The sequence below is a fragment of the Pithys albifrons genome, chromosome 14, assembly GCF_047495875.1.
Source record: "Pithys albifrons albifrons isolate INPA30051 chromosome 14, PitAlb_v1, whole genome shotgun sequence".
NCBI lineage: Eukaryota > Metazoa > Chordata > Aves > Passeriformes > Thamnophilidae > Pithys > Pithys albifrons.
The window spans coordinates 638008-707013 of NC_092471.1; the positions used below are offsets into that span (position 1 = coordinate 638008).

The following is a 69006-nucleotide window of genomic DNA, read 5'->3' on the forward strand; positions in this document are numbered from 1 at the left end:
CCACTGCTGTGAATCTCACTTGGCTTTCCCTTGGCTCGCTTGCTGGTGCTTTAAAACCAATGGAGCCAATGCTCGGGGGAGAAGCCTTTGCCAGAGTCCTGTTTGTCCTGGGAGCCAGAGCAGCTCTTCTGGTCCCAGCTCCTCTCCAAGCAGAGAAGAGGCTGGAGGGGGGACTGAGCTCAGACATGAGGGGTAGCAGTCCATGAGTATGGGAATCGAATCTATAACAAAATTAATTATTTTCTTTTTTCCCTTTCTTTTCACAGAGTTTCACATTGCTAGAAGATAAGAAAGATGCAGGTAAGCTGTGGCAATGGTTCTTTTGGGGCAAGAATATTGTTGCTGCAGGATGGGCAGAGGTCATGGAAAGAGGACAGTCCTTTCTGGCCTCAGGGGTTCTTCTGCCAGAAGCGTGATTTGCCCCCAAACGGTTCTTTTCAGAGGGATATATTTGTGAAGGGGCCTCAGTTCCTTTCCAAGTCCTCTCTTTGTGGCAAACAGCTTTGTTCTCCACAGATAAACTCACTGGGGCCTTTGGAGCCTTGGCACTGCCGTGGCCCAGGAAGGAGGGTCTCCCTGGCTCAGAGCCCTCGGCTTTGTGTGACTGTGGGGCAGGAGGGACTCAAGGTGCAGCTCCAGGCTGATCCATGGGCACTGTGTGTGGCTCCAGAGGTGCTGCTCAGACCAAACCTCTGCCAAGGCGGGGGCAGACGGTGGGAGTTGGGGCTGCCCCACCCTGCAGGGCTCGTGGGTGCTGGGGAGGCTGGTGATGGTCTGTGGGAGACGGAGGGGGAAGAGGAGGAGGAGAAGGGGGCTGGGAACTGGGGGTGGAGATGGGGCTGTGGGCAGGAGGGCAGAGGTCCCGCCTTTCATCATCCCACTGGTAAGTGCCATGGGTGATACCCCTGGAATCAAACCCATTCCATCCTACAGGCAGCCTGTGGGCATTGGCTCTGGCAGCCCAGGACGTGGGGGAACCTGGAGCCTGGGGTGGCTCTGCTGATTTGGGCTCAGGACAGGCCCTGTGGGTGGTGGCTCCAGCACCAGAGGCAGGGGGAGTGTGGCTGCCCACACTGTGGGCCTTGGTGCCATGAGAAGGGAAACCTGCCATGCAGGGAGCCCATGAGATGTGCCTGGGGGTCCCCAGGCAGTTCTCTGACTGGAGGGCAATGCCCAGGAGCCTCTTGTTTTTATCCACGTAAGGGTTAGGTGAGCTCTGAGCCCAGCTGGAGAGAGCCCAGGAGCACAGGAGAGCTCTGGGCAACAAAAGGTCCTTTGTGAGGGAGCCCCGAAGGTATCCTGGGTGGTCTCTGGCCCTTTCATGGGAGTGATGAAGAATGTGAATGCCAAGAGCTTGCTAAAAAGGGTAGAAACCCTGTGGAGAGGAAAGGACAGGGAATACTCTTACAGATGACGCTGTGACCGGGATTTTGGGCGGAGAATGTTTATAGGTGTTTTTCCCTTGGTTAAAACTGCCTGTAGAATGCAGGTCTCACCTGGTGAAGGCTCAATGACATGCACACAACCCGATGTGACACCTGCCTGTCACATGTGCCAGCTCTGGCTGCTGGAGGGATGCTGGGCTGCCATGAGCTCTGGGGGCAGGAGGAGCAGGCGCCTTGTGTCCCTGAGCAATGTGCAGTTTCTCACTGTGGGGCTTGTCACCTGTGACTCGATGCATAGATGGAGCTGTGGTGGCTCCTGGTGCCATTGCAGCAGCCCAGGGCCTGGAGCAGGGCAGGAGTTCTGCCTTTCCTGTGGATTACACTGGGTGGGGGGTTCATGCCCTCTGATGTGGTTTTAAAGCCCTGGGAAGGGCCAGGGCAGGTCCCTGCTGTCGTTTTTGCTGATCGTCCCCAGAAGGTGCTTGGACAACAGGGGCACTTAAGGAGACATTCAGGCCGTGGGCTCAGGGAGCACCATTCCCTTCCCTGATGATTTTCAATCTCTTTGGATTGTGGGAAGAGGATCTGAGCTCCCGACACATGGCATGAGGCAGGGTACAGTTGGTTCTGGTTTCCCCCAGTAGCTGTTGGCAAAGTGGCTGTCATGGCTCTTCCTGGAGCTTGCCTGTGATTCTCCCCCCCCAGCACTACTGCTCTGCCAGCACACCTGGGAAACTCACTGAGCTGCTTCCCAGGTATGGAAGGACCCGTTCCCAGCTCCCAGGACCTGTTTCCAGCCCTATCCTTCAAGGCTGTGGCTGTGCTGTCACATCCCCTTTCCTGAACACCAGATGGACGAGGTCACTGTGGCTTCCCCCTAACATTAAGATATGCAGGTATGCCATGGCAGCTCCTGCAGCAGTGGAGATGGAAAACAACTTGGATTTCATCTGCCTTCTCAGAGGTGACTTTTCAGCCAGAGCACACAGGGGGTCCCCTGTCCCTGCTCTCCCTGCCACTGCCCTGCCCCGTGGCAGGACCCACCCTGGCTCAGCCTTGGGTCTCCTCCAGCAGCATCCCCAGGTGGGTGGGACACAGTGCCCCTGCACAGCCCTGAACCACCCCACTGGAGCAGTCTCAGCCAGGCCAGGTTTCCATGGATTTCCTAACTCTGCTTCCTCTCCAGCATTCACTTCCCATGTATTGTTCTGGACAGAGCAGAAAGGAAAGGCATGGAGCAGAAAGGAAAGGCTCACAGACTGGCTGTGCACGTGAAAACTGCACCCTCAGAATAAATTCCTGCCAACAGCAGCACCAGGACCCTCCAAATGGGATTGGGAGGTGCTCTGCAGGTATCACTGGGCAGTGGTTCCTCTCATTGGCAAGGGACAGGGATGGAGCTGGTGGCTCCTGGCAGCACAGCCAGGCAGTGGTGACATTGCAGCATTTCAGGGTGGGCTCCTCTGGCTCAACGTGGTGAACTAATGGGGAAAAGCAGCACAAGAGACTCAGCTGAACTTTTGCCCCTGCATGAAATAATAAGGTTGTATTTACCCAGCATCTGGATTGCTGAAAATAACCTGCTAAATTTAGCTGTTGTTGATGTGTTGTCACAGCTGAGCTGTTCTTCTCTACTCACACAAAAATCTCCTGTGCTGGCTCAGGGGGTTTGTGGCCTGAGCACGAGGCCCCCATTCCTTGCCTGACCTATGCCCATGGATCCTCTGGATTTGGGGAGGAAAACAGGGACTGGGATCTGGTTTTGTCATTGCCTGGATGGGTTGGAAGGGACAGGGACTGTGGGCTGACGTGAGACTGTGCCAGGATTGGTGGGTGTGCAGGGACCAGCACCACTGGCCTCAGCACTGGGGCCTCTCTCTGGCTGTGGCATCAGTGCCAGGGAGATCTGGGCGGCCCCTGGGCGTGGGTGGGATGCTGGACGTGGCATCAGGGACCCATTCTGGGTAATTGTGGAACTTGCTGAGAAACCAGTGCTGTTACATGGTGGAAAAGGCAGTCACGGGGCTGGGTGTGGGGCAGAGAGGTGGGAAGCAGAAAAGCTGAACTGAATGTGATTATTAGTGGTTTTGGTGGGACATGTGATGAGGGGATTCTGTGCTGCTCCTTCCTCTTCCTCTCCCTGCCTGCCTGGACTCGAGCTCAGCTTGGCTGGTGAATGACACTGAAACACCAACCTCCATCCCAAAATAACGCCGACCCTGCACAGCCCCGGAGAGCTCTGCCACTCCTTGAGTTATTCTGCACAAAGGAAGGGAGATGTGTCTCAGATACTCTCCTCTCCTCTCCTCTCCTCTCCTCTCCTCTCCTCTCCTCTCCTCTCCTCTCCTCTCCTCTCCTCTCCTCTCCTCTCCTCTCCTCTCCTCTCCTCTCCTCTCCTCTCCTCTCCTCTCCTCTCCTCTCCTCTCCTCTCCTCTCCTCTCCTCTCCTCTCCTCTCCTCTCCTCTCCTCTCCTCTCCTCTCCTCTCCTCTCCTCTCCTCTCCTCTCCTCTCCTCTCCTCTCCTCTCCTCTCCTCTCCTCTCCTCTCCTCTCCTCTCCCAGTCTCTGTGACCTTACTCCTGCACTCTCCCCTCACTGGGAATGGATCCCTGCCTGGCCAGTGCATGTGCTTTGTGATTAACTCCCAGCAGTAAAAAGGTTTTTCAAAAAAAAAAGAAGAAATAATTCCTAAACAAGACTTTATACTCTAATATTCACCCTGCCAGGGCAGCTTCAGAGCAGTTTGTGCCCTTTCATCAGATGTTTCCTTAGGAGCTGGGACAGCCTCTCCTGAGACTCCTGAAATGATCTCCAGCATTTCCTTTCCAGCTCATCAGAGCACCCCTGAGACTGTTTTGGAGCTGCTGACCCCTTTGATGATTATTTATCCCTATTGGCCAAATTTCCCTGGGACATGGGCTGGTGTTAATGCCCTGGCACGGCCTGGCTTGGACATTTCCCCACGGGTCACTCTGGGATATTTGTGGTGGGTGCAGGAGGTTTGCAGGGATGGTGGATCCCATGTGTGTCCATGGAACCGGGCACAGGATTCCATCCTTGGGTAATCAGCAGGAACCAGCATGGTAGTGCCATGGGCATGCGGGGGATGCCTGTTAGTGCCTTGGCTACAGCAATTTTAAACACACTTGGTTTGTTCCCAGGGTCACCTTTAAGTTCTTTAGGCCATGCTGGGCCCCCTCCCAGCCCTCTCTCCCGGGGGGTTGGGCAGCCTGTGGAGTGCCCGTGCTGAGAAATCAGTGAAAATGAGAAATGATGAAAAACTCTCTAAAACAAAATCAAAACCAACTTGGCCACATTTTGCTTTTCTAATAAGTGATTGTGGGGAAACTTTGTCGGAGGTTGGAGCCTCCCCAGCCCCCAGATGAGGCTGGTTCTCATCCCTGGGCTCGTCTGCCCATAAAATGATTGCAGTTCTGACACCCCAGCAACTGCTGCAGTGACAGAGCCCCTGCCCCAGCTTAGCTCTGTTCTTCTGGGGCTTTAAATCCAAGGATGGAAATTTTCCTGTTTCCTGTAGATAACAAAATACAGATCCCCCTCTCTGGACAGCAGGATCCACTCATGGGTTGGGGAATTTTCTTTGAAGGCCAGAAAGGAAGAGCCTGGGTTAGAGAGAAGGTTTTTTCCTGTTGGTAGCACGTGGGAAGTGCAGAGAATGAGCTGGGAAAAGGCCCCTTTGGCCACCTGGTGTCCAGAGTGTGGCCAAGATTTTCCCGTGTCAGCAAGGAGAGATTGAGACCAGCTGAAAAGAAACTGCAGCAGGAAAGTACATTTCTAGCTGCATCTTTGGGGTGGTTTGCATGAGACTGAAGGGGTCGAGAGGGAAGTTCCAAATGTGGTCACTTCAGTGAAACGATAATGAGAAAATACTCTGAAAACTGGTGGAAAGGTTCAGCTGGGCAACGGTTTTGCTTTGGTCGGAGCTTTGACATGCAAGCTCCTTAAACATGCACAGGAAGGTAACATTGCCTGGCTCTCAAATAGCCCCTCTGGCCTTCTGGGGAGCACCCGGTGTGAATGGAGCCGGCAGGGGCTGTGGACGCCTCTCGGGGCTCTGTGATGCTCACGGGGTTTGTCACGGAGAGGTCAGATGGGGGAAAAGCGGTGAGAGGGTTTGCGGGCCAGTCTGATCACGTTAACTCCTTCTCCCCTTAATGAACAGCCCCTGAGCCCTGCCCGGACTGTCCGCAGGGCTTTGCACACCCGCTCGCCCCCGAGCGGAGGCGGCGAGTGCGGGCCCGGGCGCGGTGTGGGAGCGGAGCGGGGCTGGCTCAGTTTGGGGAGGATGGGGCAGAACAGGCGGCTCCCTCAGCAGCACCTTGACCTCGGCCCCCGGCGATGCCGCTCGGGGATCCTGCGGGGCGGCCCGAGGGAGCGACCCCCGGGAGCGACCCCCGGGACAGCGGCGCGCTCGGCCGGGGAGACTCCGCCGGGGGCGGGGAGCGGACGGAAGGGGAGCGGGCGTTCCCCGGGAGCGGCCCCGGCCCCGGGCCCGTCCGGCTGTGCCGCCGGGGGAGGAGCCGCCGCCCCCGCCCGTCCCGCCGGAGCGCACGATGGGACGTCGGGCCGGGGTCGCGGCTCCGCGCGGGGGCTCCGGGCGCTCTCTGGGGCTGCGGCTGCGGCTCCGGCCGTGCGGGGCGGGACGGCGCGGCCGGGCAGGTGAGTGCGGGGCCGGCGCTGCGGGGCTCGAGCCGCTGCGGGGCTGCGGAGACAGAGAGGAGGGAGCGTTTGCTGCTCAGCGAGCGCAGGGGCGGCGGGGCCGGGGCAGGGTGGGCTCCGTGCGATCGGCGCGGTGGGATGCAAAGGGCGGAGCGCGGGCAGGGAACGCGGCTGAGGGGCTCAGCCTCTGCTTTCCTTCCAAACCCGAGCGATTTTGGTGGTGTTCTGGGCTGTGCCCGGCTGCCCACTATGTCTGAGTGTGGGTGATCCCAGTCCCAAAGCCAAAGGGTGACTGTCCTGGGCCGATTGGTGAAGCGGATCACTCACCCAAGGGGCCGTCAGGTGAAAAGAAATCCCACTTTTCATCAAAGAAAGGGCATTATTTTGTATTTGATCATGGCTTGATGATGCTTGTATCAGTCATCTTGTCAAGGCTATGAAAATGCTTGAGGAGTTTTTGTTCCTTTGGAACTCCAGTGTATACCCGGCTTGCTGTGGCTCGTAAAGATGCCTGCTGTAATGGGGGAGTGGGTAACGATCTTGAAAGCCATTTCTTTTGGGTTGTGTGAAGGAGGAAACACTGCGGCTCTGGGCTCTGTTGGCTGCCATGCTGTGAAGAATTCAGTCTCAAGGCTGCCCCAAGACACACATCCAGAGATTCCCTCCTCCTGCCGATAAACGATCCCTTCAGGAATGGCCCACAGCACGCTGGATGGGCAGGGGTTATTCCTCAGGGGTGAGGACATCAGCTTAGTTTGCCGTAGGCAAGAAGGAAGTGGAGTTTTCCACAGAGCCCTGAGCGCTGCCGCCCCCGTGGCACTGACATTGCCCACCTCGCCCGGTGCTGGCACGACAGTGAGTTGTAGCTGTTGGTCCCACAGGACGGGGGACAGAGGGGGCAAGAGGTTGTTTTGGGATGATCCACATGAGAATAGGGAGCACACAGATTCTCTCTGCGGCTCTCCTGGGGGGTCCGTGGTTGCTCCCAGAAGACAGCTGTGCTGGTGAGATTTTCAAGGCATTGCTCAGCATCCTGTCTCTTTTCACGTGTGTCGGAAACTCCGTGTGTGCTTCCGAGGCTGGACCAGAATGGAAAACCACATTCTTAGAGTTGCAAACCACCGCCACTGTCTCTGGGACCACAGAGTGCTCGGTTTGCCATGTGGCCCTGCAGCCACGAGCCCCTCATTCCCCCTCCACAGCAGCCCTGAAATTGAGCCCCTTGTGCCCCCAAGCGCAGGTGCGATGTCATCACCTCTGCCTGCTGCAGCACAGCCCACATGTGGGCTGGGGACTGGGGTCCTAACTGTCCCCTCGGTGGAGGGGACAATCCCCCTCCCCCCCACGATGTGGCAGCAGAAGGCTCTGCCACGTGTGGGCAGGGCAGGAACAGTTGGGTAATGGAGCTGGTTGCTCATCGCTCGCCAGCGCTTTGCCTTCCAGCAGCTGGGGGCTTTCTGCCCTGCCTCAGCAGTGGCCACGTAATCCGGATTCCTCGGGTAAATTCCTGCTGTTTCTCAGGGATCTGTGGCTGCTGTTTTAATTGCCCGGAGCTCTGGGCCAGACACAGGACCCTTGTTGCACAAACTTGGCTCCCATGAATGATGCTGTTGTGTGTGTCTGTGAGCTCCTCTCTTCCTCCCTCTCGCCCTCTTCCCTTGGAAGCCAGGGAATTCAGTGCTGGTGAGATCCCGCCTGCTGTACTTGTGCAGCTGCTGACATGGCTCCAGCTGCCATTTCGGGTGCACCAGTCAATCTCTTTCCCCTGATTTTCCTCTCCTAAACAAGGTTATTGAAGCCATCCTCCTTCTCTTGGCTGGAGCTGGCTCTCTTGCTTCCCCCTGGTGTGAGGCTCAGTGCCGAGGCTGATGCTGGAGCAGCCCCGTGGCCCTGGAAGCTCCAAGCAGAATGGGGCAGAGGTGGTTTCTGGGCTCTCTGCTGCAGAGTCACTGCTTGCAGGAGAGTTAAGGATGCCCTGTGGGCCAGGGGCTCCTTGTGTGGTTTGCTGGGTACCCAGAGTTTGGAAGGGCTGTGGTGGCAGTACCTGGTTACTGCTTTTATGGCTGGGAACTGGGAAAAGCCAACAACTGTTCTGCATTTCAGGACCCGGACAGAGAAATAAACGGGGCACCCCCAGGGTGAGTGAGGATGGTCAGTGAGGCTGGGCCAGCTCTGCCAGGGGTGACATCCAGGTGAAACTGCTTTGTGTGAAAATACTGCGTGTTTCTCCTGTTCTTCATCCACAGGAGTGGAAAAACAGGAGCCATAGATAATGAATTAGCAGGGCAGGAGTCTCTGAGCAGATGCATGTGACAGACGTACCCCAGACCCCACTCTCCCCCTGCCCCCCCATTTATTTTGGTTGTTGGGAAAGAGCAGCAGTGAGTGGCCATGGCAGGGCAGTGCAGGATGTGTCCCCCGGGGGTGCTCAGGTGGAGCGAAGGTGCCTTTGCGATGGATCCAGAGTGGTTTTCTGTCCCTTTTTCACGCCGTTTCCTTGGATTGGGTTTTCCAGGGGGTTCGTTCGCGAGGGGCGTTGCGTGTCGTGGCCACCAGAGGGCGCCTTTCCTGCTGCGTCTGGGAGGAGGCGCAAGGACGGGGGGGGGTCCCGGCGGGACCCAGAGGGGACATGGGGGGTCAGACGAGGGCACGACCCAGAGGGTCCGCGGGGGTCTCTCGCGTGGCAGGGGCCTAGAAGAACTGTGTGGGGCAGTCACACATCAGGGGGTGTCCAAGGACCCGGGAGGGGTGATGGATGGGGGGACCCAAAGGGACGGTGGAGGGGTCACGTGTAGGGAAACCCGGTGCGTGTCTGTCCCTGCGGGGTCTGTGCGGCACCGGCTGCTTTGCTCTGTCCCTGCGGGGTCTGTGCGGCACCGGCTGCTTTGCTCTGCCCTCACCGCCGCCTGCTTCGAGCTCAGTGGCTCCGGTAGAATTCCAGCTCTCTGTCCCCACACCCTCCCTGTTCCTGCTTCACACAAAGAAAGAGTGGAAAAATGCTTGAAATCCCCTGAGCCCAGCATTTGTCCGCTGGCTGTCACCGTGCTGGAATCACCTGGGTGAAACATCCATCTTGGCCGTCCCTGGGTGCTGGCCTGGGAGCTGGTCAGCACCCCGCGGCTCTGCACTCAGAATTATGTTTCCAGAGGCTTTGCTCACGCTCTCCCTGTCTGTGCCCTCCCCGGGAGCTGGGCACCTGTGCTCTGGGGGGGTTGGTACTCATGGGGGTCACAGCTCGGCTGGTCCTCACCCCCCAAGTCCCCCTGACCGCTTGTCTGCCCGCGGGTGTTCACAGCCCATCTCTCCTGGCTTGAGTGACCTTCCACTGATCCCCCTGGATCAACAGCTGCTCCCTTTGCTGGGGCTGACCCTGGGGGAACACCAGCTCCCTGCTGGCACTGCCCTGCCACCCCCCTGCCCACTCCTGGCGAGGGGCTCCCGCACACAATGCTGCAGAAGGACTTTGCAGCCAACAAGGGCTGCCTTGACCAGCCTGTGCTGGAGCCCCTTCCCTCCATGGTGAGGGGCTATGGCAGGGGCAGAGAGGCAGGAGCTTGGTGGGAGGAGGGTCAGGAGCTGGGGAAGGAAGGAAGGAAGGAGATGTGCATCAAAAGCCTCTCAGACTATGAAAACAATGGAGAAAAAACCCTGGTTTTTAACTTGATCCTCCCACTCTGGGGGTTTGGGCATCCCTCCAAGCAGTGATTTCAAGGGAAAAGCTGTTTTGTGGCATCCCTGCAATGTACTTGGTCTGTCTCCTACTCTTCTGGTCGTTCTACCCTAAATTGCCACCTGACTGTCCTTACCCTGTGTCTGTGCCCAGTGTTCATCCCAGGTCTTCTGCCCAGCATCCTGTTGGTTCCATCTCACGCTCTCCTTCCTCTGCCTCCACACTCGGGCTGGTGCTTCCTGACCTCCATTTTGCCTTCCATTTCTCACAACAAAATTCCTCCTTCAAGTCCACTTTAAATATTTTTCCCATCTAAGGCTTCTATTCCAAACCCTGTCCCCACTTTTCTCCCTCACCCTCTTGCAAATTGCCCGTGGCTGGTCCCCTCTGATGTGACACAGGTCTGGGGTTCAGGGCCAGGCTGTGAGGTGTGTGTGCCATGAAGAGGGTCCTCCTCGTGCTGTGCTGTTGGAGGAGTAACTGTGGAGCAGGAGAACTCTCCTGCAGGGTGAGGGGGATTTCTGGGGACATGAGTCCTGAGAGCAGGAGCAGTGCTCCTCTCCGTGCCTCTCCTGCTGTTCCATCTGCTGGGTCTGATGGACAGGAGAGCTGGGGGCAGCTGGGCATCTGCCCAGAAACTGTCCCGGGGCTCCTCTTTGTGGGGGCAACAGGCTGAGGGCTCCTCATGTGGGCACGGCCCGGCAGGGAGGTGGCAGCTGTCGGTGTCGCTGTCCCGCAGCCGCCAGGTCCAGCCCACGGGCCCCCTGCAGTTGGTGCCGCTGGTCTGGGAGCAGAGTGGGGATGGCTGAGCAGAGGGACGGGCAGCTGGGGCAGCCTGGGCTGCACTTCGCTTGTGTCACAGCAACACTGACTGGTTGAAGTGGGAAGGGACCTTAAAGCTTCCATCAGACCAGGTGGCTCCAAGCCTCATCCAGCCTTGGACACTTCCAGGGATGAGGAAGCCACAGCTTCTCTGGGCACCCTGTGCCAGGGCCTGCCCACTCTCACAGGGAAGGATTCCTTCCCAACATCCCATCTAACCCTGTCTTCTGGCAGTGGGAAGCCATTCCCCTTGTCCTGTTAGCCCAGGCCCTTGCCCCAAGTCCCTCTCCAGCTCTTGAAGCCCCTTTAGGCACTGGAAAGGGCTCTCAGGTCTCCCGGAACCTTCCCTTCTCCAGGTGAACACCCCTAGCTGACCCAGCCTGTCTCCATGGCAGAGGGTTTCCAGCTCTGGAGCATCTCCGCGTCCCTTCTCTATCCCTGCTGTGGCTCCGCAGTTCGGCTCAAGCGCAGCCCCAGCAGTTCCAGCCCCGCCGGGGCAGCGGGAGCAGCGCGGGGCATCCCGGGGGCGGCGGGCGGGTCCGGGGCGGGCGATCCCGGGGCCTGGGAGGCGCATTCCAGCAGCGGAGGGGGCGGATCCCGGGGGTGGGGAACCCGCACCTGCCGCTCCGCGCTCACACCGACAACAGCCGGAGCTCGGCTGGCACTGCCCGAGCCCCCCGCTGCCCGCGGCGGGCCGGGCACGGGGGTCCTGCCCCTGCACCCTTATCCCGCTCTAGCGCCCATCCTGCTCCTGCCCGCGGCAGCCCAGGCACGGGGGTCCTGCACCCTGCATCCTCCTCCAGCCCCCATCTTCCTCAAGCACCCGTCCTCCTCCCGCGCCCACCCTCTTCCAGCACCCATCCTTCTCCAGCACTCATCCTGCTCCAGCACCCACCCTCCTCCCGCGCCCACCCTCCTCGTTCTCCCCGCGAGCGCAGCTGGACGAGGCACACGCTGAAGGTAAATCGGGAACCTGCGGTTGTGTGCGGGGGTGTGAGGGGAGACGAGGGGGCTGATTTCGGTGAAGAGCATCCAGCAACCCGCTCGATCTGCAGGCTTTGCCCCTGGGCTCGGGCTGTGCTGTGCCTGGAACGTTGCACGCGTATGACAGAGTGTCCTCCCCTGAAATCACAGCTCTGTGTGTAACGGAGGAAGTAGATGGGAGGTGACAGAGAGATACAGTGACTTCAAGTTGTGCCAGGGGAGGTTTAGTTTGATATTAGGAACAATTTCTTCCTGGAAAGGACTGTCTAGCCCTGGCACAGGCTGTCCAGGGCAGTGGTGGAGTCACTGTCCCTGGAGGGATTTAACAGCCATGTAGATGTGGCACTCTGGGACATGGTCAGTGGTGGCCTTGGCAGTGCTGGAGGAGCAGTTGGGCTCTGTGGTCTCAGAGGGCTTTTCCCTCTGGGAATGTTGCTCAGCCCTGCTGCCTCCAGCAGCACCAGAGTGCTGCCAAGTTGGGTGTGTGTGGTCTGGCACCAGTGTCCGTGTGTGAATGAACATGGTGCCTGTATGAGGTGGCTGTTGCTGCAGCTGGGGATGATGAGAAGGTTGGAGCTGGTACTTGCCTCCTGACATGCTCGAGCTGTAACTGGATCCCCCTCTGTCATTCCCAGGCTGAGTCATGGCAGTGTGTGGGATGAGGATCCGCTGCTGCTGTGGGACCAGGCGGGTTTGGCTCCTGGCTCTGCCACTGCCCCCTGTGCTGCCAGCTGAGCTAGCGAGGGATGGCAGGGGCTGGCTGAGGGGCTTGGGTGCCTGGCTTTTCTCAGGGTTCCTCTTCACCCTCCTTTACCTGAGATCAGTGGCAATTAACCCAGTGGCTGGGAAAGCACAGATTTGGCATCTGATCCAGAGAGTCAGTGAGTTCTTGGAAGAACTGTGCTGATTGTCAGGAAACTCCAGATCAGGCCCTTGTGCTGTGGCAGGGAAGACTGGGTTCTGTGTCCTGGCTTTCAGTGCCATGGGCACGTGTTCCCAGCGGATTGACTCCCTTGGAGCCCTTTGTCATTGGTAGGGACTGATGGGTTTGCCAGGCATATACATTGTTATGTTGTGACCCAGTGCTGCTCTGGAGGAGAGTGCTGCCAAGGTGAGAGGCTGCTTCCCCAGGGGCTGTTTGAACGTGGTGAGCTCAAACACCAGCTCTTTGTGTGTTTGGATTTGTGGTTTGTGTTCTGAACAGCTCTGTGTGCTGAGGGCAGCGGAGCCTCTTCTGCTAAAAGCCTTTGTACAGTCCTGTGGTGTTGGAGCACATATCATGATTTATTGGCAGAAATCCACGTTCTTTTCCTGTGCATACGTGAACTCTTATCAATGGCTGTGCCTTTCTGTGTTTGCATTCGAGCTGAAGCCTGGCTGGGACGTGGCCATGGAGCCACCCCTCGCCGCTCTCCTCTGGGGCCACAAATCTGCTCTGACCTCCTCAGCCTCCCTCCATTCTTGCAGGTGAAAAATTAGCTCCCACCCTTATCCCAAAGTCTTGTCAGTATTTTCTGTATGTGGCAAAACACCCAGCCCCAGTGCAGGTATCAAAGCTGCTTCTGAGGAGCAGCTCACGTTCACACCATGTGGTCGCACTTCCTCCGAGAAATCCTTTCCTGATAAAAGACAGGCTGCATAAATCCAGTTGTGCTTCTGCTGAGCATTCCTTGTCTGCATTGCCTCCCAAACCCCAGCGTGTGCACAGACAGGCTGCCAGCAGTTCAGTTTTGTAAGAGAACACAACGTGGTTATGCCCAAGGGCACGTCAGTACTTCCCCTCGGTTTTGTGCTAATTTCAAAAAGATTTGAAGGTTCTCAAAGTCAATTGAAGTCGAGTGCAGGAATGAAAGGTCACCCTTTCCCTGAGGGCATGCTGAGGTTGTGTGTGACTTTGGGCCAAAGGAACAGGCTGGGAAGTTGGCAGGCTCCAGGGGCTGTGGGGAGTGCCGAGTGCGCCTGGCCCTCTGTGCCACAGCTGTGTGGAGCCAGGGGGAGCACGGGGAGCCAGGCAGTTCCCTGGCTGTGATCTCCTGGGGAACAGGGTAAATCCTCCTCAGCAGAGAGGAGAACTGAGGCTCCTTCCTTCAGCTGATCAGGCCATGAAGAGTCCAAGATGGTTTGCCCATCACAGGGGTTTGGGGCTTTCCTTTGACCTTGATGTGGCTGTGGAAAGGCTTTTGTATTTGGTGTCTGTGGGAGTTTAATCCTCAAGTTCAGGCAGTGTGCTGGCAGTGGGGCTGCAGGGCAGGGAATGCTTCTGGCCCTGACTGCATAGTGAGCTGGGGGTCTCATGGAATGGTGGGACCTCTGCCCTGTGCCAGGGCTCATCTCCCTGGCCCGGCAGAGCATCAGCTAACACAGGGGTCTCCTTCCCTCCCCCAACCTCAGAGCAGAGCTGGTGCTCCATCCCTCTGCCCTCTGGATTTGGTGACACAGATTGCCAGAGTCCAGGGATGAAAGCTGAGCTGATTTTGTGCATGTAAAAGGTTTTAGGAGCAGCGTGGGGGCTGCAAAGGTTGGAATGCTGTTTCTCCTGCCAGGCCTCCTGTCCCACGCTGTGCCCATGCTGGTCCTGCCTTTGAGGTGAGAGAAGCCACAGAGAGTAGCAGCCCCCCAAACCATGGGTGCTGCTGGCACTGCCCCGCTGAGCTGAGCGTGGGAATGTCTGCCTGGAAGTCAGGTTTTCTTGTTTCTGAACTCTCTTCATGCACATGCTTCTTCCAGCCTCGCTGGGATGTGTGTTGGAGGTGTTCAGTGGGATTCAGTGCTGGAGGAAGGCTGGGCTGGAGGAAGGCTGGGCTGCAGGAAGGCTGGGCTGGAAAGCTGCCGGAGCCTGCAGGGGCCGGTGGTCAGGGCTGAGGAGTGTCCGAGAACCTTGTGCCGAGCTCCAGAGGGGACCGGCAGTGGCTGCACATTCCAGCGAGGCCGGGGGTCTCCCTCCCGGTTAATGATTGAGCTGCAATGGCCCTTTGGTTCCTGCTGCTCGAGAGGCACCTCAGAACGGTGTGAACCTTTCCAGGCTGCGGGGTTGGGTGTGGGGATTTAAAGAGGCAGAGTCTGATCCTATATTTCCAGCAAGAGATTATTTTTCTGGTGCTGGAGGTGATGGCTTGTGGTTCTTTTTGTCTGTTTGCTTTCTGATTAATTGGGCACATTACCTGCATATTCTGCACGAGGGCTCGTTGCTGACGTGCAGCTGCACTGGCCTCACTCTGCCCTGCTCCAGACTCGTCCCTTTGTGCCTGGTGCTGCCCCGGGGTGCTGCCCCTGAGCCCGTGGGATGTGGCTGCTGCTGGGTCCCCATGTGTCCCCAGTCTCTGGGTGCTATGACACCCGTGGGTGGCCATCTACCCATTCTACTGCTGTTCCCCCCATTTCTTGATTAATCATTGACTGGTGCACTGGCTCTGCAGCCACGGTGGAGCTGTTTGCCCTTATCAGCACAGGGCACTTGCCACCCCCTGCCAGTTCCAGGCTGAGTAAACGTTAACGGCTGGTGCTGGGAACAACTTTAACAGCTCAGGGGACCTTCCTGGGGCTCAGTCAGTCAGTATCCCACTGCACCAGAGGCACATGGAATCCTAAGGTCGTTCAGGTTGGAAGGGACCTTACAGATCATCCAGTTCCATCCCCCTGCCATGTCCAGCTTGAGGTCCTTTGCTGTCCCATGGCCAAGCTAAGTTGTCCTTTCTGTGTCTGTCTCACAGGTCCCACTGAGCCATCCTGGTCTGTCAGGAATTGGACAAGGGGCTGCCAAAACCTGCTGGCCAGGCTGTGGTTTGGCATCACAGCTTGTGTGTGTGGGACAGAGCCCCTGAGCCCCCCAGCTGCAGAGCAGCAGCCCCTGGGACCCCCAGCTCTGACCCTGCCAGCTGCCCTGGGGGGACCCAGCCAGGACTCTGCAGTGTTACAGCCTGGGGACTGCACATGGGACAAGGCTGGGGAGGAGGTCAGGATAAGTCCTGGCACAGCTGGCTTCTGGCACGGTGAACATCTGGATTTCCATGGGCACTGCAGCCAAGGCGTGGGCATCCCATCCTTTAGCTGGGAGCAGGAGCTGGCAGCTCCTCCCGAGCCGTCCCAGCGCTGAACCCGAGAGGGCCCAGTGCACCCCAGCCTGGGTGAGCTGGGGGATTTCCTGCCCTGCAGGCAGAGAGGACAAGAAAGAGGGCATTTAAAGGAAAACAGAAATAGAAAGTAAAAGGACTGAATAGGAGGAGGCTTTGCTGAGAGTGCTGGGCTGAAGGCTGGTCTGGGAGGGAGGGGGAGCATTTCCAGGGCTGTAGGTGGGGGTTTGCTCCTGGGGGCTCATGAGGGTTGGCTGGGGGTTGGTTTCCTCTGCTGCTCCCGGTGACACTGGAACTGGCTGTGGGCAGTGGCAGGCAGGGGTGTCATGAGGCTGTGGGACGGTGCCCACAGCAGTGACACAGAGAGCACTTGACCTCATTTCATCAGTGTTGTTGGGCAAGAACAGAATGTCTGGGCAGCCAGAGCCGGTGTTCCAGCTCCGTTTTCCCAGGCAGAGGATCACCCCAGGGCCCCTGGACACCTTTCTGAGCAAACCCCAGGGTGGCTGTTCCCTGGTGAGAGCCACTGGCACCACACTGGTGGCTGTGTGCTTTCTCCTGGGATGAAGTCCTGGGAGCTGTGGTGCTGCTGTCTTGGGAGCAGCAAGGATGTAGGAAGCAGTGGTTCTTCCCCAGCTAAAAATAATGGGCTTCTGAAAAACAAAACCAAATGTTTGGAGGAGTTAACTGCTTACCCCAAGACACAGGGTGGCACTGGGAGTGCTGGGCAGTGTCACTGGTTTGTCCAGCAGACATTGTTGAGGACTTCAGCTTCTGAAGATGGAGATATCCATCCTTTGAACTGCCACCATCTGTTGGCCCTGTGCGTGGTCTCCTCTCCTTTAGCTTCTTTCCTGTGGGCATCTCCAGAGGATGTGGGTACCAACATGCCTGCTCAACCTCTGGTTTTCCCTGCACAGCTGGTCTCTGCAGAGCCAGAGGAACAGCCCTGCTCTCTGGACCCTCTCTGGCCATGGCAGAAGCGTCCCTCTGCTGTGGAGCTGTCCCAGGCACTTGATTCCCTTGCTGGGATAGCTGCAGTTGGGGCACGCTCTGCACCACAGGGACCAGGGCTGGCTGTGCTGGAACCTCTGTACACATGGTGAGAAATCAGGGGCAGGGCTGGAGTCGCCTCTCTTCTCGAGGCAGGTGTGATGTCCTGCTGCCCGGGAGCCCTGGCAGCTGCTTGGGATGGCCCTTCGCCTCCCTCCAGGTGGCAGCTGACCCCGCGCGTCCCTTTCCCACGCCCAGCCTCACACTCCACAGTCCCTTCCCGAGCCGCTGCTGCTGCTCCGAGAAATCCCAACCGCAGCAGGCGCTGGGGGCGTTTTGCAGCTGTTGAATTGGATCAAACCACGTTGTGCCTCGAGGCTGAAAGCCCTGAGTGCCTGTTTTCTAAAGGGACTTTCAGAGAGGTGTTGGGGGCCAGTGAAACAGAAAGCGCTTTGGTTGTGTCCTTGGCCTTGCTCCTGCCTTGGCTCCAGGAGAGGCTCTGCCTCAGCATCCTCCTTTGGACAGGGAGAATGGAATCACCTTCTCTGTAGCTGTGACCTGCGAGTGCACGGGGACACTGCTGGATCTTGGCACTGGGTTTATTTATTGTCCTGCCTCGTGGAGGTTCCTCTCCAGCAGCTCTGGCAGTGCTTGTGCCCTCACGGTGCCCATGGAGGGACCAGAGAGGGTAAGGTCTCCCCTCTCCACACTGGGCTGGCAGCTTTGGGCTGTGCCTGACGGACTGGCCTGAGGCAGCTGCCTCTCCACATTCTGGATTTCCTCGACTCATCTTTTTTTTTTCTTATGCCTTGTGTTGGGACATGGGTGTGAGGGCAACGTTTGTGCTTCCTAAGCCTCCATATGCTGCCCTGCTGGGCTGGAGCAGCTGCAGTTCTGGGCCAGCACAAGGCAGGGGCTGTGGGGGGCTGTGGGGGGCTGCATCACTGGGCAGCCCATCCCTGCCCTCTTTGGGAAGCTGGGGAGCTGTGTTTGTAGCTGCTGGAGATCCCAGCACACCTCCTGAGGGACCCTGGGAGGGGAGGGGGCACTGATGCACCCCATGCACCCCTTGAAGAAGGGGCTGGGATGGGGAGGGGTGACACAGGTGCAGCCCCCCGGCCCCCCTGGTGATGCAGGACCTCCAACAATGCCAGCAGCTGTGAGTTCATGCTCTGCTTGATGACTCTGGGAATTGAGCCAGTGCTTTTGTGGAATCCAATGTGGGTTCCCACCTATGAACCCCTTTTTGGGGTCTTGGACTTTCCTTGCCAGACAGAGAGTTTGTGTGTGGATTCTGGAGCTTGTGCCACTTTTGCTCAGGACCTGGTGTTGCTGCAGGACCTGTCTCTGGCAGGAGGCTCCTCTTGTGTCACCAATCTGGAGCCCAGATGCCTCCAAATTCCCAGAGGCTTGCAGTGACTGCGTTTGCAGGCAGGGGAGAAAGGGTTAAAGTTGCTTTGCAATGCAATTTTTTTTTTTTAAAGCCATTTCCTTCATGTCCAGAGACAGTTTATTTTCTGGGCATTCTTCAGGATGCAGGGAGGTGCCTTTTTTCTTTAAGGCATTTCCTGTAAGCAAGTTTATATTTGGCCTGGGAGGGTGGGGAGAGGAGGTGGGTGCTGGGGAGCGTCCCCAGCCGAGCCGGGTGACCTCAGCCTTTGGCTCCCTGTCCCGAGTTGTGGAGGTGGCAGCCGCGGGAGCTGCAGGACCAGCAGCTGTCACGGCAGGAGGAGCAGTGTCCCAAGGGTGTCCTGTGTGTGCCCCCAGCACTGTTGCCCCCGTGGTGCTTTCAGAACATCCCTTCCATTTACTTGTAAGGTGGTAAAGATCAAGAGCTGCTGAACCCCACATGCTGCTGCTCAGTCTGATTCTTCTCCCTCCCCCAGAATTTAAAATTTAAAATTAAAAATGTGTGCTGGTTCTGTTGTGCTGGGAACAGAGTTTGCCACACCAAGCAGCACCACCTCATTTTATCTATCCCCTCTTCCCCCCTCCTGCCATCTGAACAGCAGCCACCAGCCCAGAGCTACCTTTGTCCTGGCGCAGCACACGATGATCCCAGTTTGCAGGTGAGGTTTACAAGTGATGTTTGCAGGTGATGTTTGCAGGAGCAGTGCTGTGGTGTGACTGCTCTGTGCTGCATCTTGGCTGCGGTTCAACAGCAGGAATCTGGTCACAGCCTCATGCCCTGAATCCCTTTCAAACACCTGTGATCCCAGGGGTGAGTGTCATCAAGGTGGGTATTTGGAGCACACACCTGGGGGACTTCAAACAGAAATGGCACCAACTGGTTCCCTCCAAAAAAACCTCGTGGGAAGAGTGGAGACAGAGTGGAAAAGCTGAGCATCCCTGGCTGGAGCAGCAGCCAGCACCCTGCTGGCAGGCTTGGTGCCTCTCACCTGAGTGAGGCAGCCCCAGGGAGCCTCCCCAGCGCCTGCAGAGGTTGTGTACAGAACACCAGTGCTCCCAGTTCAGCCGTCCCATGGCTGGGACCCCACCACTTCTCGGGCTGCCGAGTGGAGTGACACCCCAGCACTGCCAGGGCCAGGAGCCAAGGTGGAACAATGGGAACCATTTACAGGGCAGGAAGCTGCATCTGCTGGATGAAACGCTATCTTCAAACACGACGTGTTTGGATAACTCCAGTTTCATAACTTGCCTCTTCCGATGTTAGGAAATCACAGTAATAAAAAGAAAACAGAATGGGGGAGAAGAAACCTGGCATGAGGAACAAAGGGGGAATGGCTTGAGCCCCAGTGCTGCCTGGGGGAGTCCAGCCTGCAGAGTCAGGGTCGAGCTGCAGCTCCTGCCCCAGGATCAAGCTCTGATCAAACATCCACAGGGAAAGAGTCAAATCTGCACTACAGACACCAGGGCCACAGTGAGCTCTGATGATCTGGTATGTTATCACGTTTGTTTGGTAATTTCATGATTTTATGATCCATGTGGTGGTGGCAGGAATGTCGTGTGGGATTGAAGTGGTAACATAACAAAGAGGGCAGTCAGAGTGTGCTGGTGAGCCAGAGCTTCGTGCCTCACACTCCTCCCTGGGCACATGGGTGCTGCCAACCTGGCCTTGGGCAGTGGCTCCGGCCGGCTGTGGGTGCCTGGAGGATCCTGGGCACTGAGAGGTGCAGCCGGAGCAGGCTGGCACCCAGCAAGTTTTGGTTGGATCACCTTTCCCTGTCCGTGGAGCCTGCTGTGAGAGGAGCAGGGTGTGTCCAGACTTCTGCCAGAGGAAGCCATGCCGGGGCCGTGCTGTCCCCAGAGCCTTGGCATGGCTGTCCTGCTGCAGCTGCATTGTGCTGCTGCCTCTCATCTTCTGCTCTCCACAGCTTTCCCACCTGCTTAAGCAGCAGAGATTGTTTTTAATTATTTTTTTGTTTCTGTGAATGCTCTTGCAGGCTGGGGAGCTGCAGCTGTTGGCTCATTAAAGAAGTTCTGCAGAACTGTGCCCGGAAGCAGCACTGGGCCCTTGGCTGAGCTCTGTGGTTTGACGCTTTTCCTTCCTGCCCTTCTCAGAGGCACAAATCCGTGCAAGTCCTTTGATGTGCTGAGACAGCCCCACCTCGGTCCCTGCTCCCCTTCTGCTTTGTGGTGGCTCTTCTTGTTTTGAGGGGTGAAGTCCCCCAGATCCCTCTCACGTCTCTGTTCCTGTGGCCACGACTGTTGGAGATGGCAGGGGATAACGAGGTCAGGAGTGTCAATGATTAGTGTTTGATAAGATTCACTGATATTTTATCTCTGGTCTTCATAGAGAGAAGGAAACGTGGTACTTTAAGAACATCTGTCTTGGCAGGGCCAGGTCCCCCCAAGTGCCTGGTATTGGCTCAGCATGGGACCTGAATCCTTGGAAATCCCAGTCTCTCCGTACTGCCATTGCCCATGGAGGTCTTGGCTGTCCTTGGGCTGCTCTCTGGCTGTGCTGACAGAACCAGTTGCCTGCCTGGCTGCTTCACGTGAGAGTTCCCTGCTCTCAGGTGGTTCGTGCCGCTCCTTGAGCAGGAGCTGTGCCGTGAAGGGCTCCTGGCAGCGTGCAAGATGTGCCTTGCTGTTGTGTAAGGTTGTGTTCCATGGATTACTGAGTGCTTTGTTTCTTGGCCAGGCTCCTCAGCCCATCGGGGCACTGAATGAGGCACTGGTGGCTTTGTCAGTGCTTTCTCTGTTTTTCCAGCACTTCTGCCCTTCAGCTCATCTCCAGCTCTGCTGGGGCCTGGGGTGGGGATGGGCACAGGTGTGCTTTGCAGTGGAAGTGGGAGGAGATCTGTGTCCTATGGCTCTCTCTGGGAATGCTCTGGAGACGCAGGGAGAGCAAAGATCAGCTCCTCTGGCCTCACTTGGTGCTCTCAGCCCGGAGGCACCTTGTGATGCTCTGCAGTCCTGTGGGCAGGTGGGAGTGGAACGCTTGGTGAGCAGAGAGCGGCGAGTCCTTGTGCGCGGCTGTCACGGGTCAGTGTCACCGGTCATGTGCTGGGCAGGGCACTGGAGCGTTCCTGGCGTGTGCCCGTGGCTGTGGCTGTGCCCAGGCTGTGGCTGTGCCCAGGCTGTGGCTCACTCAGGCAGGCATCGGGGGAGCAGCCATGAAACCACATGTCCAGGCACTTGGACTCGTGGGTTTTGGGCAAAAGCAAGGCATGGGCTGTCTCAGAGGGGGCTGGTCAGGGAGTGATGTGGGGGCTGGGGTAGGTGCCTCTCATCCCTGAAGATGCTGAGGTTGCTGAGCTGTGCTGGGCTTTGGGTCCCTTCCAAAAATGTGCATGTGAGTCAAAAATTAGTGACATAAAAATAGACACTGCAAAGTTCTAGAAGGGTGTGAGCTGATTGACCACAAACATATCAGCCTGCTGAGGCAAAGCCTTCCTCAGAAACACGAGTGGGGCAACCACTGCATACTGGTGGGACTGGGAAAGAACTCTTATTTGGGAGGAGATGAGCATTTTAGAGTGTTTTTCTGAAAGACACAACACTGACTGCTTGGGACATTTACACATGTAAAATACTGCTGTGCAAAGTGTAGGACTGAGACAGCCCTGGGGGGCTCCAGGGTGGGCAGTTCCTCTGAGGTGCAGGACCTGACAGGGTCCCTCACTCTGACACGTGGAGGGACAAGCTTTGAGCCCTGTGGAGGCTCCTCCTGGCTGGTTTTCCATTAGCCAGAGAGCCCCAGGACAGCCTCCATTCCTTCCTCCTGCCCTGAGGCTGTGGGGAGAGAGGGGCTTCCCTGCCTCGCATGCCCACTGTGGTGCAGGTCTGGTTGGAGAGGTTCCTCCCTGTGTCATCATGGTGGGTATTCCAGAATGACTGTCTTTAGGGCAAAGTGTCCAGTATCACCCCTGGAAAGCACTGGAAGTGAGCTGGAGCCTTTGCCAGCCCTGCCATCAGGAGGGGATCTGCCTCCCTTGAACAGCTCCATCCTCACCGTGTGTGGCTGTGGGCACCTGTGAGGCCGTGGTGCTGTCAGGGCTGGGTGAGAAAACCCCAAGCAGGTCTTGCTGTGACAAATCTTTTCCTTACAGAGGGAGTTTCAGACGGAAAAGGGAAACTGGAACAAACATGCCCACTCCTGCCAAAGGTGCTGCTCTGCCGGTAACTGGCCTCTGTTTTCTAATGCAAGAGGTTGGTGTGTGGAACTGGGGCTTCCTGCTGCCTCCTGACCTCTGGGCTTCTCCTCGGCCTGACCCCAGGAGCTGTTCCTCTGCTCCTGACCCTGATGTTGGCAGCCACTGCTCCAGCTCCAATGCCTTTGGCGTTGTAACTTCCCGTGAGCCGGAAGAGCTGCGTGAGGGGGTGTGAGCTCCTGTGCCTGGAAATCCCTCGGAAGGCTGGGAAGGGCTTGGTTAATTAACAGGACTGAAGGAAAGTAATTTGAACCACCTCTTTTCCTCATTGTTTACAGCAAAGGTCTGGGATTCATGACTTTTGGCCCTGGATCAGCCTAGTTCCCTTCATGCATCCTTGGATCCTCCCTGATCTGTGGCTCCTCACTGTGTCCTTGCTTGTCTCAGCTCCTCAGAAAGGCCACGTTCTGTTTTGGGCTGTGTGCAGGGCGGGCTTGGCTGTGGGAAGGGGCACAGGGATGGCTGGCAGAGCTGGCCGTGCTGGATTCTCTTGGTGGGAGACAGAGCCATGGGACCATGTAAACTGTTTGCCATTTCCATGGTTGGGCTTCCATCGGGATTCAGCATCTTGACTGTCAGGCCAGTGTATGAGTCTCCAATATTGCTAGAGGCCAGCTTTTGTATCCTGTTTTGTAATATTCCCTGACATTCCCCACATTCCTGGCAAGGAGACTTCTATATTTTTTTTGAAATGTTCCTTTGTCTCTTTGCAAAACTATGACATCCTTTAAGACTTCTCCAAAAAGGCCATTGTCCTGCTATCCCAGCATCTCCATAAAGAATGGGGGGCCTCGAGCTTCAGCTCCAGCCTCTCCTTCCAGTGGGGAGAAAGGGAGAAAGGAGCGAGGCAGGTCATGGGCTCCTGTTTGGCTCGGTGAGCTCCCTAACCTGGGGTCCCTGCTGTTTGCTTCCACCCCTGTCCTCAGGTTTCACTGCCCCCCATGTTTTTGTGATGACACTTGGGGCCATTATCTGAACTTTCATTGCTGCCACAGCCCATTGGGACAGCGTGGTCTGAAAGGGCCGCCTGGGTTTGCAGAATGCAGAAAGCACCACAGTGGCCCTCGGGTCTGTGTCCTTTCTCTTCCTGCTCTCATCTGTTGGACCTGCCAGGTGTAAGGAAGCTGAGGGGCAGGCAGGATTCCAATGCCATGTCCCTGGATAGGGATGACAGACCTACTGTGTTTCTTACTGGGAATCAGAAACAAGGCAAGATGATGCTCAGCTGAGGGGATCTCACAGCTCATTCTGGGAATGATTTGTGCCAAAGCATTGGCTTGGGAAGTGCAGTCACAGGAAATGTGCTTTTCATTGTGGAGACTAATCCTGTGTCAACCACAGCTTCTTACTTGGCCTGTGCTGACCTCTCCCCTTTGGGCTGCCTGAGAAGGGAGATGGGTCCTGCTGCATGGGGAAGGAGCATTCCCAGGGCAGGTGGAGCCAACTGGGTTGAGCATAACTGGGAATTTGAAGGGAATTGGATGATTGGGTCTGGATATTTCAGGTAGCAGGCACTCCTGTTGTTGTCCCTGAGCCATCTTTTTGAGCTTTTAGTCCTTTTTGATATCTTGAGAGACTGGGAAATTTATGATGGATCAGCCTTGGCTTTCCATTTTCCCAGCCTTCCCATCCCTGACACATGGAAAACTGGGTTCCTGGGCAGGGGCTGGCAGCTGAGAGGAGCCTCAGCTGAAGATCACAGTCAGTGCTTTGAGTATTCAGTGTCTAATGGGATGGGAAAGGGGGCTTTGGGGCGCCCATTGCTCTCGTCCCTCCTGGAGTGCTTTGGGCAGTGCCGCGCTCCCAGCCAGCCCCGCTCGCAGCGCCTGGAGCTGGCACGATGTCGCTCTGCGGGAAGCTTCGCTCCGGGAATTGAAAGCTGCAGCTCCCCTGGCTGGACCGGGCAGCCCATGCGGGGCAGGACAGCCGCGGGTGTCCCGGGGCTGGAGCGCGGGGCTGGCCCGCACTCGGGCGGGTGTCCCGGGGCTGGAGCGCGGGGCTGGCCCGCACTCGGGCGGGTGTCCCGGGGCTGGAGCGCGGGGCTGGCCCGCACTCCCGCGGGTGTCCCGGGGCTGGAGCGCGGGGCTGGCCCGCACTCGGGCGGGTGTCCCGGGGCTGGAGCGCGGGGCTGGCCCGCACTCGGGCGGGTGTTCCGGGGCTGGAGCGCGGGGCTGGCCCGCACTCGGGCGGGTGTCCCGGGGCTGGAGCGCGGGGCTGGCCCGCACTCCCGCGGGTGTCCCGGGGCTGGAGCGCGGGGCTGGCCCGCACTCGGGCGGGTGTCCCGGGGCTGGAGCGCGGGGCTGGCCCGCACTCGGGCGGGTGTCCCCGGGCTGGAGCGCGGGGCTGGCCCGCACTCGGGCGGGTGTCCCGGGGCTGGAGCGCGGGGCTGGCCCGCACTCGGGCGGGTGTCCCGGGGCTGGGAGCGGCTGTTCGGTGCCGCGGCGGTCACTGACCCTCCGGGTGGAGCCCTCCCCGCTGCTCCCACCCCCGCTCGGGGCACAGCCCTGCGCGCCGGGATGTCCTGTTTGCTCGTGACTGGAGCGCGGCAGCTGCGGGGCAGGACGGGCGCGCCGGATCCGCTCGGCACAGCGGGCAAGAGTCGGAGCTCTCCCGTGGAGTGCCCGTGGGAAGGGCTCTAACCACTGGCGGACGGTGCTGGGTGGCCAAGGAGGGGATGAAGGAGGCCGGGGGTCACGCTGATACTTTTTTTCTGCTTTTAATCCACGGTTTCCAATGAACAAAGCCTGGATTAACAACTCCTGCCATGGTGAGTCTGCTCGTGTCCAGGCTCTGTTTGGATTGCGAGGCTCCATCCAGCAAACGCTCTCGGGGGAGGTGGGAAAGGCTGTAAAATGACCTTTTCTCTTGTCAGAGATTTCTTGGAAGCAGCATTTCCTCTGCAGCAGGGTGGTTCCCTCTGGCTTTTGCACAGCGGGGCGAGGGAAGGGTTCAGAGAAGTTGTTTCTGTTGTTGCTAAATTGGTGAGGTTTTTTATCTTTTCTTGAAAAACAGATTTTCCTTTGCCTTCTTTTCCCCTAGAAGTGATCTGTAGCTACTGCCCTGCGGGGGTGTGTGCCGGGAGAGGGGCTGCAGGGGGTGGTGCAGCTCTGCGGTGGGACACGGTGTGTGGGACAGGGATGAGAGGGGCAGTGGAATGAGAGAGCATGGACTGGCCTCAGTCACACCATGTGGGGCTTTTCCTCCCCCTCTGCTCCTCAGGGAAGGTGCAGCCTTGGTCGTACTGGGCTTTATTTCCGACAGAGCCAGCTGAGCTGGTGAGAGCGCGGTGGGTGCCCCGTCCCTGCTCCTCCTGATCTCTGTGTTCTTTCTGAGCCTGATCCAAAATGCCTTTCTGTGAGTCTGACCTCCACCTCCTGCCAGGCAGTGAGGACAGTGAGAGGGCACCTGGCATGCCCGGGAGCGTGATGGTGCCAGTACCAGCCATGCTGTGGGATGTGGCATCACCCACTGACACCAGTTCACAGACTCGAAAGCAGTTTTAAGAAAGAGGAGAGGAGAGAATGAGAAGGGTTTGGCTTTGGAGCTGTGTGGGGAGGAAAGTGCCCCCCAAAGCCATGGTGAGCAATGCCTGAGCCGTGCCAGTGGACGCTGGGCACAGGAGGAGCAGGTCCTGATGGGAGACCCTCATGGGCAGGTAACAGTCCTGCCTTGGCACACACAGGCGAGCTGTCCTTGTCTGCTTTGTGAAACTTTGGGGTTTTTTGCTGTTTTATGCTGTGGTGTGTGGTTGTGTCTGGAGGAGTGCCCGGAGGTGTCCCTGCATTGATGGGGAGGTTCTGTCCCTGTGCCTCCTGTGTGCCATCAGTGGGCTGAGGAGGAGAGGGATGTTGTTCTTGGCTGTGCACCCAGAACTCCCTGGGGTTAAAATCCTGAATTTTGCCAGTGAGGAGCATGTGCAGGCACCTGTTGCTTTCCCTGGACAGCAGGAACCAGTTGATAAACCGAAGCCAAGGCTGGGGGCCAGTGGTCATGGCCAGGAGGAAGGTGGCTTTGGGGTCACACTGCAGTGGGGAATGGGGAAGGCAGGGGAAAGAGGCAGGTTATTGCACAGAGCAGGGAAATACTTGATTTGGGGTTATTTTTATGTTGCAGCCTTCAAAAAGAGAGCTCTAAAGTAATCCTTCTTACCTCTGCTGGCAACTCAGTGCCTGTTTCTTCCTGCCAGGGCACATTTCCATTCCAGGGCTGTGGCAGTGCCCACTGGCCAGGTGTGACAGCCATGGTTTGGGCTCCCTGTCCCTGGGGGCTGGCAGGGCTCCCACCAAAGCCACCAGAGCCTGAGCATTCCTCAGCTGGGAATGGAGTGGGTTTGTGATTCTGTACAGCATGGAAAAAGCTGCAGCAGGACCACGAGGGAATGCAGCTCCCTGGGTTCCTCTGCTAACACACACGTGTTAGTGCTAAATAAGTACATAACAGTAGGAGGGAATTCCCTCATGTATTAATCAAGGAACTGGTTTTTGGTGCCTGGATTTAGCAGTAGGAGCTGGGGGTTGCTCCTTGGTGTGGGATGCAGGAGAGCAACCTCAGCAGGACATGCAAATATGCATCTGCTGCAGGTGCTGCGATTGGAGCTAAATGCTCCCTGCAAAGCCAGAGCTGCTGCTGGGTCTGGTGTTTTAGCAGAACTGTTGGTGTTTTCCTTTGTCTTGGTCTTCCTTGGCCTTTGGTGGTGGCTGGTGCTGAGTGCTGTGCCAAAAGCAGCACCAGGACGCAGCACTCCAGCTGTGCTGGAGGCAGAATAGGCTGTGGGACGGTTGTGCTGTCTGTGCTGGGTCTAACGCTCTTCCAAGCAGTGAAAACTGGACTTTTGTTGTTGTCCATGTAAAGAAATGAGTGATGGAATCTCTGCTCACTGGGGAAGTGTGGTTTGGCCAGTACTGCAGTTGGTGATGGGTGCCGTGCCCGGCACAGCCGAAGCTCTGGCACCACTGGCTGCCCCGGAGGGATGGCGTCCAGTAGTCCAAACAAAGTGTGTGTGAGACCCATGGGATGGTCAACAGGAAAACAGCAGGGAATTTTAGAAAGGGTGGGATACAGGATGGGCAAGGTGGATTATTTTTTTCAGCATCTGAGTAGCTGTTTTCATCTTGCTCCTTGTGGATGTTCCATCCCTGGAAGTATCCAAGGCCAGGTCCCTTGGAGCAACCTGGGATAGTGGAAGGTGCTCCTGCCCATGGCAGAGATGTGGGGCCAGATGATTTCTAGGTCACTTCCAACCCAAATTATTCTGAGATTCTCTTCTGGGTTTCTCTTTCTGGGTTCAGCAAACGCCAGCTTGGACCCCAGGAGGGGAATAATGAAGCAGTGCCAGAGAGAAGGCAGAAATTCAGCCCAAGGATGGGTCTGACAGAGGTGGCCAGCAGCTGTGCTGGCACTGACAGAGACCTTCTTAGAGGGTGCATGGGGTGGGCTGGAGCCAGAAACTCTCCTTCCATGAGATTGTTTCGCTGTTGCCTCTTCTGAGATGGAAGCCCAGGCTCTTCCTGAGCTTCCCCTTGGGCATGGCGAGGCTGCTGCTGCTGCTTCTGTGCTCCACTCCTGCCCTCTCAGTTGTTCCTCTGGGGCCAGAGCAGCTGCAGAAACACAGGTGGAGAAGGCAAGGACAGATCAGGGTTCTGACCTTCCTGGCCCTTTGTTTCTGTTCCTCTCTCCTTCCATCCCTTGTTCCCCCCAGACATCTGCTCTGCAGCTGCAGCGCTCACAGTGGGACCTGTAACCCCTGAGCTGCTGCAGCACTCCTGCTCCTGGGCTCTCTGGAGCTGAGGGCTGGGAGGAGGTGTCCTGTGGGAGCAGAAATCTGTAAGATCCTGTGGGACACTCCCATAGCCATCATGGCAGTGCCACGTCCATCTCTGCCGCCCTGTCCATGGAATGGTGTGTCCTTCCCTCCTGGTGCACCCTGTGGCCCTGAGTGTGGCCATCTGCTCTTCAACCCTGTTCTGTGGGGTCTGTGAAGGTGTGTTGGTGTGAAGAAGGGACATGGGCTAGTGGTGGCCTTGGCAGTGCTGTACTTGGTGATCTTAGAGGGCTTTCCCAGCCTAAACCATTCCATGGTTCCATAATCCTAAGCCTGATTTGTTTGGGGCTGATGTGGCTGCTTCAGTGCTTCCTTCCCATCTTTTTTAAAGACAGAACAGATTGCAAACCTGGATTTAAGTTGCTCCAAGTGATGTTTGGGTAAGCAGTGGTGTTCCCTGTGCAGATGGGATTCAGCTTCTGTCCCAGGTGCCAACCTGTGAGGGCAGGAGCTGCTTTTTGTCTGGGCATGGTGCTCCAGCACCACCTGGGTTTCCTTGCAGCTTCATTCCTACATCACACAGCATGAGGCTCTGGTGCTCTGGGGGCTGGTTTGAGCTTTTAGAACACAGTAAAGCAGATCTGAGGCTGCTGTTGGGCTCGTTTGAGGAGAGGAAACCAGAGTTGCCTCATCCGTCCAGTTGATAAGGGCAGCTCAGTTCCAGGCAGTCCTGAGGCTGAGCTGAGGGGTGAGCAGGGCAGAGATAAGGCAGGGGGAGCGCTCTGGGGGCTGCAGTGGTGCTGCTGGGGGGCTCCACGCCCATCCTGCATGGATTCTGATCTGGATCTGAGCCAGAAACCCAATGGCTCCACTTTCCCTGCCCTGTGGTGGCCAGAGGGATTCCTATCCATGTTGTACCAGTCAGTGCTCAGGTACTGGCCCCACACACACACCATCCAGCAATTTCTGTGCTGCATCTGGGATAATTTTAGCCCTGGATGTCCCTCATATTCATCTGCACCACACAGAAGCTGTCTGGGACTGGGGCTGGGTGCCAGAGGCCTCTGGTGCCCCCCCAGTGCCATCCCCCCTGCCAGGTGCCATCCCCAGGGAGTGTTGCCCTTGGAACAGACATTTCAGAGCTAGAGGTGATGGAGGCATTTGACTAAATCCTGGTTGGTGACAGAGCAAGGAGAAGTCCCCAAAACTTATGAGATCTATTTACTGCCTGAAGGTTAATTATGGAAACATGCCGTGTCTGGGAGAACATCCAACAGCATTCCTCATTGCTGTCTGTGTGCCCTGTCCATGTCTGTGCTGGCAGCTCTGAAGTCTCTGCACTTTGCTGGATGGTGCTGGGAGCAGGAACCAGATAACTGGTGTTCATCAGTGCCATGTGCCAAGCTGCACAGGGATGGGGTGCCCATGGCTGTGGGGAGCTCTGTCTGCCTCCTGCTCTGAGAGCCCAGCTGGGTGGGCAGTGAGCCCCAGCCGTGCCCAGTGCCCAGAGGGGAGTGTGGGGGTTTCTTCCCAAGCACTCTGGAAGGTGACAGGTATCTCCAGTGGGCACGGAGGGTCTGAGTTTGGCCCTTGGCTGTGTTTGAGTGATGCCCCATTCAGGGATACAGCTCTGAATTTTGGAGGCACAGCACTGGGTGCTGCAGGCAGAGTCAGTCCCTCTTTCCCTGGCCCTGCTGGCCCCAGTACCTTCAGCAGCAATAGGATACATACACCTTTCTCCTGGGAAACCTGCTTCAGCTCCTCACATTTCCAAGCAGTGAAGGCACATCCCCCTGGTTTGGGAGAGGCGTTGGGAATTTCTGTCATTCCTGTAAAAAGCAGGCAAGAACTTCTGGTTACAGCTGTGAAGGGAAGTCCCTGTTGTAGGCAGAGATTTATTTTCAGGCAGGATGGAAAGAAATCCCACCAAAAGAGAAGACAAAGCAGCAATTTTCCCCCAGTGGTGCTGGCATTAGAGCTGCCCCCGCAGTGCTGGGCAGCTGCTCCCAGCTTTCCATGAGGTAATGTGCGGGCGATTTTGTGGCGGGGTTTTCTCCTGACACACTAATTGGCTGTGTGGGATGTTTTGTGGGGATTTGGAGCCTTGCTGAGGGAAGCTGGGAGCCTGGGCTGGGCTTTCTGCTTAGTTTTGATTGTTGCAGAGCTGGGGTCCTGGGAAGTGGCTTTGCTGCCTGCAGTTCTTCAGAGTTTTATGGTGTCTCCTGGGCTTTTCCCTGTCCACGCCTGTTCCAGGCCAGGGTGGGGTGGATGGAACCCCAAAAGCACTTGGGGCAGAGGTGTCAGACTCCAGGCACCCCACAGCCAGGACCATTCCTGTTGGAGCCACCAGTGGGTTATATCCAATGGTGCAGTGACTGATGGGGGAATTATCTGGTTGCTCATGAGGATTGTGCACCATTGGGAGCCTTTTCCAGTGAGGGCATTGGTGCTGGTTCCCTCCATGGGGTTGTCCAGATGTTTCTCAAGGGCTCATCTTGCAAGCAGAACTTCCTTGGGAGCATGAGACATAGTGGGATCACTGGTCTGTACTCCCTGCCTGCAGTCAGGAAGCTGGTGGGATTTATTCCCTTGTTTCTCAGGGATGTGTGGGCTCTGCTGGGTGTGTTTCCGTGCCTGTCTGCCGGTGCCTGGGACTGCTCCTCCCGCGATGCAACTTGAATGGGAGAATTTCCGGCCCATTTAAACTGCAGATCTCAAAGATACTGAGTTGCTGCAAGCTCCTGGAAATCGTTTGGCACCGGGATGAGGCAATGAGACCCTCTTTGTGCCCTGCTGAGGCTGGGTGTAGTGTTTGATGGGCCCGTGTTAGATATCAGAGAATGCCCATTGGAACCCTTTCTGTTGCTGCTGCTCAGGCTGAGGCGTGGAGGGTCTCCAGGCAGCATTCCTGGGGTCAGGCTGCATTCCCACAGGAGACTGCAGCCAGGGATGAGTTCTGGGCTCAGGTCCCATCACCCTGCCCTGGCAGTGAGGCTCCCACGAGGTGGCAGGGAAGGCTGGGAACACGGCTGGAATGGGTAACCCTGTGCCCGGTGTCCGGCTGTGCCCCCGTGGCAGGAGCGTTTGCCTGCCCGGCCCTTCCTGCGCCTCCCTGGGAAAGCAAGTCTGGGAAGGGCAGGAGGAGGAGGAGGAGGAAGCTGGCTGCTGGCTCCCTCTGCGACAGGACACTTGGAAACCTTTCCTGTGCCAGGAGGTCGACGTGGGGAGGGCTCAGCCTGGGCTGGGCAGAGCAGCATTGCCCATGGGGGACTGTTCCCTGCTCGGGGGGCTCTGGGGGGATGCAGAACCCACCACGGTGGGCAGAGCTGTGGACGTGGCTCCCAGAGTGGGTGAGGAGAGCAGACAGTGAGGGGCCCTGGCCCCCTGCCAGCCCCTGGGTGGGGAGGCAGCAGAGGGGAAGGAAATGTCGTGCTCTGACTCTGCGTTTGCACCGGAGCGATGGGCGGCCGAGCCCAGCCCCATGTGAACATCCTGCTGCAGCCCTGGGCACTGGCTGCCCCCAGCCCGGGGCCACGCTGGGTGTCCCCCAGGCCCCTGTGCCCTGTCCGTGCCCAGCCATGCCCTTCTGCCAGCTCAGCCCCGCTGTGGGCACAGAGAAGCTTGGCTGGGCTCTGCTCCTGCTGCCCTTCCCTCCACCAGCTCTCTGTGGGAGATGCCAGACTCCTCCCTGGGGCAGGATCCATGGGGCAATGGCAGCAGGGAGGTTGGTGTTACTACCCATGGCTGGAGGGTACCTGGAGCTGTAGTCATTGGCTGGGGTGACCCCATGGAAATTCCACTGGGAGCAAAGGGGAAGCAGAGATGAGAAGGAACAAGGGCTGGCAGGTCCATTGGCTGGGGGTGTGGGAAATGCCCATCCCCAAGTCCTGTCTGACCCATGGGTATGGGAGGGATCTGATTCCAGAGTTGGCATGGCCAAAAAGCACTCACAGGGACCATCAGTCTTGATGCCCTCCTGCTGGACAGCCTCAGCCATGGGGTGCCTTTCCCAAGGGTCTTTGGGATGGATACAGTGCTCCATACAGACCAGCTGACCCAGGGCAGCTCCAGGGCTGAGTTCGTCACTGGGATTGGTGGGTCTGAGCCCTGCTGGGGACAGGAGAGGTCAGCCCCAGGTTTTGGCTGGGCTCACGGCACAGCTCGGCACAGCTGTGTGGTTTGGACCCAGATGTGGATGCTTGTTCCAAAACTCCTTCCCAAAACTTCCCAAGTATTTGGGTCCAGGGTTTTAGCTTGGTCCTGTCCTGAACTGAGCTGCCTGTTTGGAGATTTCTTTTCCCTGCTGTAGATTTTGATTTGGGAATGCAAAATGGAGCCAGAGCTCTGTGCCGAGGCAGTGGGTGGATGGGGATAGAACTGGGGTGTTCCAGTGCTGGTGGGTTTGGCCTCGGTCCACTCTGTGCCTGGTGGTGCCTCTGGGAGACACGGGACAGACCCTGAAGATAAAGGCATTTTCTACCCTTTCACCCTCAGCAGTAAAAATGCCATTGAACCAATGGTGCCAACACCTGGCAGTGACTTGCTATGGCTGTGGGATCTTTGGTCTGTTTTCCCTCAAGTTCTCTAAATTTGAGGAATTTCCCAGGAGATAGTGCTGCTTGCTGGATGAGTTCCTATGGGTCATGGCTGATCCCTTTGCGAGGGGTGAGAGGGCTAGAACCCCATTGTGGGGGGGTTGGTGCACACTGGAACAAACAGCAGCTAGAAAGAAGTGGTGGGGAGGGCCAGGCAGTGGGAAGGAGGGTGGGGAGGAAGGGCTTCTTTGGCAGGATTTTCTGGAGGATGTTTGCAGAAGTGACCAGCCCTGAGCTTTGATGAGCTCTGAACTCATTATTACAAATAGTGAGCTTCCTTGTTTGGCTTGATGGGTTCAGAAACAAAACATTTCATTGGAAGGTAAAATTGTATCTTGTGGCTCTGTCACTGCTGTCACCTCCTCCTTGCCTGGTGCTGTTGGAGAGCTGCAGCCGAGCTGTATCTGCCCGAGACCCCTCTCTGTGCTGGAGGGACCCCTCACTCCAGGTTCTGCAGTGAGGCATCTCCTCTGCTCTGTGCACATGGAACATGGGTTGGTGCTGGGCATCTGGGGGGGCAGGCTGTGATCCAGGGAGCGTTGCTGCTGCCACCAGGACGTTCAGGCTGGTTCTTTACTTTCTTCCAGAAGCCGAAGCCAAGAAAGCTTGTGACTGGCTGAGGGCAGCAGGATTCCCCCAGTATGCCCAGCTGTATGAAGGTGAGAGCTGCCTCCTCCCACTGCCCCCTGCTCTGTACCTGGGCTCAGAGCCCATGGCTCATCCAGATTCCAAAGAGAGCTGCAGGGAGAGTGTCTGCAGCTCCAGGAAGAGGAGGGCGTGGAGAGGATTGTTCACTAATTATATGACCATGTGTAAAACTTGGCTGTGGCCTTGGCTGTGGCCTGGAGAGCCAGCCACAGTTAACTTCCCTGCATTCCTGAACTTTTCCCCTTCAGGCAGGGCTATGAGTAGTCCCGGGGTGAGTGCTCCAGCCAAGGGTAACCAGGCTTTGGAGAGCTCTTGGCTCGAGAGAGGTTCAGTGAGTGTCTGCTGTGGGTGAGAGTGCAGGGGCAGCCAGTGTAGGTAACATGGAGAGCAAACGTGCCCTCCCTCCTTCACTCGCTCCCTGCTGAACATCCCGCAGCCCCTGCCCCGCTCCAGCCTGCCCTTCCTGAGTGCTCAGTGAGCCCAGCCCGGAGTGACCGTGGCTGCTCAGGTGTGGGGCATGGGCAGACCCCCAGTGTTCCTGCTCCCAGCTGCTGTGCCTGACCCAGGGCTGCTCCCAGGCTGGCTGTGCCGGTGGGTCTCACCTCAGGCTCAGCAGTGTTCCCTGGGAGCCCAGGGTGGTGCCGCCGGGGCCGGTGCGAGGAGCGCGGCTGAGCCCGCCCGGCTGCCGGACAATAGCGGGAAGCAGGATCCGCCGGCTGCAGCCGTGGCTATTGTCTGGCCGGGCACTTCAAGCAGCCCCCGGTGCTCCGGGTGATGGCTTTACAGGCTGCCTGTTTGCTGCTGGGTTCTATTTGGGGGGGCAGGCCAGGTTCCTGCTGGGAGACCCCCAGCCCCACGTACTGGCCCCAGACAGTGCTCACAGCTGGGCACTGAGGGGTGGTGCTGGCACTGGAGTCTCTGAATGAACCAACCCCTCTGCAGCCTCTCCACAGAACTTCCCACATCCTCCAAGTGTTTCCCTCTGTTTCCCTTCCCTTGGTGATTGCACTCCATGGCTCAATGAACAGCTGGGTTGAGACCCTTGGGGTTGAGGGTCCAGGTCCTATATGCACGATCCCAGCAGAGCAGGGAACTGGACTGAGGCCCTCAGGCACCTGGTTGCCCTCACCTAATGTACCTGGGAGGAGCTGTGCCCAGGGACACTGGACATGCACCACCTCCAGGTGGTCTCCAGCCACTCAGATCTCTCCTTCTCTTGCTCCTTGCAACCTCTCCCTCCTCCCATGCCCACTGCTGCCCTTTGTGCCTGATGGAACAGCTGACTCAGGATCCACCACTGACATCCTTCTTGCTTTCCTCCCCAGAATCGTCGTTCCCTGTTGACATCAGTGCTGTGAAGAAGGACCACAGCTTCCTGGACCAGGATTCCCTCAAATCCCTGTGCAGGTAACTCTCCCTTGCACCCGTGCATAGTGCAGGCCGTGGAACCAGCACAAGGACGTGCCCCAAGCAAGGGCCAGGGCAGCTGCCCTGGGCTGGCAGGGTGGGGGTGCTGCAGGGTGCCCACCTTGTCCCTCCTCTGGGCTTGGAGCCTGCTCTGGTGCTGTTGCTCCCTCTGCAGTGAGGACTCTGGATGTGTCAGTTGGATTGGGCAGCGTTGCAGGTGTTGGGTGGTTCCAGGGAAACAACAGTTTTTTTATGAATATCCAGAGCTGCTGGATAATGGAAACATTTCCCAGGAATAGTTCTTCTCTTTGTGGGGCTTTTGGGCTGTGCTTTACTTTCAAGCTTGGGTAACCAGGCTGTAGAGGTCGCTTAGAATTGGGTTGGTCAGAGCTGAGCTGTCAAAGCCAGCAGAGCTGTGCTGTCCCTGCTGTCCTGCTCCCCTGCCCACTCCCACCACCCCAAGGTGGCATCATTTGGGAGTGATCCCCAGGGCAGGGAACCATGTCCACCCAGGGCCCCTTCCCCAGAGAGGCACAGGATCATTTAGGTTGGAAAAGACCTTTAAGATCATTAAATCCAACCTTTGCCCAGCACTACCAGGGCTGTTTTGCGAGGATGCCGCGTCACATCTCAGAGAAATAAAGCCTGGTGTGGAAGCCAGGTCTGTGCATCAGAGTGGGGATTGTGCCTTGTGATGAGGAACCAGGGGGGTTCCGGGCAGTGGGACCTGGTGGCTCACACAGGGGTTTGCCCAGCACGGGTGGGTCTGTGCCTGTGGGACCCTCCATCTCTGGGACACTGCACTACCAGCTGCCTTGAGTGAGGGTTGCCACCTTCCCAAGTGTTCTCTGGTGCCACATGGCGACACTCTGTGTGATGTTGGTTGTCCTGGTGCCAGGCAGCACAGCCCAGCCATGTGTGTTCCACCAGAACATGGTGCTGCTGGAGAGGTGGGGCTGCGGAGAGCTGAGGGAGGTGTGGTGGGTGTGCTGTGCAGGGAGCAGCGTGTGCTGGGGGGACTCTGCCAGTGCCAAAGCTGACACCCAGAGGGAGGGACTGACTGGATGGTCTGTCTGTCGGGATGGGCTGTGTGTCACCCGCTTTGGTGGATGACTCAACCCTGCCTTGGCCCTCGGGACACATCATCACACCCGTGCCCCCGGGATGACTCCACGCTGTCCCTCCCACCCAGAGCAGACGAGGGGCGGGAACAGGGTCTGGTACTCGTTTTCCCGACAGAGAGGCTGCTGTGCTGGGCAGGAGGGGATCCCCACAGGGCTTCCTGAGTCTGAGTGTTTGGGTCCTTTAGTCATTCCCTGGCCTGGCCACAGGCGCTTCTGAGCTGGTTTTGCTCTAATAACCTGAAGCAGGTCATCCTTGCCCACTCACAAGACCAGTGGCCCCAGCAGCTGGCATGTGTGTGGCCTGGCTTGGGCTACCATCTGCTGGCACTGTCCCAGCAATAGCTGGGTGTCCCTCTGGCCCCTGGAGCCACAGCTGTGGTTGACAGGTGACAGGCACAGCCAGGACTCTGAGGCAGGAAAAGGAAAAGAAGCCAAAGTGGGGCTGGGACCGGAGCTGGGACCAGGGTAAAGCCTCTGTTTCTTGCAGGAGGCTGATGACCCTGAACACTTGTGCCTCCATGAAGCTGGATGTTCACTTTCAGCGTAAGCAGGTCAGTCCTGGGCACTGAAGGCAAGTGAGGGGGCTGAGAGGTTTGGGGGATCATGTGCTCGGTGTGGGGCAGTGACCTGAGGTACTACCTGGGGTGATGGCCCTGGACACGGAGTGGCTCCTGGAGCCCTCTGCTGCTGAAGGGGAGTGGAGCTGGTTTAAGGGCGTGAACACACCTCTCTCCTCCCCACCTGGGGCCGTGCTGGTGGCTGTGCCCCTGTCTGGGGTGCCTGTTCCCTGGGCAGGGAGACACGCTGGCCCTCTGTGGCTCCAACTAATTGATTATCCCCTGTTCTCAACCACCCACAGAATGAAGACTCTGAGGAGGAAGACCTGTGTGCCATCAGCAACCGATGGGCTTTCCAGAGGGACAGCAAGAGGTGGTCCCGGGTAGGGTCTGCAGACGTCCTGTCGCAGGGCTCGGAGGCCATGCGGCCGGTGTCCAGCCGGGAGAGCGTCCTCACGGACCTCAGCACCAACCCAGAGGCCGCCTCTCTGCACAGCACGGGCAGCGTGGGCAGCGTGGGTGGCACGGGTGGCATGCTGGCCACTGCAGCTGTGCCATCTGAGCCCCTGTCCCCGCTCCGTGCCGCTGCCAGCACCACCAGCTGCAGCCGGAGCGAGCATTCCTCGCTGGAGCAGCCCCTGAGCCACACAGAGGGCTCCAAGGAGAAGCCAAAGAAGCGACGGTCTCGCAGCTTCCTGAAGCGGATCGAGTCCCTGCGGAGGAAGGACAAGGAGAGAGCCAGCCCAGACAGGACGGTGGCCCTGCACAGCAGCAACACTCTCCCACCAGGATGGAGCTCCCTGAAGAGCAACGGGGACCTCACACCCACCAGGACCAACTCCTCCAAAAGAGGGGTACCTGCCTCCTTCCATGGCAAAAAACACTTCTTCTCGGTATCGTACAGGACTAACCGCCTGCTTGGCACCAGGGGCACCGAGGAAGGCTCTGACCTGAAATGCAGCGGAGCCTCCCTGGAGGACTTTGCCACAGCCACCACAGCTGGCAGCACCTGGGCTGCCTCAGACTGCCAGCACCGGCAGACTCGCCGTGGGGACTGCCTGGTCTACATCCCCTGTGACCACAAGCCTGGCACCTTCCCCAAATCCCTCTCCATCGAGAGCTTGTGTCCCCTGGGCGGCGGCAGCTCCCGGACCCACTGGGACCCGGGGAGCGTGGCCGTGGGGCTGGGGGCAGGGGGCAGGGGTGTTGGCAGCAGCAGCAGCACGGAGGGCTTGTCCTCCCCCCGGGGCTGTGCCCGCCGGCGTCGGGGCTCCTGCAGCTCCCTGGGCAGCCGCGTCAGTGTCTACGACAACGTGCCGGACTTCGGCAGCAGCGAGGACTTGTGCAACGACGGGGAGGTCACCTATGAGAACCTCGACGACATCCTGCAGCACATGTGGGGGCTGCAGCAGAAGGTGAAGCTCTGGTGTGAAGCCATTGCCCCTGGCCTGGATGGGGAGGAAGGCGGTGAGGAAGAGGAGGATGAGGAGGAGTCGGACTCCGGAGGGGAACCCTCCAACCTGCACTTCGAAGAGCGATCCATGTCAGATGTTGGCACCTCTGCCAGTGACTTTGACAGCACAGGGAACTCCCTCAACGAGGCTGAAGAGATTGAGACACGGGAGCGCCGAGATTCGGGTGTGGGAGCGTCACTCACAAGGCCTTGCAGGTATTACAGAACCCCGAGATGGTTTGGGTGGGAAGGGACAGAGACCATGTCGTTCCAACCCCCTGCCACGGGAAGGGACACCTTCCACTGGACAGGATCGCTCCAAGGTCGGTCCAACCTGGCCTTGAACGCTTCCAGGGAATGGGGCAGCTGCAACAGGGAGGGGTGCACAGTCCGTGTCTCGGAGGAGCAGCACCGGCTCCCTTCGAGGGCTGGATGAGCGCCCTTTTCCGAGCGGCAGGAGCGGGCGGAGGGACGGGAATGCCACTGGAACGGGCGGAGAGCGGAGCGCGGGTGCGCTCTGGTGGCCGCAGGACACCACTGCCACCTCTGCCGGCCCTGCGGCTGCACAGACTCGCGATTAAAAGGCTTTTTTCATTGACTAAAAACGAGCGTAAATGCAGGAGGCCCGTGGGAAGAGGCCTTAAAACCCATCTTGTTCCACAGCCAGGTGTGCCCTGGGCAGGGAGATGCCCTTCCCTGGGCTCACCAGCTCTCACACCAGCCTTTTCCATCCAGAAAGCTGCGATGGCACAGCTTCCAGAACTCCCACCGGCCCAGCCTGAACTCAGCCTCGCTGGAGATCAACCGTCAGTCCTCGGCCCAGCTCAACCTGCTCCAGAAGTGCTCCCTGCTCCGGCTCACTGCCATCATGGAGAAGTACTCTGTGCCCCACAAGCAAGCCTGGACGTGGTGAGCTGGCAGGGAGGGTGCCCACAGGCTGCAGCTCACACTGTGCTGGGCACTGCCCCCAGCCTGGGAAACTTCAGGGTGTGGAGATGGTGGAGAGGGAGGGGGAAAAGCCAAAACAAGGGATGGCTTTGCTCTGGCAAGTGTGAGCTGGGGCTGGCCCCCAGGCTCCTGGCATTGTCTGCATCCAGGGGAGGCTCGTGGCATCATTTGCAGCCAAGGGGGCTGCAGGCATTTGTGGGGCATAAAATATGCTACAGCAGCATAAGAGAGTGGGACAGAGATTTGCTTTCATAGCCAAGTATCATTTTGGCCATTCCTGCTGGAAAGCTGCCTTGCTCATATTCCAAACATGGCAGAAGTGTGTGTGTGTGTGTTTGTGTGCTCCTGGGCTCCCACTCCCCCTGCAAGGAAGTGTTGGGGACACTGGTTGTTGCACTGACTTCTCTCTGCTCCACTCCACAGGACCGTCCCCAAGTTCATGAAGAGGACTAAAGTCCCCGACTACAGGGACAAGATGGTTTTTGGGGTGCCACCCCTCGTCAATGTGCAGCGCACGGGACAGCCCCTGCCCCAGAGCATCCAGCAGGCCATGCGCTACCTGCGCAGCCAGTGCCTGGACCAGGTGATGCTGCGGCCACTGGGCAGCAGCGCTGCCATCTGGGGACAAAATCATACCTATGGGGGTCCTTCTGGGTGTGGGGAAGTGGGAGGGTGGGATTGTCTGTGGGAACCCCACACCGAGTGGTGTCTCCTTGGCCATCCCTCACTCAGTGTCTCCTCTGGGTCTGGGGGACAAATCTTTTGGGGCAGGGGTGCCTTTGCCTGTCCCATGGGTGCCCACCCAGGCTGGTGCCCGCTGACTGCCCGCTCTGCCTCGGCAGGTTGGCATTTTCCGTAAGTCAGGGGTGAAGTCGCGGATCCAGGCGCTCCGGCACATGAACGAGGCCAGCCCCGAGCACGTGAGCTACGCGGGGCAGTCGGCGTACGACGTGGCCGACCTGCTCAAGCAGTACTTCCGTGACCTGCCTGAGCCCATCTTCACCAGCAAACTGACAGACACCTTCCTGCAGATCTACCAGTGTAAGGGCTGGGCCGGGGGCATGTTGGGGTCTCCCAGGGAGGAGGGGTCCCTCTGTTCCTCTGGATGGAGGTGGTGGCAGCAGGCACGGCCCTGCTGACCGCCGGCATTGCCCTGTGCCCACAGTCGTGTCCAAGGAGCAGCGGCTGCAGGCAGTGCAGGCTGCCATCATCCTCATGCCAGATGAGAACCGAGAGGTGCTGCAGACCCTGCTCTACTTCCTGAGCGACATCGCCTCGGCCGAGGAGAACCAGATGACTGCTGGGAACCTGGCTGTGTGCTTGGCCCCCTCCATCTTCCACCTCAATGTGTGCAAGAAGGAAAGCACCTCACCCAGGTAAGCACTGGACAAGCCCCAACCTCCCCATCACCCCTTCCCTGCCCGCTGCAGGAGCAGGTCAGAGGAGTGGGGTGATGGTAGGACACGGATCCTCTTGGCACAGCCCCATCGCTCTGCCCTGCAGCGTGGGGGTCCCTGTTCTGTGACACAATCAGAACTATGGGGGGGGTAGAGGCGTGGGGTGCCCACTGGCCCCAGCACCACCTGCTCCCCACAGGGCCATACACAAGAGGGGCACCATGGGGAAGCCAGACCAGAAGGACCTTAACGAGAACATGGCTGCGACACAGGGGCTCTCGCACATGATCACTGACTGCAAGAAGCTCTTCCAGGTGGGTGGCAGTGGTGTCCAGCCCAGCACTGCCCGTGGGAGGTGTGACCTTGCTGGTGGACGCCAGTCCTGGGGTGAGATGAGGGCACTCATCCCTCAGTGGGGCAAATGCCACTGGCTGGTCACCCCAGGGGCAGTGCCCAGTTGCATCTCCTGGTGGTGCAGCCTGTGTGTCCACAGGGGCTGTGTCCATCCTCCCCACTCCTTGGTGGGATGAGTTGTGCTTCTTTAGCTGCGCAGGACACTGACAAAGTCCCTGCAGGATTTCTCTGGCTCACTGAAGATCTGTGTGATCTTGGTTTGTAGGTCTCCCATGACATCCTGCTGCAGCTGAGCAGCACCTACATGGCTGCAGATGCTTATCCACACCCCCTGACTGACTTGGTATGCCAGGGGGAGAGCAAGGATCTACACTCCTACTTTGAGCAGAGTGTTCAGAATCTGCTCAAAGAGTCATCAGAGAAATTCAAGGGGTGGCTGAGCACCCCAGGGCCCCTGAACACAGAGCTGTCCTGCAAAAAGGTAAATGCCACTGTGTGAAGGGACTTGGGAAAATGGGGAAAACATGTATGGGGTGACCACCAGCACCTACGGACGTGCTGGCAAACCCCTGGTGCTTGTTCTCTTGTGCAAGGTGGTATCAGCAGCCCTTTCCCTGGCCATAGGGGGCTGAAGGATGGAGGGTGCTCTGTGCCCAGCAGTCCTGGCAGAGAGCCCACCACATTAGCAGAGAAGCTGGCTGCTGCCATCCAGTGCTTCTCCAGCAGCCAAGTCAGCTTCCATCCCATCACTAGTCAGCCTGCCTGACCCCCACACTGTCCCCTCAGGTTGGGGATGGGAACCCTCTGCGCCTGTGGAAGGTCTCCACGGACGTCGAGGCTCCTCCTGCCGCGGTGCTGCACCGGGTGCTGCGGGAGCGTCACCTGTGGGACGAGGACCTGCTGCAGAGCAAGGTGGTGGAGGCCCTGGACAAGGACATGGAGGTGTATCACTACGTGACGGACAGCATGGCCCCCCACCCACGCCGGGACTGCATGGTGCTCCGGTGAGGGCGGGCAGGGGTCCCGGGAGGGTTTGCTCTTGATCTGGTGGATCCCACCTGCTTCATCTCTGGGCTGTGGGGGCCCCTCCACCCCTCTGGTCCCACTGAACCCCTGGTGGGCAGAGAGTGACCCCTGGCCCGTCCTGCAGGCGCTGGCGCTCGGACCTGCCGCGGGGAGCCTGCCTGCTCATGGCGCTCTCGGTGGAGCACGACAAGGTGCCGGTGGAGGGAGGTGTCAAGGCCATTGTTCTGACATCCCAGTACCTCATCGAGCCCAGTGCCATGGGCCGATCCCGAGTGACTCACATCTGCAGGGCTGACCTCAGGTAATGGGGCCCTGGCACTGCTGGGGAGGGGATGGAACAGCAGGTCACAGAGGAGCACCAGAGCTGCTCACCCCTCCGTGTGCCCTGCCCTGGGCAGGGTGGCAGCTCCTGCCCCACTGTGCCTGCCTGCCCCGAGGGGAGGGATGCTGGCAGGGTTTACCAACCACTGGACAAGGAGACACTTGCTCGGTCAGTGCTGGCAGTTCCTCCCATGGCTCTGAGGTGCCAGCAAGTCCCTGGAAGCTTCTGCAGAGAACTTGGGTTTCCCTGTGAGTCTGGAGCATGGTCTTGGTGCTGCTGAGCTGTGCTGGGGTTCAGGGTGCAAGGGTGGGCTGATGGAAGGGGCAGCCTGGTTGGGTCACAGATATTCCCCCGCTGTGGGGACAGGGGAGGCAGGTCCCTGTCCTGGCACACAGTGCTCGTTCATCACCTCATTGTCCCCTCCCCATGGGAGCTGTGCCGAGTGCCTGTCCCCAGGCAAGGAGCACTGTGCTGCTCTGGGACAGGTGCCAGCATCCCTCCTGCCTCCTCATCCCTCTCCTGCCTCTCCCCTTCTTCAGGGGCCGGTCTCCCGAGTGGTACAACAGAGTCTTCGGCCACCTCTGTGCCATGGAGCTGGTGAGGATCCGTGACTCCTTCCCAGCCCTGAGTCCCAGCGGCCCTGAGACGAAGATCTGAGCACCAGGAAGATGCTCTGTCCTGTCTAATGTGGACTCACTGGTGGATCTGGACTGGTGCTCTTGGCAGGGAGCACAGTGTGGGCCGTGCCCATGGAGGGGGAGGCAGAGGCACATATTTATAAATGTCCTTTCACCCCGGGCTGGGCAGTCCCTGTCCCACCAGCCCTGAAGTGCTGTGGGGCAGAGGGTCCACAGAGGCAAAGCCATGCAGCCTGTGTCCTGCAGGAGGAGGAGTGGGAGAGCAGAGGGAAAGAAGGGCTGTGGGGTGACCCCTGGGAAGGCAGCCCGTGGCAGGAGTTGGGTCCCCCAACAGCATCTGGGAGCATCGGTGGGGGCGAAGGAGCGTGGAGCAAGGTGGGAGGACACGGTGGGATTGAGCAGAGAGGACGGGGCCATGTCTGCAGGTTGCAGCACTGTGTCAGGAAGTGAAGGGTGGGCATCAGGGGGTGGAGCGGGTTTGTGGTGTCACCCAGCAGGGACAGCCAGGGAGTCACGGGCTGGTAGTGGAAGAGGCTGCTGTTTTGGGAGGAGGGGGCTCCCTATAGATAGGTAGGTACAGCCCCTGTCGAGGGGCAGAGGGACCCTATTGCAGCTTTGGTGCTGAATTCACAGACAAAGCAGCCCTGTATGCCTGGGCCTTGGCTAAAAACCCTCTTGTGCACTGGATTTCAGTGGGACTGGATGAACAAGGTTCCAAGTCAAGCTGAATCCTCTAAACCAGCCAATATTTGGATGGGGCAGGACATCTCTGGAGCCCCAGAGCAGCTGCCCCTGAGTGGGCTTCAAGGGGAAGGGGCAATGCCTGGAAGGAGGGACCGAGGGAGGGGAAGGAGGGACCCCCCACAACTGCAGCTCCCCGTGGTTTGCTGCCGTCAGGGCTCAGGGCCAGGCCCCGAGAGGGGAGAGGGGCAGAGCAGCACCAGCTGCTCCACAGCAGTGTGTGGGGCTGAAGGCACCGTGAGGATGGTGCAGCAGAGCGTGGTTGCCCAGGCTGGGTCACCCCAGCCAGCACCCCTGGGTCACCCTGTGCCAGCTCTGTCCCCTCCTGGCCGCCAGGGTGGTGGGAGGGGAGCTGACCCTCTTCAGGCAGCCACAGGGGCAGAGCTCGTGCCTCTCTCGCTTCTGCAAAGATGTTCATTCCCCTTCCCATGTCTCTCTTCCCTCCATGGAGAAACTGTCCACCAGAGCTGTCAACACACAGGAGATGACCTGGTTTCTCCATTCAGGAAGGGACTCCAATTCCCAGATGTTGTTCCTACTGGAAGGCAACGCGACCCACGCGCTGGGACCCCCAGTGTCAGTTTGGCCCTAACTTGCCATGTGTGTCTGTCTGTCTTTTGATGAAAAAAGCACAAATCAGCCTCTAGTCTGTGTGTTTATATATATGTATTTTATATATACATATATATATAAATATAACTAACATTTGGAGGAATGAATTTTCTCCTGGTATTTTTTTAAAGTGGTTTTTTTCTTTCTATGAATACTTGTACAGGTGGAATATTAATATATAACTGGTGGCAGAGCTCAGCACCAGGTGATGCTCACGTAGAGCCAGATATTTTGTATTTAAGGGACTCTTTTTGTATCATATGAAATTTCAGCAATTGTTTGACTTGGATGGGGGCTGCACTTCCCATCTATGCAATTAATAAAGTACTAACGAGATCTGCTGGCTAATAAAGAAACCTTCATGCTCAGGGGTTCTCCAGCACTGGAGCAGCCCAGGGCTGAGCAATGCATGTCCTTGGGGGTGCCCAGGCCTGGGTGATGGGACCCAAACCAGCAGCTGCCACATCCAGCTGTGCTCCAGGGCCTTGCCAAGGTTTGGGGGTTCACCTGGCATTGCCACCTGCAGCGGGGAGAGCAGCCTGAGGAGGAAGAAGAGCGTCCAGCATCGATCAAACATCAGCGACGATGATGATGAACCACTTAGTGCTGGTGGCATCACTGGGGCAGAGGCCTCTCCACTGTTTGGAAGCAGTGATGTAGAACGTGCCGGAATACATGAAAATGATGGTGATGAAGGCTGTGAGATTCAAGCCTGGAGAGGAAGAAATCTTTCTCTGAGCATGGCCAACATGTGGGATACCAGCAGTGGGACTGCTCTGGCTTGTAGCACTGGAGCAGGCAGAAACTTTGGGCAGTGCCTGCTCATCTGGAACCCAGTCTGAACCCAGTGATGCCCATGGCATCTCCCTCCCAAACCTGGATGGAGAACAGAGCTGGCACCTCATCTTACAGAGTCCCAGCAGGATGGCAGCACCCCGGGGACCCACCCAGACATCCCCCTGACAGAGGTGTGAGGGCTCTCTGGGCACCCTCACTCCCACAGGGAACCCTGTTCTGCCCCACACTGTCTCCATTCCTGGGTCCCAAGCCCCCAGCATGGTTGAACAAAGGGGCTCTCCCCTCTCCTCCCCTCAGTGCTGCACTGGGTACAGACTCTAAATAACACCCAAGAGCCTCTGCAAAGCCAGCTGGAAGCATCCCAGGCCTTTGGGCTCACGTACCCCAGCCATGCTCTCAAATCCACCTCTGCTCAGCACCAACAGCTGATCAGCCCAAGAGCCTGAGCAGCTCCAACCCCTGATTTGCACAAACTAACATTTAAAACTCAATGCCTGCTTGAAATCCTCCATGTTCCATTAACACAGATCCACACTTTCCCCCCTGTATATTATTTCAGATTAATCTTTTCAAGCCTTCTAAAAGCCAACCCCTACAACTTAGCAAACCTCTATACTGGGAAATGACTCCAGAATGGTGATGCCAGGCTCAGTTTGGCTTAATTAGAGATAAAAGAAGAGAAAATCATTCCTTATTAGCCAGTCAGGTAGAAGCTGTACTGTATTTAGAGAGCAAACAGCCCAATTACCGGAAGGAAGACACACAGTTGTCTTTCATTACAGGGACTTAAAATGTGTCTCTGGAGAAAATTACTGATTTTTTTCTCATTCCAGAGAGCAGCTCCTTCCTTCATTCCAGGGTTTTATTCTTGGCAGGTTGCTCCTGCTTGGCTGTAAACATATCCCAGCAGATGTCCCTCCTTGCCTCTGCTCCCCCAACACTCTTGTCCCCTCTTACTTTCTGTATTTCTTCCCAAACTATTCAGGATTTTTACTATCATCAAATCCCCGTTTGTCACCTGGTGTGAGCTTATCACCTTCATTATTTTATCAATATAACACAAACCCCCCCAAAACCCAACAGTATCACCACCTCTGGTTCTGACTGTGGTATCTCCACAAAGCACAGCCCCTCCCTGGAAAAGCTGCTTTTCCCAGGAACGTCCCTAACTCCACGTGTGGAAACAATGTTTGCAATAATAATCAAACCTTTAGCAAACATCATTAGAACCAACTTACCAAGGAGCACAAATAATTATCTGGTAATTGCTCTGTGGACAGTCAAGCAGGAAACTCGGAAACAGCGTTTTCTCCATGTTAAATAGGGAAACACAAATAGGGAAGAGAAGCACCGAAGAACGAAAGTTGCTACTTAAGCCACAAAATGAGGCGAGAAACGTCCATTCTGCTCCCACTCTCCTGCTGCTTGGCTGGCTTTGTAGAGGGGTCTGAACCTCTGGGAGCTTCCAGGCACCCAGTGCTGGGATGTGGAGGCGCTGCTGGCTGTGTTTGTCCTGTGGCTCGGCCCCTGTTCCTGGTGTTCTGCCTGGAGCAGGACTGGCACCTGCTGCTGCCCTGGCTGGACTCGGGCACCCACACCAGGCTGCTCTGGAGCTCCTCGGGAGGGCTTTGGAGCACCATCCCCAGCAGGTTCCAGCACAGGAGTGCCCAGGTGCTGATGTTTTCTTACGCACCCAACCCAGTGCTGGTACTTTAACCACTTCACCTGCAGCCACTCCCCGAGTTACTAAAAGCAAGCCAGGGATTTCCCCCTTTCCCCAATGAACTTCTTCCACTCTCCCTGCACATTCCCGTCCCACCTTGGCTGTGCCAGCAGGTTCCACAGGTGGGCAGCGTCCTCTGGGGGGCAAAACCAGGCACAAGAAACTGGTGGCAGTTCCGAGCGCTGCAGGGAGCGGATTATGCAAATGAGGATATCGCTTTAATGGCATTCCAACATTTTTAGTCAAATTTAATTACCTTCCGCCTTCCCCCTCTCTGTGCCTGTCCCTGATCAAATTAAAACAAACAACCCCCAGCAGAGTGTTTGTGACAGGAATCGTGTCGGAGACTAATTAAAACCTGACGATCGTCACTGAGATGAACCCGGCAGCCGCCTGTGCCAGGCGGAGAGGGCGCAGGGCAGGTGGCACGGGGACAGGGCAGGTGGCACAGGGACAGGGCAGGTGGCACGGCACACTCGGCATTGATGCTCCCCACGGCTCCTCATTACCCGCACGCTCCCGATCCCAGGAACGGCTCCTGCCCGTGCACGGCCGGCTGAGAGGCAGCTGGAGGTGGAACTCGTGGGTCTCAATTAACTTCAGCAATAATTTAATGAACTAATTAATAAACCCATGCGGCACCTTCTCCGGGATGCTGCGGAGGGTGGTGAGGCACGGTCTGTGTGAGGGCTGCCATCTGCCATGGCACTGGGAGCTGGGGAGGGGGCAGCTGGTCTGAGCACCCTCTCACATGTCTGCCTCCTTTAGAGAGGTGGCCTTTGGCACACAGCACCTCAGGTTGGCCCTGGCAGTGCCTCCCAGCCCATCCCAGCTCCCCCTGATCCAGCCCAGCTCCCTCTGCTCCAGTTCAGCTCCCCCTGCCCCAACTTAGCTCCCCCCGCCCCAGCCCACCTCCCCCCACCCCAGCCCAGCTCCTCCCACCCCATCCCAGCTACCCCATCCCATCCCAACTCCTCCTACCCTATCCCAGCTCCCCCTGCCCCATCCCAGCTCCCCCTGACCCAGCCCAGCTCCCCCCGCCCCATCCCAGCTCCCCCTGCCCCAGCTCAGCTTCCCCCACCCCAGCCCAGCTCCCCCTGCCCCATCCCAACTCCTCCTACCCTATCCCAGCTCCCCCCGCCACATCCCAGCTCCCCCTGCCCCATCCCAGCTCCCCCTGCCCCATCCCAGCTCCCCCTGCCACATCCCAGCTCCCCCCGCCCCATCCCAGCTCCCCCTGCCCCAGCCCAGCTCCCCCTGCCCCAGTCCAGCTCCCCCTGCCCCAGTCCAGCTCCCCCTGCCCCAGCCCAGCACAGCCCTCATGCTCCTGCTCCATTTCCCCTCTCCTGCATTCCTCCAGGTCTGTCTTTGGTGTGGAGCAACCCACCCTGTGTCTTCTCAGTGTTTTGCCTTTCCCCCTGTTGTTTCCAGTGCCCGTGTGCCCCCAGTGCCCACTGGAAGTGAGCTGGCAGCCCTGCCTGCCCGTCTCCCTGGCCACACGGCTCCAGCTGGGATGGGGAGGGCAGATGGATATTTGCAGGCACTGCAGGGCTGAGCAGACAAGGGAACAATCCCCATGTGATGAACTGGCCGTGACCTGACCCCTCTCAGCCTCTCCCGTCCTCAGGGGTGTCCTTGTTACGGCATCGATGAAGTCACTGAGTGATTCCTTGTTCATATTCCCATAAATCAATGGGTCCTGGCGCTGTCACACACTGACCGGTTCCAGTATTTTAGTTGGGAGAGTCCTCAAGGGGAGCTGGGCTCGTTAATTAAATCCATCTAATCAATCTGGCCTGTAAGGGCACCAGTTATTTATTCATCAGAGGCTGCACTGTGCAGCCCAGGCGATCTGAAAGGCAGTAAATAAACATGGAAATGGAAAGCTGAGGCAGCAGAGTTTGCCTGGGCCTGCGAGACTTCAGAGCCAGGTCAGATAATATGGGATCATACATTTCATTTAACAAAATCCAGTAAAAAGTGTATCTGGATTGAACAACACCCCTGCCATGGGGGAGCTGCTGGGGGACAAGCCCACCGGGGTCAGGGTGGGCAGTGCCGTGGGGGTGCTGTGAGACCAGGCTTAGCCCGCGTGGATGGAGCTACCAAAGCCCATCACAGCTCCCTGCAGACTGAGCTGCTCACCCACCTCCCCAGCCAGGGACCTCACAGTACCACGGGGCTCACACCTTCCTGGGAAGCTGATTACAAGGAGAGCCTTTCAGGAATTAGGGAAGAGGAAAAATTCAGGTGATGGATGGGAAAACTAAGGAGGCTGATATTTTCAGCTCATTGTTTGCAGAATTATTCTCTCCTTTAGTGTAAAATGCCAAAACTGAGCTGTCAGTGATCAGATGAGCTCCCTCCTGGCCTGCCTACGCCTGGCTTTGCCATTCCTCTAAACCAGAGTCACTGCAGGATTGTTTTGAAGGCAGAGACTTGCACATTGACACAAAATAAAACATCACTGGTATGAATGGGGCATTTCCGAGCCCTTGATCCCACAGACTTGCTGTCTCTCACAGCTTGGAAGAGCTGATACATCCCTTCTCCTATCTCAGCTTTCACTCCCAAGAAGCTGGATTAACTGCCAGCAGCTCCCAGCCCTCTCTCCCAGCTCATCCGGCGCAGCAGCATCACCCCCAGTAATGGGCAGTGCAGGGACAGGTCCCTGCAGAGCCAGGGCAGGGCACTGGGATCCCCCTGGGGGGGCTTTGCCAGGGGGGCAGAAGCCAGTCCTGCCCGACCCCCCATTCTCTCACTGTGTCCCAGAGTCTTGGTGGTTCACCACGACCTCGTTACTTCTGGGTTAACACAACACACTTGGCTGCTGGTTGATGTTTTATTAATTCTGGGCTCATGCTCATGAAGATCTGTCCTATCCAGAAACAAAAGGTTTTTATCATGTGTCCCAAGTTTCTGGCCAAATCTTTGGTCTCTGAGCTTGCCTGGAATGAGGGCAAGAACACAAAGAGCAATAAATCCAATCTTTCAGACATTTTTCCTCCGAGGATCTGAAAGCCCAGACACACCTGGCTGAAGGACGCCCTGGGCAGGGGATGGGGAGGAGCTCGTCCATCGGTGTCACCTGTTACACAGCAAGGCAAAGAGCTGTGTCACTGGGATGAGCCCCAAATGCAGTGGGTTCCCAAAATCCCTGAACGGAAAATCCATAGGCCTGGAAATGAAGGCATTTGTTCTCTCCCTGTCTCCATCATTATCTGAAGGAGTTTGCCTTCGCCAGGGGCTGCAGTGGGAAGACAGATGGTGAGAGTGGCTCCAGCTGTCAGTCCCTGAGGATCTGTGGAGGAATCAGTGTTTGGCATCTGATTTAGCTCTGCTGCCTCCTCAAGTCACCACTGTCCCTGGCTCTGAAAGATGTGTGTGCTTCTGAGACAAATAAATTAAACCTTGCACATGCTCGTCCCCTCTGAAGTGTCAGCTGGCAGCTCGTCATGAGGATCCAATGGATGTGGGCTCCCTCCCTGGAACCTGGATGTTTGTCTCCTTCCCTTCCAGGGCAGAGTTACACTGGCCTGGGGGAGGACCCACAGCCAACCCAGGTGGGCACAGCTGGGGCCTGCAGGGAGGAGCAGCTGCTGGAAAAAGGGGAGCCTTTTGGGACCATCCCCTTTTCAGTGCTGGCTCTAGAGCTGCGGGCGAGCCAAAGGAGTCTGGCTGAGGGGACAGCTCTGTTATCCAGGCAGGGGACACCTGAGAAGCAGAAACACTGGAGAGGAGAAGGAAGGGGAGGAGGAGGAGGAGGCAGACATTCCATGAGAATCCCCATATGCAGGGAGAGGGAGGGGGGTCCAGGGCTGTAACACATCCCAGATGAGGTAGGAAGGCTGAGCAGAGCATGAGTCACTACAGTGGAGGGGAGAGCAGTGCTCTGATAAGAGGTGAAGCAACTTCCCATGGCTGTTTAATCTTCATTCACTGACTGTGCCAGCTTGAATCTTGCACAAGGGTCTCCTGGGGACCCTGGCATTCAACTCCCTCCCTTGGCTGCTGGACAATCCTTGTATCCTTCCTGGGCACACTGCGAGGTTCTGGTGCCCACAGAGGGTGTGGCAGGGAGACATGGCAGCTGCCTGCAGGGCCACCCCAGATGAGGTTGGCTCTGAACACTGCAGGAGGTCCCATTCCCAGCAGACAGAGCCCATCCCATCACTACTTACATGAGTAGCTGAAGATAAAGGACGTGGGCAAATACCCTGTTGGTACAAGCCCCAAAGCTCATGGCTTTGAAAGTGATTACATCCCATCCAATAGAATCATGGAATCACAGGATCGTTTGGGTTGGGAAGGGACCTTAAAGATCATCCATTCCTGCCATGGGCAGGGACACCTTCCAGTAGACCAGGTGGCTCCAAGCCCTATCCACTTGGCCATGAACACTTCCAGTGATGGAGCAGCCACAGCGACTCTGGGCAACCTGTGCCAGGGCCTCTCAACACTGAACAGTCTCAGTCTTCTCCCTTGTGTAAATTTCCCCCAATGGTTCAGCATTTCCTTCTGATCCTTCCCATTGTTCTTCCCTGCCTGTGTCCCTCGTCTGTCTCAAACTGCTGTGGATCCACCTGTGGGTTCTTCATGGGTGCAAGGCCGTCTGTGGGTCTGTCCGTGGGTCCGTCCGTGGGTCCATCCGTGGTGCGTGTCCGTGCGCGGATCCGCCGCGCGGGGGCAGACGGAGACCGCGGGAGGCGCGTGGGGCAGGGCTGTCGGTCCTGCGGGAATCCCTACGGGATGGACGGGAATCCTGGAGCAGGGGGAGCCCCGTAGGCTGCGCCACCCTCGGCGGGGTCCGAGGGCTCTGCGGGGAGCGGTGGCACAACGAGCTCTGAAACAGAACCGACACAGGACTAAAGGGAACGAATCCATCAGGATCGGCCTCCCGACCGCCCCTCCCGACGGGAACGGGCGGCACAGGCGGAGGATGCGCCCCAGGAGGTGGGAGGGCACGAGGGGATGCAGAGAGGAACCTGCACTGAGCCCAGGACCCCAGGCTGCTCCCAGACTCCCCGCTCCGAGCTGGGGTTCCTCTGTGTCCGTTCCGGAGCTGGAGCTGGGCCGTGGGCATGGATGTCCCCGATGCACATCCCACAGACAGACACAGCCAGGGTCACTCCTGTGGGTGCTGCCTGGGGCCAGCGCCTGCTGCTTCCACGAGCATCCCCTCCCAAAGCTGCTGTGCCCCAGGCTGGGTTTGTTGCCAGTCTCCCTCGCTCCCTCCATCCCTCCCTCCCTCCGGGCTGTCTCGCTGGAGCCGCCCGTGTCAAAGCGGGATCTTTGTTCAGGGTGCGGGGCCGGCGCACGCCCCACCTGCCACCACCGTCCCCTCCTGGGCTGCCGCGGTTGCCGGGGCGATGGAAATGATGTGATAAACAGAGGGAAATGGGGATGACGGCAGCTGGGAAGGGGCAGAATGGATTTTATTTTACGTTTATTGAAGCACAAATTGCCATAAGAACCAACTTCCTCGTGAGCCAGCAAGGGTCGCCGAGACCCTCTGGGCTGCGTGGGTCTCCCTGGGCTTCAAGGCAGCCTTTCAGCCCTGACCTGCTGCTTGAGCCGAGCCGTGGGTTTTCCATGGAAAAGTCGGTTTACATTTGGAGACAGATCTCCGGGTGTTTGGGAAGACTGCTGGCAAACACGAGTCTGGGATGCCCACAGCAGGATGCTCTGCTGGGAGTTGCTCCCCTCTCTGGGATGCCCCACCAGAGCAGCACAGGAGGTGGGGAAGGAGCCCCCAGTGGGGACAGGAGAGCTCTGCCATCTCTGACCAAGCTAGGAGGAGGCTACAGGAGAGATTATGGCCAATCTAACAGCAAATAAGGAAAAACAAATCCCAGATTTTGCATTTATGTTCTGCACAAACTCTGGTGGTTGATGTGTTTCCATCTCTTTTTCCCACCTTCCTGGGCTGCAGGATGTAGAGCTGGAGAGACAAGAAGGACACTGAGGGGCTGGGGCATGTCTAGAGAAGGGAATGGAGTGGAGAAGGGGCTGAAGCAGCAGGAGCAGCTGAGGGAGCTGGGGAGGCTCAGCCTAGAGAAAAGGAGGCTCAGGGGGGACCTTTTTGCTCTCTGAACCCCCTGCCAGGAGGGGGGAGCCGGGGGGGGTCGGGCTCTGCTCCAGGGCACAGGGACAGGAGCAGAGGGCACGGCCTCAGGCTGGGCCAGGGGAGACTGAGGTTGAATATTATGGAAACCTTCTTCCTCAAAAGGGTGGTGAGGCACTGGAAGAGGCTCACCAGGGCAGTGGTGGAGTCACCATCCCTGGGGGGATTTAACAGATGTCTCCTGGAAGAGTTATAGCAAAGGAGTTTAGGGAAGATTGAGTACCTCGGAGATGAATGTCCATCTGTAGGTAACAGTACCCACCACGGGCTGGTGCTCTCTGTGTGTCCCCAGCACAGCCCCTGCCATACAGATGGTTTCTGGTTGGAGCTGCAGCTCAGGAGCAGCGATGATCTGGCAGTGGTAACGTTATCCTCACTGCAGATGGAATTGCATTTACTGATTTTCAGACCCAGGGGGGCCCATGTACAACTGTCTGGTCTGATGTGCAGGGAGGGGATGGCTGCTCCAAGTGGAAAGGCCAGTGGAAAAACGAGCCAAAGAATGCTGATTTATACAAAGCCTTCCCAGATCCCCCACTCCTCATGGCTCCTGCTGTCCTGCTTCCAGGCCATCCCACTGTGGGTGAAATGGAGAAGCCCTCAAGGAATTTTAAAGTGTCTACAGGAAATACCTGAAACAGGAAATGGAAGTGGAGGAGTTTGAGTGGCCACGAGGGCCAGGACACCAGCCTGGAGCATCCTCAGGCTGCAGTGGCTGCAGCTGAGGATGTGAAGGGAAGGGGACCATCCACAGAGGACAGATCCTCTGCTCTCCCTCACAAAGTCCCTGTTGGGGTTGGATAATCCCCTGAGGGGAGGGGAGATGTGCTGCTGGTGCTGATGTGGATCATTTAGGGGTGAAATTATTGATGATTTGTGTTCTGGACAAGGGCAAAAATCCATAGAGAGACTGAAGCAGAAGCTGCAGACACTGCTGTGAACCTCTCGCCATGTCCCACCTTGCAAGGCTCTTTTCCCACTGTCCTGAACTCAAGTGTTCTCTCCATCCATCCCAATGAATGGATGAGCTCAGAAGTGGCTCCAGCTTGCCCAGGGCATGTCCCACAGTCAGGACAGACAGGATCCCACCTCCAGAGATGTCCAGACTTCTGGCCCCCTGACCTATCTGAGGCCTTCTGGGGAGAAGAGACAGGGGATGTTCTGACAAGCACCTTGGGTGGAGGAGGAGGAAGAAGAGGAGGAACAGGAGGAGGAGGAGGAGGCAGAAGGCAGCAGGGTGAGGACACACATCTGCTGTCGGAAGCCTGTTGGGAGCCGAGTGTTACCCCTCGCCCTCTGGTCTCCTCATCAGTGACGAACACGTGCACCAAGGGCCACCGCAATGAAATATATACTTATAACAATCATCATTATTATTCTTTCACCAATTTTCTCTCCCATGGATGGAGCCTGGCAGAGACTTCAGAGCAGGCAGAACTGCTAAAGCAGAAAGTAATGGTGCCCCCAGGACGAATAAATGGAGCACTTCAAACTAGCAGATGCTGCAGAAAGCCCCAGCACAGGAAATATCTGTGGAATGAATCGGAAGGTTTATGGAGCTGGTGCTGGAGGGCTGTAGGAAAGTTTCACCAGCCCAGAAGGGGAAGGGAAATGAGGGAGAACCAGCAGCTGGCACCTTGGGATGTGGGTACCGGTGCCTTGGGCCGTGGGTACTGGTATGGGGTGGCATCCCTCGGTGATTTAGGAGTTGGACATCAGCCCTGATAGGAAACATAGACAGTTCCCTGCCCATGGGGTCCCAAAAGTGCCTGTGCAGGAACCAGTGCCTCAGTGAAACCCCAGGAAGAGCTGAGGGGTCCCAGGTGGGCACAGGGAGCCTCAGTCCTGGGAAAGGAGGGAGAGGGCTCTGACAGGTGAAGGGACAGGAGCTGAGGAGCAATAACTGCTGGCAGCATCCTCGTGGGGAATGGGAGAGCCCTGCCTCTTGCCCTCCTCACACCTTCCAGCTCCACCTATACCCACTCTCCGTGCTCTCTGTGTGCCTGGTTTGGGGAGTTCTGGGCAGCACCTCAGGAGATGGGACCCAGAGGACAGATGGCATCACTGACTGAGCAGCCAAAGCCACCACAGCTCCCTCGTGCCAGGGAAAAATCAGTAAGTCAAGAAAACAGGGTTCCTGTCCTGAAAAGCCTTCAAACTCTGCTGGGAAGAGCTCAGGCAATCCAGCAACAGCTGGGACAAAGGCATTCCTGCATGTGCTGCTGAGGTTTGGCACGTGTCTCCTAGTTCCAGGTTGTTGGGTTTTTTTACAGTATATCATAAAATAATGTTCTATATTCTATATATTTTTATGGCCAGCAGGAGAGCAGTAGAGGGCAGGGATGGGGAAGGCTGGCCAGGAGGAGGGAGGCTTTGGGGAAGGAGTCTCCAGAGGAGCACCAAGACAGGCAGGTACCCTGGGAGCGGGGCTGGGGTGGGCAGGCAGTGAGGGGGGATTGCTTGGGGCACAGCATGGCCAGAGCAGAGTGGGGAAGTGGGTGGGGCTGGAGACAGGGTGCAGCCCTGCTTGGCTTTGCCCAGGGGCATGTGAGAGGAAATCCCACACTGTGGGCTGGGCAATCCTGTGGCAGGACATAATACGTCTAAGAATTTTTTGTCCACTCACAGATGCTGTGTTGTAACAGCAAGAAAAGTGGGGAGGGGTGGAATGTTCTGACAAATTGCTCTCAGCCTGACCCTCAGGTCCCTCTGGATGGAGGTGATGGTGATGGCACCATGGCACAGAGGCGATGGCACCATGGACAAGCCCTTGGGTTTAGCCTGAGGGTGCAGGGCACTGACCTTACCTGCTCCATCCCCACAGACCCAGTCCCGAGTGGTGCTGTGGATTCAGTAGCAGAGCCTGGCTGAGCCATCTGCTGTGCTGGGAAGGGCACAGTGTGGAGCCAGCGCCAAGCTGGCACCCAGCCCTTGGCTGCACGAGGGGGATCATTAGATGCTTAATTTTTAAGATGTTCACTAACTTTATGGGCTCTTTCTTTGCCAAGTGTGGAAACTTGCCTGTGGTGTCTGGTGGCGTCTGTGGGCTGGGGCTGCCAGGGGGAGCGTGCCAGGACTTGTGGCCACTGTGGGTGGTGGGGTGGGAGCGCCGGGCCATGGCCTTGAGCCCACTGCCTGTGCCAGGCATGTTCCTGCAGCCCTTGGGGGTCATCCCACTAGAGTGGCAGGTCCATGGACCAGAGCCCACCTCCCTGAGTGTGTTCCTGGAGCCCTTCCTGGACCATCCCACCGGAGCAGCAGGTCCACAGACCAGAGCCCACCTGCCTGTGCATGTTCCTGCAGCCCTTCCTGGACCATTCCAACAGCCATGGCCCGGAGCCCACCCCTCTGTGCCAGGCATGTTCCTGCAGCCCTTCAGGGCCATCCAGTTGGGAGCCCAGGTGATCCTTTCTCTTTGCTCCCTGCCCCTGGGCCAGCTCCAAGCCTTTGATTCCAGAGGCTTGTCAGGACACTTCAGCAGCTCCAGAAGGTGCATGTAAACACAGCAATTAAAAAACATGGATCCAGGGGCTTTGCTGAGGCTAAAAATGGCACCAACACAGCAGTAACAGATCTATTTTTTTAAGCCCCCAGGAGCCAACAGCAGTGGGAACAGGGCACAGCTGGGGACACGGGAGGGGGCAAAGGCCCAGAGAGGACTTGCCTCCAGGAAAAGGCAGGGAGGAGAACATGTCATGTTAGCTCCAGAGAAGGTGCTCTGACTGTTCAGGGAGCTACAAAGTGATTGGCTTGCCCTGACAACCACACTGGTTGTTAGTGGAAGTTGGAGGATTTCAGAGGGAGGGTGTTATGAAGGCCATTTATTCCGTCCAGCAGCACTGGTGGGTCTGCACTGCACAGCCACTGCCTGGTGCTCCAGGGCTCCTGCCCTCCCGTTCCTGCAGGATGTGTAACAGCTCCAGCACGTTTTCCCAGTGAAATACAGCTGGGCCAGGAAGGCCACTTCTTCTTTCCTCCTTCCTTTCCCGTTTCACACCTTTCTCTCATCACATCAGACAAGACTTTTGTTGTGTCACATTAACAAGTGCTGAAGTTGAGCCCCAACCAGAAGGGCTTGGCAGGGCCGGCAGGGAGGGGAAAGTGGTTTGGTTGTGGAGCTGAGTGGGATCCATTGTGGAAACTGCACAGCATCACCTGCAGCGGCTGCCACAGGGATGCCCTGTTGGTCGCTCCTTGGTGCAGTGGAGGGTCCCACAGACACTGCTCAGCAAAGCTCTGGTTAGAGGGATCCTTGCTTCAAATATGGGCTCATCAGACCTTCAGAGCCTCCTCTGGCCCCTCCTCAGCCTCAGTCCTTCACCACCCCCGATCTCCATTCCTGGGAATTTATGCCTTTGAGGAGGAACAGGAGTGGGAATAGGAGTGATGGCAGGAGCAGGGGTGGTGGCTGGAGCAGGAGCAGTGCCTGGAGCAGGAGCAGTGGCTGGAGCAGGAGCAGTGCCTGGAGCAGGAGCAGTGCCTGAAGCAGGAGCAGTGCCTGAAGCAGGAGCAGTGGCTGGAGCAGGAGCAGTGGCTGGAGCAGGAGCAGTGGCTGGAGCAGGAGCAGTGCCTGGAGCAGGAGCAATGCCTGAAGCAGGAGCAGTGCCTGAAGCAGGAGCAGTGGCTGGAGCAGGAGCAGTGGCTGAAGCAGGAGCAGTGCCTGGAGCAGGAGCAGTGCCTGAAGCAGGAGCAGTGCCTGAAGCAGGAGCAATGGCTCTCGCTGTGCCAAGCACATGAGCTCTCTCTAAGCTGGCTGGAGGAGAAAGAGCACTCAGGGTATGCCTCTCCATTCCCCGAACAGACAGGCTGTGGCCAGCAGTTAATATCCTCTGGCACAGTGCCCTGCCCGGGGAGGGTGGCAGGCTCTTCTTTTAATAACTTATTTATCTTTCCTTATTGCAGGAATGATGACAGTTTTCATTATTAAGCTGCTAGGTAATAGTGTAGCCTTTGGTGGGAGCTGAATCATCATCCCCTCTTTGCTGACAGTTTGATTCAGCTCCCCGTGAGAGCTGTGGCAGAAGAAGGACGAGCAGTGCCCGTTGCTGCTGCAGCACCCACGAATGGGGTCCCAGGTGGGGTGTGGGCACAGGCGGTGGGCATATGTCCTGTGAGGCTCGGGGTCTCTGCTGCTGGGAGTGGTGGATGTCCATGGATGCTCTCTGGCTGTCCATGGTGATGCTCTCTGGCTGGCCCCCGATGATGCTTTCTGCTGTCCTGCTCTCCCCTGTGCTCTGTAGCTCCTCCATCCTGAGCAGCCCCTGTGTTCCTCCATCCTGAGCAGCCCCTGTGTTCCTCCATCCTGAGGGGCTCGTGTGTTCCTCCATCCTGAGGGGCTCGTGTGTTCCTCCATCCTGAGCAGCCCATGTTCCTTCCCAAGCTGCTACAGGAGTGGGGACAGTGCAGGACATCGAGCACAGGGTGACAGGAACACAGGGAGTGACATGAGCCCGTTTCAGACCCAGCACCCATGTAGTGGTGGCAGGGACGTGGAGAGAGCTCTCCAGCTCCTGCCTTGCCCTGAAAGCAGAGTCCTTCTCCCCAGTGTGTTGAATTTGGAACAACCAGCCCACGTGTGTGGGCACTGCAGAGCTGGAGGGAAGCCACGGAGCAGCTGCTGAGGTGCTTCCTGCCCTGCTGGAGAACATGCAGGTTTTCAGACACTGCCCTGCTCCTCTGGGTGGGCAGAGCTCCTGGGGGTGGTGGCACCAGGAGCTGCTCATGGAACGAGGGCAGAGCAGAGGGGACACCTGCGAGCCAGCTGTGTGCCAGCCCTGTCCCAGCCCTGTCCCAGCCCTGTGCCAGCTGCAGGGACGCAGCTCTGCCACCAAGGCTGGACCGCTCTGGCGGGAGCGCTGGCACGGCAGCCGTGATGTATGAAATCCATTAAATGAATCCATTTTTAATTAGCTGTACAAACACGCCTAAAGTTAAATGAGGGCTCTTCATAGAGAAGGAATTTAGCGTGGTACCACGTTAAATGAGAAACTCCTGCACTTCCCAAGTGGGAGCTTCCCAGATTCACACGTGGAGCTGCCTTTGGAAACCAGCCCTTCTCCTTCCCCTTGGCAGAGGCAGGTTCCAGCGGGTGGCATGTCTGGGTGTGGGGACAGGGGTGGCAGTGGGGAGAGGGGCCATATCCCGCTCCTCCAGGAGCCTCAAAGCCATTGGATGATTCCCAGTGTGTGCTTATCAAACTGTGGGTCCCTCCTGGCAGCTCCCACTGCCCCCATGCCCCCCTCCTTCTTGCCCTGCTGGACCCCCACCACGGGGCATGGTCCCTTATCCCAGATGCACACCTGGTGATAACACTGCCCTTCCAGAGGGGAAGAAACCAGAAAAAAACTGAACCAGTTTCTAATTATGCCTTGTTTGCTTCATTTGGAGCTAATTCAGCCCCCACAAAAGTTACTCACCCTGCTAAACAACATACATATTAAAAAAGCCCACAGATGCCTGGTTCATTGAAAAATCAGACTGTAGGAACTAAGTAGTGTCTTGTTTCCACCTTTCACCCTCTGATTAAAAACTATTTGCATTTCAAAACAAACCAGCATTAATTTGGACCAAATGTTACCAGGGTTCTTCTCTCCAGCCAGAAGAACGAAGCAAGTGGCACAGCCCTGGACACTTCCAGGGATGGGGCAGCCTCAGCTTCTCTGAGCAACCTGTGCCAGGGCCTGCCCACCCTCACAGGAAAGGATTCCTTCCCAATATCCCATCTAACCCTGCCCTCTGTTAATGGGAAGCCATTCCCCCTTGTCCAAAATCCATCTCCAGCTCTCTTGGAGCCCCTTTCAGCACTGGAATGGGCTCTGAGGTCTCCCAGGAGCCTCCTGGTCTCCAGGCTGGACACCCCAGCTCTCCTGGGCTGCAGCTCTTTGCCAAAGCACTGCCTGTGGTGCTGAGGGCTGGGAACAGGGACAGTGCAGATGTGCCCAGCTGTGCTGCCAGAGGGTCTGTGGGACACGGACATGTGACTGCTCCCTCCTCTCCTCTGTGGTTTGGCATCCTGTGGGCACATTGACATGATCATGGTGAATGAAAAGGATTTATGAAGACTCTTCCCTCATCCCAGCTCCCTGCTGTGTGTGTGGCTGCCCAAGTCCTGTCCAGGACCCTTGGGCACCCAGCACCCTGAGACTGGCACTGCCCTGCTCCCACCCCTAGCAGCTCCAACATCTGATTGCTGGGGAATATTGGCCAACATTCCTCTCGAATAACATTCCAGATATATACAAGATACGTATAGAAAATAAATACACGACAAGAGAATTTATTCAAAACAATTAAGCTGAGGAGCTGTGGAACTTCTTGTCTGCCCTGCTGGCACTCACAGCCCCTGGGGGGTTACCCATGTACAGGGACAGAGCAGCCCTGCAGGGGTTTGGTAGAGGAATGGAGCTGTTTGCATTTCCCCCTCCTCATGCATTGCCTCTGGAGCAGGGCATGGAGCCTGGAGCAGCCACCCTCCCTGGGGCCACACCACTGCCCACCCTGCCTAGGGCCACACCCCTGCCCACCCTCCCTGGGGCCACACCCCTGCCCACCCGCCCTGGGGCCACACCACTGCCCACCCTGCCTGGGGCCACACCGCTGCCCACCCTGCCTAGGGCCACACCGCTGCCCACCCTCCCTGGGGCCACACCACTGCCCACCCTGCCTAGGGCCACACCCCTGCCCACCCTCCCTGGGGCCACACCACTGCCCACCCTCCCTGGGGCCACACCACTGCCCACCCTGCCTGGGGCCACACCACTGCCCACCCTGCCTAGGGCCACACCCCTGCCCACCCTCCCTGGGGCCACACCCCTGCCCACCCGCCCTGGGGCCACACCCCTGCCCACCCGCCCTGGGGCCACACCCCTGCCCACCCTGCCCGGGTGCCCCACGCCCACACTCAGCCCCCTGTGCCCCCGAGGATGCTGCGCTCAGAGCCACGTGTGAGGCAGCTCGAAGTGCTGTGCCAGAGGAGGAAAAACCAGGCTATTAATTAACAGCAAATGTACAGTTAATGGGGCTTTTTTCCCTTCCTAAACAATTTCTCAAAATGATTTCATCGAAATTTAGCTGATGGGGCACGAAGTGCAGCTGCTCTGTCCTGCTCGCTGCTTTCCCTGGCCTGGCAGGAGCAGAACGCTGGGAGTGCAGGCTCGGGGTGGGATTCACGGCACGGCGGGATGGAGGGGCTGGGAATGACGGAGAGTGCAGGCTCGGGGTGGGATTCACGGCACGGCGGGATGGAGGGGCTGGGAATGACGGAGAGTGCGGGCTCGGGGTGGGATTCACGGCACGGCGGGATGGAGGGGCTGGGAATGACGGAGAGTGCAGGCTCGGGGTGGGATTCACGGCACGGCGGGATGGAGGGGCTGGGAATGACGGAGAGTGCAGGCTCGGGGTGGGATTCACGGCACGGCGGGATGGAGGGGCTGGGAATGACGGAGAGTGCAGGCTCGGGGTGGGATTCACGGCTGGGAATGAGTCAGTGCCTCGGTCCCTGCCAGAATGCAGGAGATAAAGGGGCTGCAAGCAAAGGGGTTACATTGCACCAAGCTGACAGCACAGTCGCCCTTTTCTTTACACATTTACTCCTTTACTGCCTCAGGTTCACTAAAATACAGAGATGAAAGTCCTGTTGGGCCAGTCCTGTTGGGGACTGTAATAAAGGCAGGCAAGGGGGGAAGGCCAGGCTGGCACCTGGTGATGCTGGATTTGTCCTACCAGTACCCACTTTGCCCACCAGCCCCCTGGAATGGCCTTGCTCCACAAAGTACTTCAAAACCAATATGGTTGTTAAATTTTTAGTGTTTTTTAAGATTGCCCTTATATAGGAAAAGGGAAACCAGCTGTTTGCAGCTTTAAAGGTTTGGCTTTCCCCTTAGAAGTCAGTGCTTTTGGAATTTAAAGGTGCAGAGAAAACCCAGAAAACTGTCCAGGATTTTGAAATGCTCGGCTGCCTCCACGGGCAGGAGCTCTGGTCTGAGCAGCACAGCCACTGAGAGGGGAATGGGATGGGATGGGATGGGATGGGATGGGATGGGATGGGATGAGTAGAATAGAGTAGAATAGAATAACAATAAGGATGAAATAGAATATTATATTTTCAGCTGGTAGGGATCTATAAATTTCATCTGTTCCAACCTCCTGACTCCTTCAGGGCTGACCAAAAGCTGAAGTATGTAAAGGGCACCATCCAAATACCTCTGAAACCCTGACAGGCTCAGGACATTGACCCCCTCTCTGCTCTGGAGAGGTGGTGTGGGAGCTGCTGCGATGGACAAACGGGATCCAGCTGCCAGAGGAGCAAATCCTGCAACCTCACAACTTTCCCATCCATCCATGAAACAATCTGCTGATTTTATTGAAACCAGATCAGTGGCTGAATCCTGCAGCTGCTGCTCCAGCCACTTTGGCACGTCCAGAGGCCCCTGGGAGCTGCCAGAGCTGAGAGGGGAGAGGGAGGATGGCACAGAGGTGCAGACTGGCCATGCTCCCTGCCACAGCCTTGCCCACACTCACACCATGGGCATACATTTCCAAAAAGGTGGATCAAGGCACTGCCAAGATTTGCAGGGACAGGCGCAGAGCCCACACGGCTCCCACGCAGTCCCAGCCCGTGTTCCCCATGGAAGCCTGAGTTCATCCCAAAGGTCATGACTGAAATGGCTCTGCAGTGAGTTCACAAGCAGAAGTGTCCAAACCTGTGGCATCAAATCTGAAAACCCTTATCTCCCTGCTGGTGGAACTAGAGCATCCCTGGGCTGAGACAGTGCAAGGACAAAACAGATTTCTCCTGCTGGTGATGCAAAGCCTGGAGGCAGAAGGATGCAGCCATCCCAGATGTGCTCACAGATCCCCCCTTATGTGCTCACAGACCCCCCCCCCCTTTATGTGCTCACAGACACCCCCCTTATGTGCTCACAGACACCCCCCCCTTATGTGCTCACAGACACCCCCCCTTTATGTGCTCACAGACACCCCCCCTTTATGTGCTCACAGACACCCCCCTTATGTGCTCACAGACACCACCCCCCTTTATGTGCTCACAGACCCCCCCCTTTATGTGCTCACAGACACCCCCTCTTTATGTGCTCACAGACACCCCTCCCTTTATGTGCTCACAGACACCACCCCCCTTTATGTGCTCACAGACACCCCCCCTTATGTGCTCACAGACCCCCCCTTATGTGCTCACAGACCCCATACTTGCTCCCAGATGCCCTGGGATTGCTTCCTTGGGTTTGCTTCCTTGGGTTCATTTGTTTCTCACTGGCAGTGCTGGGGCAGGATGAGAGCCCCCCTCCTGTGGGACACAGGGGTCACTTCTGTCCATGCAAGGAATTTGCCCAGGTGTGCTGTAATGACACTGCTCCTGGGATAAGGACTTAATCCCAAATGTTTTAATGAGGCAGTTTGTTATCCAGCTCCCCCCTCCTCTTTGGGCTGAGAGACCATTCCTGAATTACCAGTGGAGAGTGAGGGAACAACCTGGGATGAGGGGCTCCACTCGAGGACACTTGGCTGCAGCCTGTTAAACAGCTATTTTGAGCACTTTTTTTCCCCAAAGCCTGAGATTTTTCTGAAACAGAGCAAATTAACAAACCCCAAAGCTGGCTGATTTCAACCCAGTGTTTTGATGAATAATGTGCCATAATGGGCCCAAACAAGCTGGGGAGTTTCTCTAATCCCACAGCACATCCCATTTCGTGTCGCATCCATTCACTCCCAGCCCTCCAGCCCCAGCACATGTTGGAGAGTCTGTTCTCCTCCATCATCTGCTCTGGCTGCTCCAAAATGGAACATTTTGAGGGTTGTAGAGAAAAGGGTGTTTTTGTCTCCCACCACAGCCCTTCTGCCAAGAGGTGTCTGCAGGAAGCTGAGCACAATCAACTTATAAAGTTGGAAAATTTGCTCAAAATGCAAATCCTGTCCCTCTCTGATCCCAGTTCAGATCCCAGCACAGTACAGGTCATGGAGGTGAGGAGCAAACACTGCCCTGGGTATCCACAGCTCCCAGACACCTGAGCTGGTTTGGAAACAGATCCATAATTTCCATTTCTGTACATATGCTTAGCTCTCCTCAGTGCTGGGTGAAAAGAAAAACAAGTGCAAATTGAGTGACTGGTTAATTGTTAAACTCATGCACACATTTACCTTTTGGTTTCTCTTTGTATGTCTGAAAAAAACCCACAAGTTTCTTGCTGATGTCTAGAAAAAAGAATTACAAAAAGAGGTGAGGGAAACCTGCAGGTCAGTTTGTGGGACCAGTTCCTGCTCCTGAGCCAGGATGCTGGGGGCTCCCAAGGATGTCCCAGGTGGGACCACAGAACCATGGAGGCTGGAAAAGACCCCCAAGATCATGGAGTTGGTGGTGCCATGTGTCTCCATTTATAAATTAACTCAATCTTGCATTAGATGCACTTGTGAATGTTGTGCCCTTGCTGCCTCACGGGGAAGCCTCCCCGGCACAGCTGCCTGGCTGGTGGGAGCCCATCTGGCTCTGACCCTCAGCAGCACGGGAGGTTCTGCCCCCTGGGAGTGGGCAGATGCAGGAACAGGCTCTGCAGGGAGGTGGTCATGGCACCAAGAGTTCCTGGAGCATTTGGACAACATTTTCAGGCACACCGTGGGATTTTGGGGCTGTCCTGTGCAGGGCCAGGGGTTGGACTTAGTGATCCGTGTGGGTCTGCAGTGATTTGCTGACAGGAGGGGCCAGGAGACCCTCATAGCCCAAGTAGTAGCTCAGGCATGAGGAGCTCTTCATCTCTGTCCCGTTCTGAGACACAGCCGTTGCCCTTCTCTAATCCAAAGCATCAGGAGCAGCAGCATTCCTTAGGGAACCTGTGGGGTTTATGTTGAGCCAACACAGAGGCTGTTCTGCAGCACTGGGATGTTTAACCTTGGCCAGGAGGAATGACTGTGCCATTGTACAGCACACAATTAACTGTTCAAAGCCCCCAGAGACCTGACCAATGACAGGCAGCTCCCAGCAAACTTCCAGGTTTACAGTGTCCCTCTCCTGTCCCAAACAACCCCGTCCATCAGGGCCCAGTGCCTTGTGTCCTGTGTTTCCCCCAGGACAGACTCCTGCACCCTTGCCCTGGGGATCCAGGAGGGTGACAGTGAGTGTCTGATGGGTGGTGGTGGGTGCCCAGGGGGGCAGCCCCGTGAGGTGAGGGTGCAGGTGGTCCCAGTGTGCACGGGCAGAAGCTGGCAGGGATACAGTGCTTGTCATGCTGGAGTTGTGCTCCCCTGTCCTGCCTCATTCCCCATTTCTGGCTGTTGTGGGACAAATCAGCTTTCTGTGTAAATCTGTCAGCAGCAAGAAGTCAGCAAGTTTTCCTAAGTGAGTTTTTCGTGTATTTTTAATAAAGGTCACTCTGTGTTTACTGGCAAAGGAGATCAATATCAGCTCATTATTCATGAAGGATCCCACTGCTCTGTAACGACCTGTGGTCAGTGCACACAGTGAGTCTTGTCCACAGCCTGTCATCATCCCCTGGAGGGTCCAACTGCCTTCTGCCTATGGCCCAGCCTGAGGGGCATTTGTCTTGGAGCCATTTCCCCCCCGTGCCCCCAGCTGGGGCTGGCAGGAACCCCTGGCTCAGCCCACGGGGAGCTGCCCTGGCCAGGCACTGCCACTTGCCCCTTCCCTGCTGCAGCCCGAGGGAGCCCACCCATTTCCATCCATCCCGTCCCCCACGGGCTGAGGGATGAGCTCTGGTGGAGCTGATGGGGCACAGCCAGCGATGGGGCTCCCTGTGCCCCAGGTGCCCATGGGTGGATGTGCCAGGCCTCTGGCAGTGACTGCCCCTCGCTCCAGCTGCAGCCCCGACCCGAGGCCCCAGCTCTGGCCACGGCTGTGGGAGAGCCTGGGCTGGCTGTGATGAGGGAGAGAGGAAGGAGAGGGAGAGCAGGAGACTAATGCCTTAACAAATTTGATTTCAGAGCGAACGAGCTGCTGTTGTGTGGCTCCCATAACCTGGTTTTGCATCATTGGCTGCACTGGGAAATACGGCTATTTTTAGGCTCTTAATGCCAGTGGAAGGAAAAAGAAGGAAAAGCAAGAAAAAGAAAGTGTAAATCCTGCAGTAAATAGCTGGGCCTGTGTGGAACTGGGCTGAGCTCTGAGGGCACATCTGGAGCTGCTCTCCCCTGTGAACCCCATCTGAGCTCCAGGCAGGGGTGTCTGGGCGCCCCAGATCTCAGTGTGGTGCCTCCTACAGGGGAGGGACTGGGACATGCCTTGGGCTGGACAGGAGCGCTGGAGTGCTAGGAGGGCTCCAGCCCTTATGGGTCAGCAGGGGCTCAAGCTTAGGGATGGCCCAGAGGCTTTTGGCATGTCCCTGGCACCTTCAAACCACAGGGAGCCATGAGCAGCTCTCTCCTGGCCAGAGCACCCCCAGTTTTAGAGTGCATAGAGAGCCATCCATCCCCTTCTGCTCTGCCTGCAGCTCCCTGCCCACTCCCCCATCACTGTTAATGCCTTTAGCCAGGGTCTGCTCCAAGCAGCTCCTGAGTTCATTGCCCGGAAATTTGGAATCGAAAAGGAAGAGAAATTTTAAATAAACATTTTAGCAAGTTTCATCTGTACTGTGGGGAGCTGCACAGGATGGCAGAGATAAACCGTGCTGGTGATGTCAAAGCTCTACGGACGAGCCCTTCCTGCTGGTGGGATCTGAGAGCACGGAGCGAGCAGGAGCTGGCGGGAGTCACTGTCTGCGGGAAGAGCTCGGCTGATGACCCCGAACAGCGGTTTGGAATAATCAGCTCACTTCCCTTTCACAAAGCAAAGCCCTCAGAGGTTTGCAAAGGGGAGGCAAATTAATAGCCCAGAACTTCGTGTTGGGCCAGACGTGTGGCTGTGTCTGCAGACAGGCTGGGCTCATGAGCAGTGGGCAAGGATGTGCTTGCCAAGGAGCCCTCAGTGTGGATACTTGGGGATACTTGGGGTCTCCACCAGCCCTGCAATCAGCTGTGGCTGCAGCATGGCTGGACCGAGTGTCCCACAGTGGGACAGGGGCTGCTCTCTGCCCTTCAGGACCCCACAGGCTATTTGCATGGCTCTGGCTTTTATTTCAGTTGAGTTTTGGCAGAATGAACCCCAGACAAGCCTGGGAAATGCTTCTGGTGCATGAAACTGGGCTCCCATGGACTCCCACTCACAGGGGGCTGGGGAGCAAAGGCTCTGGGTGAGGCAGGCAGGTGCTGCAAAAACATGGTGATTTTTCCAGATTCATGGGATTTCACTTTCCCTTCATTGCTGGGCTCAAGCCACCAGCCAGTTTCAGTGACATCTGTGACAAAGCCACTTTAATTCTTCTCTCTGCCCCACTTCTGCTCATCTGTCTCAAACCTGCTTTCACTAATTAGAAGGGAAAAATAGCAATCATTAAAATTGTTCCTCATCAATTTTCTCTCTTTCTTCTGCCCTTCTCACCTGTTGTGACTCCATCCTATTACTCTGCTCTGAAGAGCCCTTTGGGTCTCTCCTCCTTGCTCCCCTCCAACCAGCTCCTCTCCCTACAGTGGAGCCACAGGGACACTGGGAACTGTCCTGGCTTCCAAGGACAGCCGCCAGGATGGAGTGGCAGGAGGAGTGGGCAGCCTGGCATGATGGGGACAGACAGAGTCCTCGAGGGAGCTTTGCCAAGTGTTGGCACTGGTGAGATTGGATAGAGGGCTGGCAATACAAGGGGCAAGGAAAGGAGGTACAGTTGTAGTCTGAGCCCTGGGAAGAGGCAGATTCCCAGCCCATGGTCCTCCTCAGTGCTGAAAACATCCAGGAGCTGCCACTGCTGGGACGTGCCCTGGTTCCAGGGGACACTCTGCTGCTCCTCTTCCCAGGAGATGGAGTGTAGGTCTGATGAGTGAGACTGTGGGACAGAACAACAACAATAGTAAGAGGGACAATACAACTGAGCTTCCCTATTTTACAGGAAATGTCTGGGAGACCCGTTGTGAGTTAATGAAATCCGCGGCTTAGCGAGTCCCGTCCCCCAGCCCGGGTCATCCATCTCCGCACGCATTGGCACCGCCCGCTCTGACAACTGCAGTTTGTTTTTAATTACTGATCCTATCTCATAATGTCCCAGAAAGTGTCTGGCAGGGAGTTTGGGGGCATGAGGTCCCTGTAACATGATGCTGGGAAGCCTTCGGAAGCTCGGGGGTGCACAGGGATCGCTGCTGTCCATGGAACCCTGTGGGAGTGGAGGCAGTGCCTGAGCCCCCCAGAGCCCGGTGCCCCTGCTGGGTGCAGGGCACCCCCACACTGGAGATCTCCTGGCAGGGCTGGAATGCACCGAGGAGGAGCTCGGAGCTGCCCTTTCATCCCTCTGCAATATCCAGCAGGTCTTTTACGACCACACCACTCTGTCACCAGGCACAAATTGCCTCTGTCCCCGCTCCAGCCTCTCTCTCCGTGCCCAGGGTCCCCCCAACCTGCCGCATTCCCCGCTCCCTCCCCAGCTCCCCAGCCAGAGGTATTTTGCAAACACAAATGCATTAACAAGCTGGTGAGAGCCCCCATGAATATTTCATGTTTAACATGCCCTCGTTTCCTCCCGGTTAATGGATCTCTCCCATTATGCCTCTGCCTGTCTGAGCAGGATACCTTTTCAGTGGAACATAAAAGCTGCTCCCCGGTGAGGTGGAGGGAAAACCACTCTGCTCTGAGGTTCAATTGCCCCAGATGCAGAGGGTCCAGCGCCCGCCCTGCAGGGTCCAACACGTTGGGGTTCCTTTAGTAGCTCCTATTTCCCTCCCTCAGCCCCTTTTCCCCCTTTTTCTTTCACACTGAATTTTGCTGTCCCGTGTGTCACCTGGGTGCCTTCAGACAGTGGTTTGCTGTGGGACAGCCGATGGGACCAGACCCCATCCTGGGCAATCAGAATCATCCCGGGGGTGTGGGGAGTGGAGCAGGTGCCAGGGTGGTGGTATCCGACCTCTGTGTCCCCCCAGCCAACACCTGGGCACGGGGGATGGGACAAGGGGTGACTCTGGGGCTGTGGCAGAGGGATCCCTCCAGGCAGGAGGGCTGCCAGCCCAAGGAGGTGGCATCCTTTACACTGGGAGGTGATGGGGCAGAGCTGGAGGGGGGCTGCAGATGGGAATAGGATTGAGGGGGGCTGCAAGCTGGAAATGGGGGGTTTGGTGGCTGGGGTGGTGGGGGAGAAGGGCCAACCCCCTCATCAGCAGTGCTGCTGCCCCCCAGCCTTCTGGGGACACCACTCCCTTGGCTTCTTTCTCCCTGAGGATCATCTCCTTTGGCTCAGCTCTCTCTGGGGACACTGAGGGTTGGCAGGTGCCACTGGCAGTGGGAGTTGCTGCTGCCCAGCATGGACATGGCACTGGGAGCAGCATCACTGGGATCACACTGAGCACTGCAGAATTGGTAAGAGAAGATGGATTTGCTGCAATAAAAAGAACAGAGGGCGAAAATGTATTAATATGCCAAGAGGTTTAAAACTTTAATCACTGGTGGCCTGGGTGGTGAGGGGAGGCAGCCAGGGGGTCCTGGCACCTCCCAAATTCGTGGCAGATGGTACATCAGGGAGCC

At 57.3% G+C, this 69006-nt stretch overlaps 1 protein-coding gene across 4 annotated transcripts; it reads left to right on the forward strand.

Moving 5' to 3' along the window:
• The first annotated feature begins 266 nt into the window (after positions 1–266).
• On the forward strand, positions 267–44139 carry STARD8 (StAR related lipid transfer domain containing 8). Of its 4 annotated transcripts, none has more exons than XM_071569209.1 (14): positions 267–300; positions 33164–33235; positions 34550–34631; positions 36243–36306; positions 36615–37981; positions 38501–38674; positions 39137–39296; positions 39556–39754; positions 39879–40089; positions 40310–40424; positions 40730–40945; positions 41251–41468; positions 41615–41791; positions 42352–44139. In XM_071569209.1, exons 4-14 carry the CDS (start codon positions 36250–36252, stop codon positions 42467–42469), a joined length of 3012 nt encoding a protein of 1003 aa, XP_071425310.1. In that variant the 5' UTR covers positions 267–300; positions 33164–33235; positions 34550–34631; positions 36243–36249; the 3' UTR covers positions 42470–44139. The 4 variants fall into 4 exon arrangements, with proteins under 4 accessions (XP_071425310.1, XP_071425313.1, XP_071425312.1 ...); XM_071569212.1 differs by lacking the exon at positions 267–300 and adding an exon at positions 5977–6063; XM_071569211.1 differs by lacking the exon at positions 267–300 and adding an exon at positions 11308–11515.
• Positions 44140–69006: the final 24867 nt, after the last annotated feature.

Bases quoted from the DNA above. Each gene is read 5' to 3' on its own strand.
- STARD8 (XM_071569210.1), top strand. From the start codon at position 24,954: ATGAACAAAGCCTGGATTAACAACTCCTGCCATG. The intron at 34,632-36,242 runs GTAACTCTCCCT...TGTTTCTTGCAG, and splicing joins TCCCTCAAATCCCTGTGCAG to GAGGCTGATGACCCTGAACA. The intron at 39,755-39,878 runs GTAAGGGCTGGG...CTGTGCCCACAG, and splicing joins CTTCCTGCAGATCTACCAGT to TCGTGTCCAAGGAGCAGCGG.